General features: G+C 40.9%; 3 protein-coding genes across 9 annotated transcripts; 1 reads left to right on the forward strand and 2 right to left on the reverse strand.

The window, feature by feature from the left end:
- Positions 1-5,261: 5,261 nt before the first annotated feature.
- LOC131248398 (peptidyl-prolyl cis-trans isomerase FKBP53) lies at positions 5,262-13,592 on the forward strand. Of its 2 annotated transcripts, XM_058248669.1 has the most exons (11): positions 5,262-5,421; positions 5,565-5,638; positions 8,528-8,763; positions 9,186-9,328; positions 10,433-10,814; positions 10,984-11,283; positions 11,386-11,659; positions 11,895-11,982; positions 12,093-12,134; positions 12,233-12,281; positions 13,280-13,592. In XM_058248669.1, the coding sequence occupies exons 1-11, from the start codon at positions 5,409-5,411 to the stop codon at positions 13,356-13,358; spliced, it is 1,680 nt and encodes a 559-aa protein (XP_058104652.1). In that variant the 5' UTR covers positions 5,262-5,408; the 3' UTR covers positions 13,359-13,592. The 2 variants fall into 2 exon arrangements, with proteins under 2 accessions (XP_058104652.1, XP_058104653.1); XM_058248670.1 differs by lacking the exons at positions 5,262-5,421; positions 5,565-5,638 and having other exon boundaries at positions 8,550-8,671.
- Positions 13,593-16,405: 2,813 nt separating this feature from the next.
- Positions 16,406-29,352, reverse strand: LOC131248400 (ATP-dependent DNA helicase 2 subunit KU80). 6 transcript variants are annotated; one of them, XM_058248673.1, is made up of 13 exons: positions 29,105-29,241; positions 26,739-26,831; positions 26,380-26,431; positions 25,296-25,427; positions 24,549-24,952; positions 23,810-24,096; positions 23,403-23,598; positions 23,029-23,316; positions 20,243-20,410; positions 19,823-20,152; positions 18,882-19,012; positions 18,663-18,768; positions 16,406-16,754 (listed from the first exon to the last, which is right to left on the reverse strand). In XM_058248673.1, the coding sequence occupies exons 1-12, from the start codon at positions 29,222-29,224 to the stop codon at positions 18,708-18,710; spliced, it is 2,262 nt and encodes a 753-aa protein (XP_058104656.1). In that variant the 5' UTR covers positions 29,225-29,241; the 3' UTR covers positions 16,406-16,754; positions 18,663-18,707. The 6 variants fall into 6 exon arrangements, with proteins under 6 accessions (XP_058104656.1, XP_058104655.1, XP_058104659.1 ...); XM_058248672.1 differs by lacking the exon at positions 16,406-16,754 and adding an exon at positions 18,498-18,568; XM_058248676.1 differs by lacking the exon at positions 16,406-16,754 and having other exon boundaries at positions 18,498-18,768; positions 23,110-23,316; positions 29,210-29,352.
- A 5,422-nt stretch (positions 29,353-34,774) lies between these two features.
- LOC131248401 (proteasome subunit beta type-1) lies at positions 34,775-51,380 on the reverse strand. The gene is made up of 7 exons (XM_058248677.1): positions 51,214-51,380; positions 51,012-51,119; positions 39,365-39,446; positions 36,001-36,130; positions 35,776-35,918; positions 35,591-35,677; positions 34,775-35,224 (listed from the first exon to the last, which is right to left on the reverse strand). Exons 1-7 carry the CDS (start codon positions 51,261-51,263, stop codon positions 35,150-35,152), a joined length of 675 nt encoding a protein of 224 aa, XP_058104660.1. The 5' UTR covers positions 51,264-51,380; the 3' UTR covers positions 34,775-35,149.
- Positions 51,381-72,089: the final 20,709 nt, after the last annotated feature.

Here is a 72,089-nt window from a genome sequence, read left to right on the forward strand (position 1 = left end):
TATTTAATTTGAAGTCGCCACTAGCCAAATCAAACATAAAATCTACGGCCGGTTAGGAACCGTAGAATCGCTTAAGAGTTAGGAAATCTCACGATTTTCTAACTTAAGTGACTCATGTAGTTGGTCTGTGACCGTAAATTCTAAATAAGGGCTTTGGTCCCAGAAAATGAAAAGTTTAAGCATTATTTTCTGCCCGCACAATGTGCGGTCTTTATTTCACAAGATTTGCAATTTTTTAAGGATTTAATAAAATTTCAGCGTTTTATATTTGGTCATGCTTCGCATAACCCAGGTGGGTCGGGTAGGCAAAAAAAAAAAAAAAGTTATTTAGCCTTACATTATAGAGCCAAGTGGCCCTGGGTAAACAAATAAAGTAAAATATAGCAAATAAGATAAAATGCTAACTAGCCTTACTTTACAGGATTTAAGATCCTGGGCAGTCAAATAAAGTGAAAAATGGAAGATGGAAAATAATGCAGAATAAAATATGGATGTAATTAATGCAATTGAAACGTATGAAGTGGAATGCAAATTAAATAAAGATGGACAAATTCTTAACTTTTTTGACTCATTTGATGGCCATTTTTATCTTCTGTGTTGGGTAGCATATCGGCACTAGGGGTATACACGAACCGAGCTCGCTCGACTCGACTAAAAAAAGCTCGATTCAACTCGGTTCGAAGCTGAGTTCGAGCCGAGTCAAGTTGATTTTTTGAGCTCGAAATGAGTTCGAGCCGAGTTCAAGCATGCCCCAGCTCGACTTGACTCGGATCGAATACAACTCGAATCGAACCAGTTCGGTAACTTGGTTACTTTGCCATTGATGTTGCTCACCAATTATTTGATAAAATGACTCAACGAAATGTGGCTGGTGGCAAAGGAGGTATGTACATGAAACAAATACCCCTTTTCTCTTTATTTTTCTTAGTTTTTATGTTGCTTAGAAGGTGTTTGATAAAATACATGTAAAACCCATGCTTCTATTTGTAAAAGAGTGGGATTTTGAAGTTGCAATTCAAGTGTTTCTGGAAATGCCTCATTGGCGAACTCGGCTCGAACTCGGCCCGGGCTGGCCTGAGCTGCTGACCGAACCGAGCTGAGCTGACCAGTCAGGCTCAAGGACCGAGCCGAGCCGAGTTCGAGCTGAGGTTAGCCAGTGGCCGAGCTAAGTTGAGCTAAGGCCAGTTTGACTCGATGTACACTCCTAATTAGCACGTTGAAAATCTTTAAGGCACTTTGGGTAGCACCTCCAAGCAAACTCCGACCCTCAGACCTTCTCTCTCTCTCTCTCTCTCTCTCTCTCTCTCTCTCTCTCTCTCTCTCTCTAATTTAACCTACATCCATGTGTTTGTGTGACCCAAGTGTCTTATATAGCATTGGCATCCGTTGCTGATGACCCACTGCATTGGGCCATGTTATGGGCGCCCGCACTAACTTGTAGGTGCCCACCTTCAGGATGTTTAAAAGGTTACACACACACACACACACACACACAAACATGTATAGAAAATGGTTCTATGCGGTCGAGCTCATGGGGACTTCCCATGAGGTAGAATTGCGTGGGCCCCACTTTGACGAGTGTCGAACATCTACCCCATGGCTCAGATGCAGCATTCCATGGTGGGCCTCAAGCTTAAAAATCAAGTCAATCGATGACTTTTGTGGGCCACACCATGTACAAAAGTTGAGAGGGGTTACCCTCCCATTAAAACATTCATAATCATTTGTTGGGCCCACTGAGGTGTGGTTCAAAAATCTGGCCCATCCATTATGTGTGTCTCACTTGGATGAGGGGTCAGACCAAGTTTCAGATGCATCCAAAATTTAGGTGGGCTCTACCAACTACTTTTATATGTTTTAGGCATGTCATCACATGATTTTAGATGGTATGACCCACCTGAGTTCCATATATGGCTGATTTTTGGGATATCCAATCATTTAAAGGGGACCCATAAAATGTACGGTGTTGATGTTCGACACGCATCATGGTGGGGTCCACACAGCTCGACCTCATAGGAAGTCCCCATGAGCTCGACCACATAAAACCATTTCCACACACACACACACACACACACACACACACATAAATGTAATTAATACTTTTTATTTTTTATTTTTTTCCAAATATTTAAACGCTCATATCTTCTTTGTTACTTATCCGTTTTTTTATAATCTTTATCTTGTTAGAAAGATAATCAAATAAGCTTTTTAATAATACTAGAATCACTTCATTCGAATCTCGTTTGATGTGCTGAAAATACGTCCATCCAATATATAAAATTGTTTATTTACAATTTGACCAATGGTCTGCTCTTGATGATCTTATGATCATTGGAAACATTGCTTGATAAGTTTTTCATTGCAACTGGAATCACTTCAATCGGATCTCGTTTGACTAGTTTAAAGCACAACTAAAGTTGTTTTTTTTTTTTATTTAGTCACTCTGCAATGCGAAGTTTTGATAAACGGGTCGAATCTTCTTCATATAACTCGGATGGGAGGAAACTTAAGTTTATTAGGAAGATCATTTGACCACCTTTCCAATGAATTATAAATCATAGTGATCGGTAAGGATTTGTCTCCAATAATACTATGGTCATTCTGTATACAAGGACGACTGTACTTTTCCCTAACTTTGAAGATATGACCTCTCACACCTTAGCACAACGCTATTCGAAAAGACAAAATGATACAAAGAGTGATCCATGGGTAGAGAGTATTCGTTTTATCCATTTTTGCATGTCGGTTGTGTCATACTAAGAGTTTTAGGGGTTTTGGAGTTTGGATAATCGGCCCTGACCGAATTGCTACTGGATTTGGTGTTAGCCGATCAGGTCCGTTGGTTATCTCCGACACGTGCTGAGTATACTCACATTTGATCCGTTTGGTTTTTCAATGACTTTCAAATTATTAGGAGACAAATTGTTATAGTCAAGTTAAAGATCAAAAAGTGACGTATCTTGTTTCAGCCTTTTAGGTGTGGTGTCTACGTAGTCCTAAGTAGAGCTGGGCATCGGATCGAGTCAGATCGGATTGGGTCCAACCTGATTCAGTCTGAAATCTACATAAGCTGACCCGAACTCGATCCAATCCAGCACCGAGTCTAGGACATCTAACTCGAATCGATCCGATGCACAGTTAGCCTGACCCGAACCGAGTCCGACTTGGTCAGGGAAACCGAGTCGGATCGGATTGGGTACGATTTAGATCGAATTTTTTAACGGTGAAAATCATTATCCTCGCTGCTATTTTCGATATGGTCCATTTGAGCGACGACATGAAAGAAAATCTCCAGTAGTCTATATGACTAACGAACGCCCTTCGTGTGTGTAGCCCTAATGTCCCACACGCGTGATGCATCGGCACGTGCCGCGAGTGACCTCTTCGTGTGCTGTGACGGGAAGTTTGAAGCATTTCTCCTTTTTACAAAACCTCGCTGGGCGCGAAACATCTCCCCCTACAATTGACAGGCTATGACGGGCCGAAAGCCACCGAAGAGGAGCCCCACCCAGCCCTCCGATGACGCAGACAGATCTCCCTTTCAGCGATGGACCTCCTCTGTGGGGCCCACCTTATGCTGCAAATTGAAAAATGGGCCCCACTGATCCTGCAAACTGACAAAAAAAGGGAGCAAAGCACGCTCCATTGCTTTTCTTTCACTTCTCCTCGTCCCCACCTTTCCATTTCGTTTTCTTTTCTCCCGCTCTTTTTTCTCCTTCCCTTTTAAAAAGCTGAGAATGCATTCATGACTCTATAAGTGTTGACGTGCTGTGCACGAAAGTGCAGTGACGTTGCACGAAAGTGCAGCTGTGCAGAGTGCACTGTTGTATTGACGTTAGCAAGTTCTGTGGGTCTAATCATGGGGTATATGTTATATCTAAACCGTCCATCCATTTGGTGAGCTCGTCCTAAGGCTTGAGACAAAAAATAAGATAGATCTAACTATCAAGTGGACTACGCAAATTGTTGAACGATGAAAATTATTATCTTTGCTACTATTTGTGGTGTGGTCCAGATGATCTTTGGATATTATTCATTTTTTGGATAATGCTCTATAATGATCTCTAAAAATATATGAACGGTGTAGATATAATAAATACATCACTATGGGGGCCCATATAACTCTGATCTCCTTTGAACCGTTCATACAACTCAGAGCTCGAGGAGCGTAAGTACTCGTCTTCGCACGACATGTACCTACAGTAGCTATATAGCTGGTGTGTGGTACACCAGCAAATCCGCTTCCGTAACGGCTCTTTTATCGTATTGAGTCAACTCTGTTGGGCCCACTGTTAATGCATGTGGTTTATCCACTCCGGATTGATCGAATCGGATCAGATCGGATCCATTCGGATCGGATCGGTGCAGATTAACCACGATCCATAAAATATTCGGATTTGAATGACCCAACTTGATCCGTACTGATCCAGGCCGTCGGTTCGTTTCGGATCTAGTCGGATCGGGTTGGATCCACTGGATCCAGTCAGACATGCCCAGCTCTAGCCTTGGGCATTTATGACGGATGGATTAGATCTTGGACCCTAGTAAATAGGGAAGTGGATCCCGTACGGAGTTGACTATATGGGGCCCACCGTTATGTATCTCTCATCCACACCCGTTTTAACGGCTCATTTTAGGCTCCAAATTGAAGCATATCCGAGGGCTCAAGTGCACCGGAGGAGCGGGGTGAATCAAATACTTACCGTTCAAAACATTTTAGGGCCACCGAAGTTTTGGTGTTTGTGTTTTCCCTTTATCCATGTCTGTTGGACATTATGAATAAGTTGGATGAAAATAAACATCCCTGAGGCCCTAGGAAGGTTTCAACGGTGAACGTCATTGTCTCTGTTATTTCATGTGGTGTGGTCAGCTTGACCTTTGGATATGTTTCAGTTTTGGAGAAATGCATTAAAATGATATGGAAAAACAGATGGACGGAGTTGATAAGAAACATACATCCACAGTGGGTCCGTCGGAGTTACTGAGTTACTCATTAGGCAATCCGCCGCGACAAAGACGGAAGGGCACGCATAGATAATCCAGACCGTTGGTATGCTTCATCCACCACCGATGACTTACACCTTTTCTGTTTGCAACCAACGTATGGACGGTTAAGAACGGAAATGCAAAAACCGTCCACATTCATCCAAGGTGGGACTCAAAGACCAATGGTCAGATGAGCTCCACTTGTCACGATCGTCGGACACGTGGCATCGGTCCCGAATATACGCGCGGCGCGGGACATAAGATACCACTCCTCGCTCCTGCTATTGTCCCGTTCGCATTCATTTTCCCGGCAATATATAGCGAACGGCTCGTATTTTCTAGGGTTTTTCGTTTGAGAGTCGAGGAAGAGAAGCGCTGGTGCTGAAAATTTCTGCAAGCGATCGAATAGAAAAACGAGAGCAATGGCTTTCTGGGGTAAGAATACCTTTGTAAAATTCTCAAATCGAAAAATCTCAGTAATCTCAGCTTCAGAAACAAACAGGACAGATTTCCTCTCTCTCATTTTTTTTTCTCGAAATAGATAGTAGGATTTGATTCTCTTCATTTTTTGTTTTCAGGCATTGAGATAACGCCTGGAAAATCATACACCCATCAATTCGATGAAGCCCGTGGCAGGCTCCACGTTTCTCAGGTCAAGTTTTCAAAATCGACTGTATTCTTTATTCGTTTGGTACCTTGGATTTGGATTTTTAACTTCAGAATTTAAATCCAGGATTTCCAATCCTTGAGATTTTCATTCTATCAGTTGTGTTTGGCAGCCTGGATTTTCAATCATGTGGAATCCAGTAAACTTGGATTTCAAAATGACCACTTCCAATAGAGGAGGACGAGGAGCAGTTATGATAGTTGTAGAGGGTTTTCAAAATCTAGATTATGCACCTCTACCTTTTGTCTTGGATTTTTAAATGGGCGCTTTTGAGAATTTTATATCCTAGTTGGGTTTGAAATCCAGGATTTCCGGGTTGCCAAATACGATATGGATTAAAAATATTGGATTCCAAATCCACTCCCCAAAATCCATGCTGCAAAATGGCCTAGTTTTAGGGGTCTCTTGGATGCAGGTACAATTCCTTTGTTTCATTCTGTCATGTTTGGAAAATATTCACCTGCTAAATAGTTTCTTATGTTTGGGTACTGGCAAAAAGCCAACAGTAAATAGAATGTGGGTATTCAATGAGAAAATAGAATGTGGGTATTCAGTTAGAAAATAGAATGTGGGTATCTACATCCTGTAGAGCTTGAATTAGAGGTGGGCATCGAGCCGAGTCGAGTCAAGGTGGGCCAAGCTCGGCTTGGCTTGTCCATGCTGTACTCAAGTTTGAGCTCGAGCTCGGCCTCGAGCTCAACATTGAAGCTTGGCTTTTTTGCCAGAGCTGTTGAGTCGAGTTCGAGTCAAGCTAGTGGTTCGAGTCAAGTCGAGTTTACCTCGAGTCGAGCTCAAGCTTGTTGGGTGAGAGAGTAATGGATTCTGTTCTTAATCCTCCATTGATGAAAAATTCAAAAATCTTAGGAGAATCAAAGCAAAACCTGATGAAAAAACCAAACAAAGCTTCGAATCGGATGAGGAAACCTGTAAGAACCGATTTGTTCTTGATCTTCTTCCACCAGCAGAAATCCAAGTACTAAAAAAGAAACAGAGTAGAACACAGATTAGAAATCCAAGTAAGAGCTCTAGCCAATTAGATCATTGGATTTCCTTGAAGCTCTAACAAATTTGAGAAGAACCCATCTCGGATTTCTTGGGTTTCTCGCTCGAGAAGTAGATCTTAAGAGATTGAAATCATACTATTGTGGAGCTGAAATGAAAACTGGTGGTGGTAGTCCGGGCAGGCGTGCGGCTTGCAGTGGGTAGAGAAAGAAAAGAAAGGGAAAGGGAAAGGGAAAGGGGGTGCATGTGGTCGGGTAGAGACTCTAGGGTTTGTATTTTTTTAATTTTTTAATTTGTTTAATTTGTTTAATTTTTTAAAGTTAAAACTTAAAACTTATATTAATATAATATATAATATATTTATTAATCGAGCCGAGTCGAGCTCGAGTTCAAGCTTCGAGTCGAGTCGAGTTCGAGTCAAGTCGAGTCGAAATGCCCCCTGGTCGAACTCGGCTCGAACTCAACTCGAGCTTCAAATAATTAGCTTGACTCGGCCCAAATCGGCCATTCAAGCCGAGTCAATCTGAGCGGACTCGAGCCGAGTTGAGCAAGTTTTTCGAGCTAGCTTGACTCGTGAACAACCCTAGCTTGAATTGGTAAATCGCTCCAACACTTTTGAATTGCAGGTGTGTCCTTGGGCTGAAAAATAGGTGTGATAATGACAATAGGGATTACTGAATGTTGCGGGGAAGAATTTGGGAAATGCATATGGTTTCTAGTTGGTGAAGAAGACAATTCGCTTAGGGAGGTACTCGTGATTAGATGATGAACCTTTACTAGTGCCTCTCTGGGAATCATTTAAGCTAGCAATTGACAAAGTGGCAAAGTTCCAAAAGTGCTTTGAGGCGGTGGGGGGAGCTGTGTTGTGGAATATCAGGGTGACGAGGAATCTTTCCAATGAGTAAAGGAAGTTCGCTAACCTTCTAAGTAAGTTGCATGATGTGCATATTGATCTATCATTGATGGATAGGTGGTCCGCTAATAGCAACTTCTTGGCTAAGTTCTTTAAGGTGCTGATGGCAAGAGTTGGTACATGTTCACCAAGCAAAAGGGTGTGGAGAGCCCCTGCCCCTGAAGGGTCAAAGTGTTTGCTTGGGTTGCCACAACAAACACGATTCTTACACTAGATAATTTGAAGAAATGAAAGATGACCTTTCCTAATACATGCATCATGTGTAAGAAAAATCGATTAATTGTCTATTCTTTCATTGCGAGGAGGCTATAGGAAAGTGTGGATTCTTCTCTCCCAATTTGGGGTGACATGGTCTTTCAACAATTCAATAAGAAGAGTGGTGACCGAAATGGCTTGTTGGACCATTGAAGGGACACATCTAATCCTTGCAGACAACATGCTTATTTGGGATCTCATGGTGTTTATGGACAGAGGAACTATAGAGTATTCAAAAATAAGGTCTCATCTGTTGAAATCATCAAAAGAAGTATTCACTATTTGATTACTAGTTGGGCGCCAACCAAGCGAATTGAGGCTAGTTGAAGGCTGATCTTTTGGGAGTTGTGAGAGCTTCTAATAATATATTGGCAGTCAGTTTCTAGTTTACTGTAGTTTCTTCTCATGTATTATATTCTAGTGGGCCTGATACCCATTTGATTAGAACGTGCGTCAAGCTTAGCTTATCATGGTATGCTAATATGAGGGGGAGGGAGGGAGGGAAAACTTTACGTCTTTACAGGTAAACATTTACTCTTCGTAGGAAAAAAAAAGTTGCAGGCCTTTTCTTGTAATTTGTTTACAAGAACTTCCAAACAACCCCTATGGATAAGTGGGATTTTACCAACATCCAAATGATGTTTTCTTGTCTTTTCATTCATTGGGTTTTGAAATATCTTGGATTTTTACATTCGATTTTGCAGGCTGTGTTAGGCTCTGGAGCGTCGACTAAGAGGAGTGTTGTTCAGTGTAATGTGGGGGATAAAAGTCCTGTTCTTCTGTGCTCCTTGTTGCCTGAGAAGATCGAGACTTGCCCATTGGATCTTGAATTTGAGGAGGATGATGAGGTAGTTTTCTCTGTTGTCGGACCGACAAGCGTGCATCTTACTGGTTACTATTTGGGTACCGATCAATGTTTTGATCAGCATGGCGAAGATTCGTATCCTTTGCTTATGGCTCCCTTCTTGAATATTTCAGGCAAAGCATTTGCTGATCTAGACTGCTCATCTGGTGGGGTCCCCACTGTGGGTGTTGCTTCAAAGAATTCTCCCATTTGGACAATCTTAGCCTGCAATGTTGGCCTCAAAATGTATGTCTAGAAGGAAAATGTAGATTGCAGTCCATATACAATGAGAAGATGCATGAATCGGATGGATGGATTCTTTGATGGAAGATGAGCAGTTTGGGCCAATGTGAATGGGTCCCACGAGCATCCATTAAAAGGAGAAAGAAAGGGCCCACCCAGAATGGAATGCTGGCCAGAAAGGAAATGGCAGTATTTGGATAGATCCATTCCTATGCATTTTTTATCTATGTTATCTGAATGTTATATTTGTTCCTTTTTCCTTTACCATGGTTAAGTGATTCTTCTTATGGTGAGGATATTGCTGAGATTGATACTGATCAGTCTAGTGAGTATGACACCGAAGATGAGCTCGAGGATGATTTCATTGATGACAGTGATATTGATATATTTCCCTCTGCCGCTCGCCCAAATAGTGGAGGTATGCTGATTGTTGCCTTTGAAACTAAGAAATACTGAGATAGGCCTGTATGTGGGCACGTGTATGCTGATTGGTGTTCTTAAAAAATATGATAGACCATAGTTGAAAACTCAGTGACTTGACTCAAAACTTGGCTGAGTCAACTCAACTCATCCAGAAATCGAGCCGAGTCAATGTGAAACTCGCTAGTGAGCTTGACTCAGTTCAGACTCAGCATGGCTCATTGACTCAGCTCGCCTACTTGGTCAACTTGAACTGACTCGGCATGACTTGAACAGATCAGTCCCAAGTTGAGGCATCTTTAAATAAAATTATAAGTTGCTGTTGGTGGGATTACTCTTAAGCACAAACACAACAGTGTCTGCCTGTATGAGGACTACTCTATCAATTATCTTTGCCTATTTTTATACTCGTACTCTTCTAACTACCTATCATTACTAAAGTATTGTTTATAGTTTAATTATTAAATATCGAGTTGAGTCGAATCGAGTCTTCAAGTCAACCCAACCGACTAGATAATTAAGTTGATTTTTTGAGTTTTTAAAGTGGTTGTGGGCATGTGTATGAGTCTGTCACTGTATGCATTATGTGTGTCCTCATGTGTGTAATTGTGTGTTAGTGTATGATGTGTATTCACATGCGTGTGGTTTTTTCAATGTTTATTGTGAATGTTTGCACCAATTGTCCCATGCTCACACATGTCAGGAATCATAATTATTGCCGTGTCATTTTCAGCTTTAGGCTGTGTTTGAAAGCATTTTCAGAATTTTGTTGCAATAACTAGCTCAACAAAGTAGAACTAACAGAATGGTATCTACTCTTCCTTTGTATTCATATTGAGGGACTAGACTTCCCAATTGCAATTCTTCTCTCTCTCTCTCTCTCTCTCTCTCTCTCTCTCTCTCTCTCTCTCCCCAAAAAAGAAAACACCCACACACACAAATCAATACTGAATTAGTTAATCACTTTATCATCATTTCCACCTCATTGAACCATACATCACAATCCGTCCCAATACTGCATGCGAATGCACCATCAATGTTACACACACATTGTTTTTCATTTTAGTCTCAACATTTGATTCTTTATTGGTTTTCATTTCAGTTAAAATTGAGGAGATAGTCGATGATGAAAAACCTGCAAACGGCAAATCTTCTAGAAAACACCTTACAGAGAAGAATCATCTTAGTGAGTCTGATGATGGTGATGATGATTCCCAACTTCGAACTGTCGCCAAGGGCACTGGGGCCCCCGTGCTTGAAAGCGAAGATGAAGATGGTTTTCCACTTTCTCTCACTTCCAAAAGCAAATCTGCTGTTAAGAATGTAGATGCAAAGGAGAATTCGGAAAAAAAGACAGCTGAGGCTGGCAGGAAGAAGGAGAAGAAGGAGAAGAAGAAGAAGAAGAAGCAAGAGGATAATAGCGATCAAGTTACAGGCTTGAAAAGGAAGATTGATGCCGTTGATCAAGATGGTGAACCAGAGAGGTTAGTGTTCCTCATGATTGTTTTCTTCCCAAGATTCCATCTGGGTATATATGAGCAATTTCAATATGGTTTCTTTTATTTGTAGCAGTACTTTCTTCTTTCATTCTTTTTTTTTTTTTTTATTTATAAAAAGGATTAGTAATATTTCCTATTTGACTCGTGCATGCAGCGGAGCTAAGCAGATGGATGATTCCACAACACCATCTGGTGAAGTTGCTGCTGATAAGCGTGGGAAGTCAAAGAAGAAAAGGAAAGAAAAAGCTGAGAAAAAAAATCCTGAAGTCGAAGCTAATGTACCAACTTTAGAAACTGAGGAAAAGGAAACTGCAGATCAAAATGCAGCTATAGATGACAACAAGAGTGATGCCCTAAATGACCAGAAATCACAGCTAGAGGACTCAAAGACAGATAACATGGACCAAGATGTTGCTGTTGGGGATGAACCAAAGGAGGACATACCTCATGCCAAGTGAGATTTGATCATCCAGTTCCTGCTTGCTTTTATACTACAGTAATGTGCTATATTTTGTTGACTTATCTTTCTTCTCTCTCTCTCTCTCTAATTGTGCAGGAGTCTTGTTGTCGATGCAGACTCTGCTGCTGCCGATAGTCAGAGTGTTGCTAAGAAGAAGAAGAAGAAGAAGAAGAAGAGCAAGACCCAAGAGAATGATGCTGCCGATGCAAACCAGGTGGAGTCTGGGAATGCCATGACAGAAGTTAAGGAGACACTTGAACAGAAAGTTGAAGTACAGCCATCGAAAGCAAGGACCTTCTCCAATGGATTGGTTATTGAGGAGCTATCAATGGGCAAACCAGATGGCAAAAGAGCTTCCCCTGGAAATAGAGTAAATCCCCCCATTTTTCTTTCTTTCTTTTCCATTATTTTATCATATTAGATAATAATAATAGAGTAAATTCCCCTGTGCCATTTTAGTTCTTTTTCACAACTTGCCTGCTCAGGCAGCAACGAATACATACATTCCTGTAAATTTTGATTGATTGATATTCGTGCTTGATTTGAGGTCACTGTTGAGGACATTGCCTGATTAACAATACTTGATAACTACGACATGATTTCAGGTCTCTGTCTGCTACATTGGCCGACTAAAGAAGAATGGACAGATATTTGACTCTAATATTGGCCAAAGACCTTTTAAGTTTCGTCTAGGTACTGTTATAGTTCACCTAATCTTATGCTGCAAAGCAAATCTTTTTCTTTGTTTGTTTGTTTAGATGGTTACAGGCACGACTGAAAAACACTGGGATTGTTTGTTACAGGTATAGGTCAGGTCATAAAGGGCTGGGATGTTGGTGTTGCTGGTAGCTGCCTTAACTTCATCTTACTTGAAAAGATGAATCATTTATTTAATTTTCATTTACCTCTTGTGATTTACTCTTTTATCTGTGTAAATCCTCAGGTATGCGCATTGGTGACAAAAGAAGACTAACCATCCCACCATCTATGGGGTATGTAACTACGAGCACCCAACCCCCCCCCCCCCCCCCCCCACACACAGACACACACTCTGTAGCGTAGGGGAGACTCATACGAGAAAATTTGGGTCAGCCTAGTATTGGTGACATCCACTACAACCATCAGGTTTTTTTTTTTTTTTTTTTTTACACACGTACACACAGCCCCACACACTCACGCCGTAGTGGGATTTCACCACCTATGGATGCTCGAACCCTTGACCGGTTGTTGAAACTCCTGGGAGTCTACCACCGGAGCACGAGTAAGGATCCCACTACGACCATCGGGTTCGTCACTCATATTATTTAGGCAACAGGGCTAAAAAATCAGGCCGATCCAACATTTAGGTGGCCAAACAATGAGGAACACTGAATGGGGGAACGCTCACCCTTGATTTTGCATGGGACCCATGTCAGATGAAGGGACTGAGAATGGTCCAGATTCCACATATATGGTAGAAAACCAAGGGTGGACACCCCCCTCCTGTCTCCCTTGGTGTGGCCCACCTTAATGGCCAGTCAGCCTGATTTTTGGGCCATGGGCCTAACATGAGGTGATGCATCTGATGTCAGAGTGGATGTCATCAACGCATCATGATGGGGCCCACCCGATTTCTCTCTCTCACACGCACAAAATTCCTCCCCACATTCAGATGAGAGAGAGAGAGAGAGAGAGAGAGAGAGAGAGAGAGAGGTACGTTGCCATTTGTGGTTCTTGCAAATTGTCATTGTCTCAGTTTTGGGCTCCCCATATGAATCCAATACGATATGCGGTAAGAAAAGATTCAGGAAAATGGAAAAAACCCAATTAATGTAGTTTCCCTTTCCCATGCTTTACCCCCAAGATGCTGAGCAGGCAATGTTAGCACAGATGCTGCCTACCATAACCTGGCTGTATCTGTGGTGCATCCAAATGCACCACCCTTAATTTCTTGCTGCTCCTGGTAGCTTGCTCACTCGTGTATCTTGTATATTCTTTTTTCATGATGCAGTTATGGTTCTAAAGGAGCAGGCAAAATACCAGCAAATGCATGGCTTGTATTCGATGTGGAGTTGGTTGATGTCCTGTAAGCATTCTGTTCATTTTTTTGCAAAATAGGATTTCTTCCCTAATTTGTGTTATGTTTTGTTATGTTCCGGCTTTGATTTTGAAACTGTTGTGACGAGTGGTGTGAGTCTCAAATGATCTTTTCTTAGTCTCCAACAGAATAGCTGGAGAATTTTGGTCCCTTTGGATGTGATACCCAAAATAGTTTGCCAATCTGTTAAATAGAGAAATGTTCTACTGCTTGCATTGCACCATTAGTCATACTGCTCCTGGTTGCATATGGACCGATGCATTCCCCAGTTGATCAATCTGGGTTGTCCGTTGGGTCCAAAGAAACATACTTTTGACCGAGCTTCGGATGAATAGGCCTGCATGGACGGTCGAGATCTGTTGTGGAAACTATAATTCCAATGAGTGATAATTGCTTAGGTGATCCTACTCATCCTCTCAGTTTTGGTAAGGGAATGGTGAAAGGTGATGCCAAAGAAAGTCTACCGTATGCATGGTGATTCGACCTGACTCGTTAGAGGTGACTCTGTATTGAACCAGATCAGGTCTGACTGAGCCTGAGTTTTAAAACCATGACTTAGGGGGGTTTTGTGTTATAGCCCATGAAATGTGGGCTGGACCTTGTGGATCGTCCAGATCGTCCCCACTGTATCGTCCATGTGTTTCTCTGCAACCTTGACCTTCAGTTGCATCTTCATCCACCCTCCTTGATCGTAGGTCATATGTACTAATGATGCATGGGTGGGATCAAGATTATTTCTTTGAACATGCTACTTGTCTGCATGGGCCTTACCTATCGAAGAGCCAGATCTTCCACCTCTCTACAAGTAAACTGATGAACGGGCCTGGGTCTTGCCAATCATGGGCCCAACCTATAGTTGGCATGTTTTAATAGGGTGTTGCCTCCGTGGATCCCTGTGTGGCCCACTGGGATGCATGTACCTTAAATACACACTATCCATCCATTTTGACAGATCATTCTAGGTCATGGTCCAAAAAATGAAGCAGATCCACATCCCAGGCGGACCACACCACAGGAAACAGTGGTTTGGTTATTGACCATTAAAAATTTATTGTGGGCCACAACAGTTTTGGGTCTAGATGATATTTATTTGGTCCCTTCAACCAGGCCTTTGATCCTATCAACGGGTTGGATGGCAAATAAATATTCCTCTGGCGCCCAATAAGTTTTTAACGGTCAGTAGCCACTGGTTCCTGTGGTGTGATCTGCGTGAAATTTGAATCTGTTTCATTTTTGTGACCGTGTCCTAAAATGAGATTTCAAAACAGATGGACACAGCGTGGATGTGAGTAACATGCATCACGGTGGGCCCCACAGTCAGGGATCTCGAAGCCACCGTGCCCGTTTTGATATTAATTTAGTAATTTCAGTGTTTGAGCCAGACTTAAAACGCAAAATATCCAAATAAATGCATACGAGAGCAATCAGAGGGAAATGAGAACGGGTTCCAGATGTCAATGTTTGCGAATTCTCCACCTTGGCTTTACCATAGGTTTGGGCAAATGGTCTTCACCATAGGTTTGCTCCTTTACCCTATACACGTGGTTGTAGGTGATTGCGTGTATTCACAGGGATTAGTCTCACTTCAAAAACGAGGTGGGGACACCCTGTGTCTTCAAAAAAAAAAAAAAAAATGTTTGCGAATTCTCTCGTTCTATGGATTTTTGAAATCTTTGGGTTTGTATCAGCCAGCTGGTGTCAATGCCGTGGGCCCTACCATGATGTATGTGTTTTATCCACTCCCTCTATTCATTTTTCCAGTTCATTTTTTGGGCTCATGTGGGATCCAAATAACAAGTGGACCACACCACGGGATGACAGTGATTAGGGCTCATTGTAATGGGTATTTGCCATCCAAACTATTGATAAGGTCACACCCGGCTGAAGTTTTTCATTAGTAAGCGTTCAATCCCTGCTGTTAACTGTGGTGTGGTCCACCTGAGAGTTTGATCTGCCTTGGTTTTTGGTCCATGCCGTAAAATGAGCTGGAAAAATAGATGGATGGTGTGGACAAAACACCTACATCATGGTGGGGCCCGCAGAGCTTTGACAGCAGCCAGCTGGCTGGTGTTGGGATCATTAGCCAACCAAAGAAGATGGATTAAAAAGTAAAAGGTTTGACAAAATTAAGATTTTGTAGATTTTTTTTTTTCCCCAATTTTGTGGTGAAAAAGAGAAAGTTGTCAGTATTGACGATACTTTTGAGAACTATTATTGATACATTATAACTTAGTATTAATACATCGTTGATAATGGTATTTTTATCAATGACCGGAAGTCCAGTGAGTTCCAATTCCATTCCAAAATGCTTTAGTCTAGTTACTTCCAAAATTATTTCGAATCGGCTACGGTCAATGTTAGGTAATACAATCGGTACTATGGTTCCACAAATTCTCACAAAGAAAGTTTTGAAAAAGACAATAAGAAAGTGTGTTTTATGAAAACAATTATTCTTCCTTTAAATGGATCCAAACAGCCCTTAAAAAGCCTCCAAAATTTGAGTGGCAGGGCACACCTAATAATCAATTGGACTGATTCTTGCGATGTCCCAGCATCATGGTGTATTGACACTGTTGGACAGGTTGGATGGCATGCACATGCCACATGAGTCCAATTTTTTGATGGTTGTACATAACTTCTCTTTGGTTGGCCCACTAACTATTGGGTCCACCTGGTTTTTAACATTGTGTGCACATCATGGTGGGGCACACCTGTTGGATGGGTTGCACATCACATTGGTCTCATAATAGCTTGAGCATCTCCTGTTTATGAAAACACTCGACAAGATCCTGCGTTGAATCAACATGCCCGTGCATTAAGTGCTATTCATGACCAAAGAGTTTCTACGTTGAGATCATGAAAGATAGCCGGTCACCAACAGGCAAGGTACCAAAACCTGTGGTGCCTTACCATAATTTTCCACCTGCATCAGACAGGACCATGAAAACCCTAGGGCCAACCATGAAGATCATATGACACAGAAGTCAGGTCAGTACACTCATCAGGTGCGCAGTGCCTTTAGAATCGATGGACAAATGATGGTTTGGCTCAACATATAAGGTGGCCCACTGTATTATCGCCATAAATCACATGGAAAAATCACCATAAATCACAACATTATCAGGATAAAATGATGAAATCGAAGATATTATGAAAAAAAGGGTCAAGGGTTGCAATATTCCAATTTTTTTGTTTGGCAATGCAATCTACCATGTTGACGTCTGCCACTTGGGTACCTAGGGTTAGGTTGGGGCCTGAGATGGGTTAGTGCTGGATTTTCAACTGAGCAGCTCAGGGCCTCCCAAATTGTTTGTTTTGCTCGGCCCAATTGCCACCCTATCTGTATCCGTTAGCAATGTGATCAATTACTGTTCCAAGATCACACCACCTGCAACACAATGAAATGTCCCACATACTGAGTTCAACCACACGTCGAAGGGCCCATTTGGATGCACTGGAAATTGTGGGCAGGTTGGATATTATGCAGAATGGACACTCACAATAATTTTTTGGACAACACGGCTGGAACCAAACCAGGCAGGCCCTCATTTTCCTGCCCTCAATCAAAGTTTTCTGTATTCCAGGCCAGACTCAAAAGGCAAGAGGGATTTGGGGGGCTACAATGGCTTCAATAGTTCAAAACTCACGAAAGCAGACTTCCACGTTCTGAAACAGAATCAACTTGGTGATCCAACTCCTATCTCTAATGCATCCTTGTTTAGTTCTAAAAGCTTTTCATTGTTCATGGTCAAGATCCAAGAATGGAACTCGTCCAAACCCAAGTTGGACTAGAAAATGATTTCCATAACCAGAACCATAGAGACAAACTTCAATTTTTTAATTTGGAGTTCTTCTGGGGCTATTGGGAAAATCTCGCTAAAATATAAAAATATAAAATATTTATTATAAATTAATAAGTAATTTACGCAATAATTCATGAATTAGTTAAAATATTAAACATTTTTATGTCAATATTGGGATAATTTTGAAAAATAAAAAAGAAATCATGAAAAATTCAAAACTGCCAATATTTTGAAAATGTCACAATGTTGTTGTGATAATATCGTTCAGTTTATTTTTCACGATAATATTGTGAGATTTTCATTCTCAGCAATATTCGTCACTGGTCAAAACTAACCATAGACATTTCCAAGGTAAGGTTTCTGAGTTTGGTAATATGGTCAGTAGAAGGTGCCTGACAATACCTTGACTTAATCCTCACTCCATTAACAGAGCCATGAAATTATTAAATTACAATAAGATCAATTGTTATATGAGCAAAAATGACATAAAGGGACATGACTTTATATTATGAGAATGAAATTCAATTCTTCAACAATCCTTCTCACTATAAATTCCATAATTCTAGATAATACTAAGGCCGCTTTTGGTAGATGCCTAAAAATGACATTTTGGTTAGCAGAAATGATTTATTAGAGGTCTTGATCTTTAATATATAATTATTGTTAACATGAACTCACTATATATCAGAGATAAAGATCTCAAATACGTAGTTACTGTTAACTAAAATGAGATGAAATCATTTTTAGATGTCTACCAAACATAACCTAAGACTGGTGATTTAGTTATCCCAAAGAGGAGTTTCATTCCTTATCACTGCTGTGAAATCTGAACCAAAAGGCAAATATAGAAAGTAGAAGGGAGGGATAAGTGCAGGTGGGAACAGATACAAGCAGCTACAACGTTGTGAAGTGAATGAAGGTGACAAAAAAAAGGGAGCCTATTTATATAGACCAAGTCTTGCATTGCATTTTGTCACTGATGGAAAATATCAAGAAACATACAAGCAGATTGGCCAGTAAAGCACATTTCAAAATAATCCTTGTGCATCACATGCACGGTTCTAGGAACACATAAATGTATCCCATCAACAGTTCCCCATTTGTTACAAAAATAAAAATAAAAATCAAGAAACAAAATTTTGTTAGTACAAAATTGCGGAACAAAAATTGGCAAGTGATTTCTTTGAAAACATTGAGATGCCCATGCCTCCAAAATACTTCCATCCATACCCATGAAGAAAAGAGAGAAAATTATACTTGATCATTGGAAGGAGAGGGTCTATTGACGTGCAACTGGACACTAGCAAAACATGGAATTTCTTCCAGTTTAAGTATGGGCTTGACCCAGAGACCTCAATGATGAAACGTACTGTCTACCACTGAAGCACAGGCTCAAACCCTCAAAGAAATCAATAACAAAAACAGGTTGCATCAGCAAAAATTATCCCAATGCTAAAAGTGCAACCAACAACAGCAAAAAGGAGAGAAGTTACCATCTTAGTACACACTTCATTGTCAATGCCAGTCAACTCAGTTTCCTACTCAGATGTCAGCTCAGTTTTAACCAGGAATCTTTTGGCCTCATTGTCTGCCACGTCACTGCTCGAGGAAGCAAACAATGGAGAAAAGTAAAGAAAAATGTATGTAACATGAATGTCAGGCAACTTCCATGGAACCGGAGAAAATCAGCACTGCGTTGAAACAGATCGAACCTGTCTATAGCTTCCTCCTTGCTGATAAGTGTGACATGTTTAGAGATAAGGAGCTCCCAAAATCTCTTGAGGTTCTTTTCTTTGCATTTCTTAGAAAGTTCTTGCATAAATTGGTTGAACTCTTTTGGTTCCTAAACATACCCCACCAAGAAAGGACAAATCACAATATATATAAAACTTATGTCTCTATACGTGAACAGGAAAAATTGTATGTATCTGCCTGCACTTAAGTATGTAAATACGTAAGTATTACAAATACTATTTGAAAAAAAAAAAAAAAAGGCAACATCAAAATAGAGAAGACATGTTAAAGAAAAGAAAAACATTTTCAAATGAGAATTTCCGACCCCTTGGTTTCTAATATAGAACGGGGCTGGTGTTGGCATTTGTAATTTGAAAAGGGCAAGCTATTTGAGTTGAAACTGCTGGGCAGTAGACTCACCTTGCCATTATATAAGAATGATGGCTTTCTAGTGTTTTAAAATACCGAAAAACTAGCAACTGATAAAAATATCCATAAGAATTTCAGATTCACAAATTTTCAAGAGAGATTGAGAAGCCACAGAAAACATGAAGCACCTAAGAATTTTCCTTCTTTCTTTCTTTTTTCCCTTGCAAACGTATTGTAATATTTTTGCAAGAAAATCAGAAAAGCAATAAAAATAGAGGACGTGGAAAATGGAAATCAATGACATCAAGATTTTCTGGTTACGACAAGTTCAATGTATCATATATATAGCAGAAGGCCCAAAATGAGGACAAGTTCCAAAAATATATCACACGTTCAGATGATAGTAGAGCATTTAGTTTGGGAGAATTGAGTGTAGATGAGGGCTATCTACAGATCAACAACAGTTCGTAATTTCTAACTATTATTGAAGTTAGACATTGCAATGACACCACGACAAAATGGATGAGAAACTTTATTGAAGACAGCATACCTGCTCGAGAATGCAACCCCTGCGAAGGGCCACTAAACATTCCATTGCCTTGTCATAGTGATTCCCTTCACAAGAACTATCCAAGAGGTCAGAAATGAGAACTTTCATATTTCTGATTGCTTTACTGACCCACTCAGAGCTATCTCTACGTGCCATCATGGCTTCAAAATCTTGTACAGGGTTCAGATCCCCAATTTCTTCAACCTTCATTTTAGATGAATTTCCAATTAGCTTGACACTCTGAACATCAGGTACATCTTCAGCATCCTTTTCCCCCTCGTCTGAGGCTGATCGTTTTTCCCTCCATAATAGTCTAGATGACTTCTTTTTCTGCAATGCAGCTCTACCTTTAGAATCAAAAAGCAATCGACAGATTATCAGTTCTCACTAAAAAAGTGTTGCACTTTGAAAACCTTCCACCTTTGGATTCTCCTTTAGCTCGAACTTATTTCTGAAGTTAGCTATAACAGACTGGTTTTGAGAAAGAAGCTCTGGATCAGGTTCAGCGACCCGCTTAAGAGTTCTGTCAAGTGGAGGCACATCTGCATCTGGCTGCTTTGATTTTAACTCAAGGAAATGGTAAAAGCGCTGAAACCAAAAACAACCAACCCTTATACATTCGGAAGACCAACAGCCATATATAAGCTTTCTCATGAAATTAATAAGGAAGACAGCCATATTCAGCAATTATTTGAGAACTAAAGATCTCTTTTAGAAATGACATGGTTTATTTGAGAAGCATGTTGGAATACCACAATCATTTAATTGGTATGCAGCGATGGCATAAAACTCCAGAGGAACATCTCCACTTCATCCCACTATGAGCAGCATCCTTCTCAATCTCTAGCGGAGAGATTGAGAAGGGTGCTGCTCATAGAATTAGAGCTGGGAGGATGAAGTGGAGATGTACCTCTGGAGTTTTATGTGATTGCTGCATTACCAATGAAACTGAAGGGGAAATTTTATAGGATAGCTGTAAGACCAACAATGCTTTATGGGATAGAATGTTGGCAGTCAAGGAACAACTTGTTCATAAAATGATCGTAGCGGAAATGAGCACGTTGAGATGGGAGAGTGGCAACACAAGGACAGGATTAGAAATAATGCATTCGAGGAAACTAAGGAATAACACCAAAAGGTAATAAGATGAGGGAAAGTAGACTTAGATGGTTTGGCCATGTGCAATAGAGACCAAAAGCTGCACCCATTAGGAGTAAATCAGTTTAAGTTGAAGGCTTTTGAAGGCCAGGGGAAGGCCCAAAAGGACGTGGATGGAGGTAGCAAGAAAAGACATAAGGACATATGGTTTAATTGAGGATATGACCCGCGATAGAGTGGAAAGGTGTAACAGGATTCATGTAGCTGACAGCAATTAGTTCAGATAAGGCTTTAATGATGATGACGATGACGATGACCCTTCTGAAGGAGGTCTACATTCTCCATTCAGGTGTAGAAAGACGTATCTGGGTTCTTGAATCAAATGGTAGTTTTTGGGTGCATTCCCTCTCCTGGTCATTGTCTAATATGCTCTCTAATGACCCTGGGTCCTTTTCAAAAATCAGGTTTAGTGCAGTTCCTTCAAAGGTTAGTGTTTCATTTGGAAAGCATGTTTAAACAAGATCTTAACTTTAGAACATCTAAAAAGTCGAGGGTTGGTGGCTTGGTGCTGCCAAAAAGGTGCTCCATGTTCTGTGAGGAGTTAGTGAAACATTCTCTGATCCAGTGCCAGTTTGCAATAGTTGTTTGATCGTCGGAGATTTCTAAGTTCGATATTGCGTAGGTGTTTCTGGTGGTGCAGGCGAATCTCTAGTCCATATGGCTCGAAAGGAATAGTAGGAGCTTTAAAGCTAAATCTCCTTTGTGACTGTGATTTAGAAAGTAATTTTTAGGCTTGTAGCTATGTGGGGAAGGCTGATTCCAGATTCAGAGGTTTCCCTAGGCTGTTGCTTTCCTCCGAAGGGTTCAACTTATTTGGTGTGACTGGAAGAAATCGGAAACTACAGCCAAGTGTAGAGCTCCCCTTGCTGGCTTGCTCAAGGTCAACTTTGATGGAAGTTCTTAAGGTCCAATTGGAATACTGACTTGAACTCTGCTGAAGCAGCAACTTTTCTTCAAGCAATCAAATTGGTGGTGGAATTCAAGATGTCAAGATGTTCCCAACTATTGTGGACGGTGATTCCAACAATGCTATCCACTGGGAAAGATCCAGCATCTGGCCTTGGAGGCAAATTTGGAATTGGATAGGCTAGTTGAGGAGGCTGTAAGCGGACCTCTTCAAGTTGTTGATATCAGATAGGGGTTGTGTAAGGTTGTGCTGCATTTGTTGCTTCTTGTCATTTTCCTTTGAGCTTCCATTTGCAAGCCCACTTTTGTATTTTCCTTTCCTTTCCCTTTTCAAATAAAGCTCCGAGTTATCCATAATAATAATAATAATAAACAACATCATACTGTTAAGTGGGTGTCACTGTAAATGGACAAAATGACAAGTAGAACTGCTAAAATGGAGAAGGTTTGGAAATCTAAAATACCAGCTTGCACTTTGCCGGTGACTACTTAACAGGGAACAGGGGATTCACTGCAAAAACTAGCTTGGCTCAAGGGACAATTAATTGAATCATTCAGACAACTGTAGTTCCAGTGAGAAAAAAATTGAAGAAATACACAAAAACATATTTTCCCATGATTTAGGTTGTATGACGTACCGATGTGTAACTGAATTGGAGTATGGCCATTTAATTTAATCAACAGAAAATAGACAAATTTAAGTGAAGCTTCCCAGTATTCATAATAGTCAGCATAGGAGCCCACAAGTTTCAGTTATATCCTTTCAAGTCCAACTAGTCCCTCTATATGCTAAAGTAACTACGATAAGGCCATTTTCACTTTATAAACTAATTATTGCAGTTCAATCCAATAGTGCATCCAAGGGCGCCACAATAGTAAAACTTTTAGTTTTATGACCATATTTGTACAATGGTAGGGGCATCTTCCCCATGGAACCCAATCAGAGAAATGTGAAACACAAACATGTTTTAGAATAATGTTCTGGGAGAATGGACCTGATTTTTAAGATGATCATGACATTTTCCCTTCTCCTACTCAGCAACAAAATTAGCAAGCTGTTTGACAGGCTAAAACTAAAACAAATATACACCAACCATGTTTGGCATGTCAGATTGCAATGCTGTTAAAAAATGAGGACTTACTTGAATACAAAAGGACATCATGAATGAAACCATGCCAAACAAGCATAACAGATGGTAGAAAAATTGCAAACCAAGTATAACCTCCAAGACAGGATTGGGAGTAAAATCAGGTTGCAGAGCTTCCTCTTTCCCAGATGGTGCAAGGTCAAGCATCCGGACGAAGTTGTCTGCTGCCTCTTGCTGTTGTTCGTTTGGCTGCCATGACGGTGGGAAATTGTTGAAGGATGGAAACTGAAACTCTCGAACATCCTCAGCAAAAGGAAGTACATTGAAGTAAAATGAATCTGGCTGCTCAACACAATTAAAAAATATTGGATGAATTGTTTTGATGACGAAGCACAAGAAAAGAATTTAAATCACTTGACAGAACTTACGATATTATCCAGGGAAGATATATTTGGTGTCAATACTCCAATGACGACACTCCCTTGCCCTTGTCTCCATACACATCGCAAGATTGCAACCTTGTTCATTTCCTTCATTGCTCTTACCAATGAAGAAACAGCAAGAATGGCCTTTGCATTGCCCGGTTCAGGAATGAAGACATTAACATCTTTCATATAGTAGTGCCTTGAAACAATATATCAGAAGACAACAAATGTTTAACTTCCACAAAATGGGATCCTTAAGGTTGTTTTTAAGAAAATGAAAAGAAAAAAGGAAAAAGAAAAAAAAGGAACCAGTACAAATCAAAATGATAGATATGAATTCAGTCAGATTGTGCAATCTTAATCATCCATTATCAAACTATTCTATGTCCAAATTAAAGCAGTTAGATTACCGCATAACATTGGAGGCATCTGTAAAACCTAGAAGCTTCACACTTTTCTCTGGTTTGAACTTCACAGCCTCCCACTCAGCAGATGAAATAGGAACCACTTGAGGCCCATAACGATAGCCTTTAATCCTTTGTTCTGGGGGTACAACTTTGTTAGGATTTTCCAAGCTTTTGTATTCAATATCTACCTTGACTTCATGTGTTGCAAATCTATCATTTGAAGGTGCTTTATCAGAATATCTCTTTAGTGTAGGAAACTTTTCTTCAGATGTTTTCTTGTAAACCCACACCTGAATCAGAAGAAAAAAGAGAAAGAAGAAAAAAGAAAGAAAGGGGGAAAAAAAAAGATGCAGTAAGATGAATCGAAAGACCTCCGGAATGCTCAAGAAATGCATGGGCAGACAAGATATTTCATTAATGCTTCACTGGTTGTCGTAAGTTACTGAGGACATATCGTGAAACATGTAAAGTTAACACGCAAGAATGTAGCTCACATCATATAATAATTTTTAAGACGTATGCTATCTTTGTAAGAAGGGCAAAAAGTGGATCCCCATTTCTAGGGTGAATATTGTAGACAATGGAAGGGGTAAAATTACATTAACTCCCTTAATGTACCAAATTGTAACAAATTATGAGAAACTGCATGCAAATTGATAATAAATATATAGATAAAATAATAATAATAAGTAGGGTATGCCAATACTACAATTTGTTTTCTATAAATTATCCTGAACCTCACCTTGATCTTCATCGATGGGCTTAGCTCGAGATCACCCCTGAATATAGTAACAGGAGATATATTTCGAGTTCTAAGAGCACCATACAATGAAGTTGGGCTTTCAACATAGACTGATTTTGAAATTGTTTTCTTCGAAAATCTGTTCAATAGAAGATCATTCTCATCCATTATCTTCTTATTCGCAGCTCCAGTTAGCTTTCCTCTCACGATTATACAATCCAGTCTCATGCCATGGGTCTTCATCTGTGCAGAAATGGTGTCAATCTGATCTTCCTTTGTTCCTTCAAATGGCTCTTTTGTGGGATACTGTGCATTAGTTATGAGACACAGACGTTGCTTGCCCTTGTTTGTTGGCCCAAATTTCTTTATCAGCATATCCATTCCAACCACAATGGCATCCAGAACTAGCAAGTTGTCAAGGACTTGAGGACAAAGAGAGGCAACGAAAGAAGCAAGTCACAGCCTACGATGTCACGGTTGTCTATCAACTACCGCAGGGAATATTTCTTCTGATATTTAATTACTGCATGGGATACGGTTGCGATGATGATGAATAAATTACTCCATGGAGCCATATTAAAACATGCCCTAGAATCACAAGTTTCCAGAGTGGGAGAACCACCCTTAGGAGAAGATTGCTGCAACTATATTTTGAAATACTAAATAGAAATCACAACCATCTTATTTCTTTTTTAAAAGGCAAACAAGAATGGCAAAAGCTATCAATGGAGAAAAGCTCTTGGATACAATCACCACAAGCAGTTCCTCTGGGAAGCTTTTGCAGAGCATCAACCATATCACCATCAATCACTTTGATATGTCGTAAAACTACCACATGTTCATACCCACCCACTTCCTTTGTCAGCGCATTGTCAGTATCTGCGAATTCCAATGCTAAAGCATCAGAAAATGGTCAAGTAGCTGCAGAGCAAGGTGCTCAACTGAATCACCAAATACTTTATTACAGTCAGTTGCTTATATTGAGCATAAACTGTGCAGAAGGCTGCTATGATGATGATGACAACAATGACAAGCACAATGATCAAGTATGAAGCTCAACCATAGCTCAAAAGAGGTACACAATGATGTCCAGCACAAGGAGAAAAAATTAAAGAAGATAGTGACTAGTGAGGTATACTTTAAAATTGTGCACATATACTTGAACTTTTTTAATTATGGAATACAGCCCTTTTTTTTTCAGTATGTGGATATTCTGTGCATGTTCCAATTTCCTGCTTATATTCATTTTTCAAGTAAAAAACTGTTTTGACAACCCAAAAATTTAATGCCAACCTCCGGTGCTGTCTCTGCACCTATAACTCCTTGCTTAAGTAACGTTGTGATAAAATTTCAAATAAATATGACCACTGAACCTGGAAGATGACATAATATTATTAGAGTTTCATCTGACAGATAGGATCTGTGAAACTTGACGTAATAGAAGGATATTCATGACCTTTCCCATGCCCCTTGAGGTCATGTCCCAGTGCCAAAGGAGGCATGAGCTAGTGCACCAGCACCCAAGGACAAAAAACCAGTGAGTTTTCCCCCTAAGTGAGTTTGTTTTCATAAATTATTGTCCGTATGTTTTCTGCCACGCTCATTGCTTCATCATTGAAGTTATTTTATTTATCCAGGACATTATCATTGTGCTGCACCAACCCAGTAAATTGCATTGTTAAAATCTAACCTGATACACTGCATCATGTTGCTCAGAACTCATTTCTTTCAATTTATACAGAGAAGAAGTCGTGAAGGCTAAACCTATTTATTTATTCATTTATTATCACCAAATCTAAGCACGAAGCAATCTCCCAAAGCAGAAGGGTACCTTCACTTCCAAATAGAACTATGCCTACTTCATCGCTCTTGTTGTAAATTAGCTGCACAAGAGGGCAAAACATAAGACAGTGAAAAAAAACTTCATGTGTGTAAAATTCCACAGATCCAATAAGTTAATAACCCAACCACTCCCTCTGTCATATTAGCAGCTGTGCTAGTTCAGGTGAATGGTTATAGTCATGTTGAGTGAAAAAAGAAAGGGATAAAAAGAAAACAAAACAAAACATAAGTAAAGTCAACCAAAAAGTAGCAGAAAACATTGGTAAGTTCCCTGCCATAAGTTCAGAGGGGGGAGAGAGGTACAACAAAAAAAGAAGTATATCTCTCAGAATTCAAAGAAACGCGTGCCTTTTTTTGTACGAGCATGGAGCAGACTTTTTCAATCTCTGGGAGAAGATTGTGCATAGAGGGGCCAACATCGAGCAGCAAAACCAATGCTTCCTGTAAATTAAAGAATGTAGCGCAATAACAGTTAGCATAAACCTACAATTCTGCATATGTTTATCATCTTTTCCCTCAAGCGTAAATTTCATAAATCGTAACTACATTTTTCTTCTTTTGGAATCAGATGCTTCTCACTTTAAATGGCAAATAACCTTTATTCAGGTTCCGATCATTTTAAATAATTAAGAACCATGGTTTGACAAGTGGTCTAAGTCTAACGCGGGTCAACTAACTCAAGGCCGACCTCGTTCAGTACAATGAGTCTCATACCATGGGTCTGACTCGGGCCAACTCAGCCTGAATTGGACGAGTTGGTTACAAACTTGGAGGACTCAGCCAAGGTAGGCTGAGTCAACCCGTGAAACTTGTCCAGCCGAGAAGTTACACAAAACAGTGAGATGTCAAGTGGACACCATGCTTGGACACTGCCCACAGATTTTTAGGTTTGGCAAGTGGAGCCTATGGTTGGTGCAATCCAGATATCAGAACCTTGATATGTTATAGGTTATTGTGGTTGAACATTCTCCAAATAATGTCCAGATTGGTGGCCTATAGATAGTCAAGTAGACAGTTACGAGAGAGAAATAACAACAGTACACATTCAAATGAAATAACATAGGTCATTGAATTATTCCAAGCTGGAAATTTTGGGGCACGCTCCATCCAAGATGCGAATCCACTAACCACTGGTCTGGATTACCAAACCATGGGCTCCATTTGTCAGAATCGGAATAGGGGGTGACTCAGCCCAAGTCGGCTAAGTCACCCAGACTCATACAGTATGACTCGACTCAAGACCGGACAAGTCAGTCCAAGTCACCATCTAAAAACCATGTTAAGAACAATGCCCTTCCACTCTTGAGCTAACCCTAAAGAAGGAAACTAGTAACAGATCTGATAATACATTTCACAACTTTTCATTGCTATGGTGACTAAGCTACAATTAAATTATAAGAGGAGAGAACTTACAGATCTACATACAATAAAACACTACAATCACATGGTTTAGTCAGAACAAACCAATTTCACCTTTAGGTTGTCTTAGCTCATAAAAACCAAATTCGTATTTGAACTTCAAACAACTCATGAAGAATTAAGTGAATAGGATTGACGAGTCATACTGAAATTTAGCAAATATTCAAAAGTTCCTACATAGGTTGCGACACAAGGGCGAAAGAGATATAGAAGGAAAAATAGAATATGAAAACATAACACAAAATCCCAAAATCACATTAATCAGAATGGGCCAAATGCATACTGACCACTGTCATTTGATTGTCAAGAATCACTTGTAAGTTTGAATTTTAAATGCCTAGATTGATGAGGACTGATAAATCATTCAAGAATCCAGCTACGTTTGGATGCAGGCCAAGTACGAATTGGAGGGATTCAGCAATGAAAAAAAAAAAAAAAAACTAAACATCATCTCAGCACAGTGTTTGAAACAGCTTCCTTTTCCACAGAAACTCATCCAACAGGTCCTGAGTTTCTGTCCTATTTTACCATCCGGGACTTTTAAGTTACCCAGATGCCAAATTAAGCGGAACACATCCCATTTGGCCCCAAAAGCGCAGCAATCCTACTTACCTTAAAACAAGCACCTGTAAGGACTATAGAAAGTAACCAGCAACAGTTGATTGCCGAAGTTCGGACAAAAGGGAAGCAGTAAGAAACATCTTTTAATGTGTTCACCATACTGTCAAGGCTATGGCAGCTGAATTACAGTTAATTAAAAAAGAGAGAAAAAATCAAGAAGTCGGGTATCCAGTACATAATGCACAGCATTCAGGAATGTCCACAGCATTGCTGCGGCTCATCAAATACAACATAGCCCAAATATCACACTGACCAAACAATCACAACCATCAAGTTGGTGTAAAAATAGAATCAATCAGTAATCTAAACCCAAAAGGAGAAATCAGACGGATGAGATCATCTGATCAGTGTGATTTTCAGGCTATCCTCCATCACAGCAGAGCCAACAATTTGGACGGTCCAGAATGCAACACACGCACATAACATTTTTACTGTAAATGGCCCACCGCTATTCGAAAAAGAATCACAGTTGAGTATGCTTAAGGATGAAGAAAATGGGGATGCAAGACAGGAAAAGAAAAGGAAAAAAGAAAAACCTAAAATTGCTCATTGTCATCAATGGATTCCGAAATCTTCACGCGAAATTGAACAAACTGGACAGACGAATCTGTCCAAAAATACAGAATGAGCGAAGGATTTTCTACTAGGTTAAAATAGAAAAGAAAGGGAATTACACGTGAAAATATCGATCGATTGCCGAATTTCAGACACGAAAGATGGCAGCGCTGATTCGAACCTTTGAAAGGAAAAAAAAAGGAAATTTGGAAATCCAAGTATACCTTGTTACGAGCCATCTGAAACGGGATTGAAAAGAGGCTGGAAGGGGAAAAGCGAGCTTTTAGCTTCTTCAAGAAGCTGAGAGAGAGAGAGAGAGAGAGAGAGAGAGAGAGAGAGACAGCTTCTTCAACAAGCTGACAGAGAAGAGAGATGTGCTTCTTTTCTCTTCTTTTTTTTCATTCGAGGGTGGAAGAGGGGTAGTTTACATAGTCAAGTGCTTTTCTCTTGTTCCCGCCTGGGAGGGATGCAGGTGATAATCACAAATCTCTTTCTCGGGAACTTTTCGGGAGATTTTCAAAATATAAGTTTTTTCTCTGGATATTATAGAGAAAATCTCGCTAAAAATAAAAATTATGAGATTTATTATAAATAGTTTTTAGTTGTAAATTAACTAAAATTTAAAATAATTTTCTCATCAATATTAGGACATGATCGAAACAAAATTGTGAAATATTGAAAACGTCCGATATTTTGAAAACCTTATGATATCATCACGATTTTAAAATTTTTCATTAGCTTTCCGTGAAAGTGTCGCGATATTTTAAAATTAAACGGACGTGGGCTCCAACAGTGACGTGGCGGGATTAGGATTCGGCAGATGCCGCTGTGCCGACGCTGGTCCTAAAAACTCATCTCTGGCGCCAGTAGGGCCATCAACGGGTGGACGCGGATTTCCTGCGAAAGCCTTTCAGGCTATTTTATTTTATAGAGCAAACATTGGAGATTCGGTGAGAACCGTTGAAACATTATTATGGCCATAAAAGCTTTGTTTCAGGCTATTTTATTTTGTATTTTCACTTCATCCATGTGGTAATGACCTTATAAACGGTTTGGGTGGCATATAAACATCAAGGTGGACCCCAAGAAGGTTTCAACGGTAGGCATTTCTTTTCCCAATTTTCCCTCTGGTGTGGTCCACTTTAGTTTTGGATCCAACACATTTTTGTTCACTTGTACTAAAATTAGCTCCCCAAATGGATGAACGGAATATATTTCCCAGAAACATAGTGGTGGGCCCCACCCATCATCCTTGCGCAGGAACTTCCTGCGAAAGGCTTTCGCAGGAAATCCGCGTCCTCAACCGGCGGGGCCTGGTGTAGTCACGTCCCAAATTTTGAAATGTTTTGGGCTGGGCCGTTGGGCCAGGTCTATTCAAAATTCTGATTTTTCAGGCATGAGCCCAGCCCATTGACACCCCTACATGTAGAGTTGTACATCTAGTTGAGTTAAGGGGAGCTCTAGCTTGCTCAGCTCGGCTCAGCTCATTTCTATGACTACTTCAGCCTGCTCAGCTCAACCTTCAAGCTCAAAATGCTAGCTTAACTTGACTTGATTGTTCAAGCGAGCAATTTGAGTTGGAGTATGAGCAAGTTGTGTTTAGCTAAAGCAAGTCAGGCCAACCTAACTTACTTCAAACCTTTCAATTTGTAAGTCAAAATTTTAAATCTCAATTTTGAAATAGGAAATTTTTCTATATTCAAACAATTACATAAATTAAAAAGAAAAGAAAAAAAAAAAAACAGAGATTAGATGTATGTCCTATTATTGAGTTGTGAGAGAAAAAGATGACGTATTTTGAACAGCTGAGTTTCGAGTCGGGTAGGTCGAGCTGATAAATGGAGAGAGAGAGAGAGAGAAAGAGAGAGAGAGAGTATGTGTGGAGCTCTGGCAAGCACGAAGGGTAGAGCTTGTTAGAGAAAAAGGGAAGGAAATGGTTGGGCAAATTGTTTTAGTTTTTTTTTAAAAACTATATACATATTACTTGATCCAAGCTTGAGTGAGCCAAGCATGGACTCAAGGTTCGAGTTGAGCTCCGCTCAACTTTGGCTCGTTTCCAAATGAGCTTAGTTATGAGAAGCTTGGCTCACTTCAAGTAATGGTTCAAGCTGAGTCAAACCAAATTAGATCAAGCCAAGCTGAGCAAGCTTTTTAAGTTAGCTTGGCTCATGTACAACTCTATCTACACGCGACCCAATTAAATGGGAGCTGATTGGCCGTTACCCTAGTAACACCTTAGTGGGCGTTACCCCAATTGTGTGAGGCCCACCTTGATGCATTTGTTGTATATCCCCATTGTCCATATGTTTTTCCATCTCATTTTAGGATGTAATCCTGAACCTTAAGAAGATCCAAACGATCAAGTGGACCATACCACTAAAAACAATGATGAATGACCATTTAAAACTTTTTATGGGCTATAAAAAATTTGGATCAAGCTTATATTTATATTTTCCCTTCATCCAGTTCTTCTTGACATTATCAACAGGTTGTATGTGAAATAAAGATTACAAAAACCTTATGATGGGCCATTTGAAATTTGTAATGATGAGGCATTCAATCACCACTTTTTCTTATCACGTGGACCACCTCAGATTTGGATCTGCTTATTTTTGAGACCATGACCTAAAATGGGATGGAGAAACGGATGGACAGAGTAGATATGTAACACATCATTGAGGTGGGCCCCACGGTAAGGGTAACACCCACTAAGGTGTTACTTAGGCAACACCTAATCCACTCCCCAATTAAATCTATAGTGGTAGGGGACGGGGATGTGGTACTATTCATATTTGTATCAATATTGGTACAAGTATGACACAGCCGGTTTTGATTGGATGACAGGCAACACTGTTAGAGATTGGGCATACTAAACATATTTAAAAGCTGTTCCATCAAATGGTATTCGACTGGCTGCATCTTTGACAGCCCAAGGTCTGGTTGAACAATAAGCCACTGGTTGAGATGAGGCCCACACAAAGAATCCTTGAAAGTGGTTCAACTCATCATGTACTTGGCTGGCCCCATCTCATATTGTAGCTTACTGTTCAATCAAATCATGCCATATATCATCCTGGTAGAATATCAATAAAGGGGCAGTATGGAATCGGTGCCCCAATGGAAATCTCATAGAGGAAATGAATAGCCAAGGATGGAGATGTACTAGGTTCAGGTCAAACTTAGAGACTGTTTGGAATACGGGATGAAATTGTACATTATGTGGAGTTGACACCAGTATTATATAATGATTGTGTGTGGAAATACCATGGTATTCTGACCGTCCAAACTCACCTTTGGATCAAATTCTTCCTTGGGTAAAAACATTGCAATAGTTAAACCTGTGTTTGGCAGACCATGGAACTATAATGATGGACTAAATTTTACAACTGATGTTGGTCACCTGTATGCATATGCAATTCCATCATCACGTGTAAAAGGTACATGTAGATGGACGGCATGGATAAAACATATACATCAATGGTGAGCCTATAGATGAGTGGATTTTGAAATTCACCAAAAATCCCACCATTTTTTCTGCCAAGAGTGGATAATATGACACCTGGATTAATCCAATCATTCCTATCATTTTCAAATGGCGATTTAACTTACATTAGACCAAATGAAATTCCGTGCCACCTAATTCCACATTTTGAATAGGTCCTTGAGGTATTAAGACAGAACAAACAATGTGTATTGTACCGTATCCATGCCCATGTCAGACTTGAAATGGGCACCTGGGGCGACTTTTCGGATATTGGGTAGCTATCTACGATGGAATTCTTTTACTTAAGAATTAGATTTTATAGAAAACTCAAATAACATATGTTTATAGTGGAGCATCCCAATTTCATGGTTAGGCAGGCAGCTTGTTGGATCAGTTGCATGACATACAAACTGCATGATGAGGCGACCTTGGTGGACAGGTGCACTACATGCACCAGTCGACAGGTTGGATGACATACACAATACACACATCACATGGGTCCCACATGCAAAGTGTTGTATAAGCTTATCCCGCATTGATATATGTAGAGGACCTAGCCTCTTTTTCTATAGTTTTCTGAATTAAAGTGTCAATCGATATAGATAAATTAATAACTGATGATTATAAATTAATTGGGATATTGAGGGCATATATATGTCTGTGCGTGTAATTGGGTTCAGGTCAGGTTTAGGGTATGGATACAACCTGGAGTTGGGCACCGGAGGACTTGACTGGACATACTCAACTCAGCAGACTTGATCCAAACCAAATCCGAGTAGACTTTGTCCAATCCGAACTCAAACCTAGTCGAGTTTGAGTCACCTAGTAACTCGCCTCGAAATCCGACTCGGTATTACTTGACTCGATCTGACACACGCGCGCACACACACACACACACACACACACAATGGTTAGGGTACTGTGGGGTTCGTGGAAATAACAGTTGCTGGAGATGGATTCTGCAAGGGTATATGGCAGATCTGGCAATGGGCATATGGGAAGATGCAGATGCGGAAGGACTGGTCGTAAATGGGTTTTACAGCGGGGCCCAAAGAAGATGAGGCTGATGGTTGCAGAACAGTCGGGCCCAAAAAAGATGTGATGCTGAGGCAGTAGATTGCAGCAAGGCAGCCACCAAGATTTGATGTTTCAGATTTGACATGCCGTGTAGCTGATGTAGAGGCTGCAATTCGGGCAGATGAACCTAGGTTATGAGCTGTGATTTTAGCCTGCAAATATCCACTGCACCCGACCCGACTCGGTACTTGTGACCGGGTCCAACTCAGTCCAGGTTAGTCTAGGCCAGACGTGGACTCGGATTGGGTCGGGCATGCTGGCCTCGGTACCGAGTCGGGTCGAGTTCAGGTCGGGTCTATTTCAAAACCGGGTCAAGACGGGTCAGCCCTAACTCGGTCTGACTTAACTCGGTGCCCAGCTCTAGGTACACCCATACTAAGCCATGTTTGATCACGCTTTACTCGTTGGACCTACCCAACCCACTGCTCGTTGGGCCTACCCAACCCATTGCCCCTCTTATGAATAGGATCATGTATGGGAGCAAATGGGTCTGGACTAGGCAGGTCAAGGAGAAGACTGGCACCCACCAGTTGTTTATAGTCATGTCAGATCACTCCTTTAAGTGAATAGCAGTTGATCAGATGGGTTCCACTTTAAATTCCCTAGTAACCAATCAGGCAGGTATTCTAATTAAGCTGGCCCATGGGAAATAGCAGGCAATGATCCACAGCACATGGTAGACTATGTCGTTGGTAAACAGTTTTAGCACATAACACAGATTATTCCATCATAAAATGGCTTTCTTTTCAAAAGAAATTTCATGTGCCCGGCCCAACTATTTGGGAGCCGTCCACAGATCTTCACTTCTAATAAGTAGCCCATGGTCAGATGACCCAGCGCCATTGCCAGTTGAGTATGGTCAAAAGAATCCCAGATTAGGAGATCCAGGCGACCTCGGATCATTTTTAGTTGATTGCGGACCACCAGTATTTCTCTTCTTAACTCGTGTCTCAAGGCCATAGATCCAAAGGTTAACAATTTCATGCTGAGGTGATTTTTGTATCGACCAACGAAGGGGAAAACAGGCCAAGGTCAGGATAACCAAACCCTGGTCGCACTTGTCAGAACTGAAAACCCACGCATACAATGCAAATATGGACACCACTGCAAAATACATGGCCGCGCTTCAACTACACAGGCCATGAATCATATAACCATCTTCCCAGATCACATCAAATAGGAAAGCCATGTCCATTTCATTTTGAGTAGAGAGCACTGGACAATAACGTAAGAAGGGAAACAGCCAGACTTCTTCAGAATAAAAACCCTCTGGATGTGGAATCCAAAGAAAAAAAAACAAGGATACAAGGGATGATCTAACCATCCCAAACAGGTTGTCGGGGCATCAGAATCCTCTTAAAAGAAAAGTCAAAGAACAAGTAAAATGCATGCACCGACTATTCAAGAACACAGAAACATGTCGGATGCTGGGTACTTCTTTGGAAGAATATTGGAGGCAGCTGTTCCACATGATTCCATTTCAAAATCTAACAGCATAACAATCGCCAAATCTTCCCAATAAAATACCAAACATCTGCCATAATACTAACTTCCATATTTTGGTCGGTAATTCTAACTGTAGCGGCAGCAGGTAGGTGGGTGATTAGTCCTTCCTGAGATCTGTGTACTCTCGTCGAATACCTCCAGCATTTACAATGACTATTTCTACCTTATCTCCCTGCACAAGTCAACAAACTGCTAATTAAACAGAGCAAAAAAAAAATGGAAAATGGAAAAAGGAACAGGCTGCAAAGAAAAAATCATGATGCTCCCAGCTCCGACAGGTATGTGGACCATGCTAGACCTGCGGATGGGGAATGCCCCACAAATCTCCCAGATGATTGGTGGTCCCCACAAATGGCCAGGGTATTCCAAACTGATGGAAATTTTTTGGGCATCCCCTATCCACTGTGAGGGTGCATAGATAAGCAGCTTGGATCACCAAGCCATGAATCACACATCTATAGACTGGAAGCATCAGGACCCAATAGTTTCCACATCTTCATTTGCAATAAAAGAATAATATAGGATCTGAGAAACTTACAGTGTAGATATCCCTTTCGGCCGCAGATGCAAAAACATCCTTAACCATATCAACTGCTTCCGACTCCGACAGCGGAGTCACCGCATCCTGAACACCCAAGTCATTTTTCGAGGTCAAATCTTATAAAAATAAATTATAGGAAGGCATGGAGATTTCAGCCACACAAGCAAAGTTGGACACCTCACCACAGCAGGTAACAGAAGGGGGCTTGGAGATTTCAGTTGGTTATCCAGGACAGGCATGATGAGGGTAGAACCAGAACCTTGGGAGCTGTATCCGACTCTTTCATACGATCCAACTGCATCGTATGTGAAGACACAGCCCTTTCCTGAAGTGGGAATTAAAAAGACAGCTGCAATTGTTAGAGATAACCGATGGTTTACATATTGGCATTGTGTTGATATCTTCACCTTCGTTATCAAGTCCCCCTAGGACATTGAAAGCATAGTATGGGAAGAAACGCTTGTAGTAAAGCGTGTTGGAGAGGAGCTGAGCCATTGCAGGGCAGCTCATTTGCTTATTATGTTGATGCTGATAGATCTGCAGCACCACGAAAGTGAATAGGTTAGCAAATAATTTAGCAAGTCACCAGCATTCTTGGTGGCTAAAAGTATAAGGACGGGGCATGGATATAAGGGTGCCAAAGAGTTGGGTTGGGTTTGGATCGAGTCAAGTCAGATTGAGGCTGAACTATTTATTAAAGAGGCCCAGAATCCAGGCCCAAGCCTCCATGACCCGAGATGAGATGACCAAGACCAACCTATTAGGAAATTCCTAAGGGCTTGTTTGGCCTTGCTAGAAAAATTGTGTTTTTCGTGATTTTGATTCTGAAAATCACCTTTTTAGGCTTTAGGTGCGTTTGTTTAGCCACTTAATCAATTTTAGAAAAACAATTTTCCAAATTTGCTTCTTTTTTTAATGCAGCACATAGCCCCCCGTTTCCTACAGTCGTTTTCGCTTCTACAAACTTGTGGAAAGCACTCATAAAATCGAAGATCTCTCTCTCTTGTTGGAAGGTTTGTTAATTGCAGACGAGTGTAGAGCCATGCACATTCACATATGTGCCATCATGGCAGACAGGTCTGAGATTAAATCCATCCACCTGTTGGTTTGACCATGTTTTCCCTAAAATTAATCTGGTCCACTCAGAAGGTGGGCCCCAATATTGGATTACAGTGAATGGGTTAGAAAACTTCAGACCAGTGTTATAGAGCCGTACATTTGTGTTGCAAACTGTGGCAGGTGGATCAACCTAATTCTTGGGCTAAGGTATGAATATGGCAGTGCCTTTTCTAATGGATGGATTGGATCTCAGACCTACACACCATGATGACGAACGTGTGACATGTACATGAGTTGCATTGTACACATGCGTGGGCTTAGCAAATCTCCACTTTCAAGAAGTTGGATGGACACGAGTTAACTACAACCCCTACCTGCAGGTTGTGGGCCCCACCAAGATGACCATGCGACATCCACTTCGTCCATCTATTTTACCATATCATGTAAAGGGTGTGACTCCAAAAAATGAGGTGGATCCGAGACTTTGGGCAGGCCACACTACAGGAAACATTGGGGATTCAACACTCACCATTGAAACCTTCGTGGGGAAACATTGGGGATTCAACACCTTTTCACATAGCAATTCTCAAGAAACAATTCTTGAGAATCAATTTTGCAATAGCCAGAAACCCCAAACAGGTCCTAAGCTTGTCTTTATGCAAGGTTCCACATGTTACCACAAAAGCACAAGTTCACCACCACAAAAGCAAGTGCCTGCTTGTGAACATTTACTATCTCACGTGCATGCACACTTGCACATGTGCGTGCACACAGAAAACATTTACTATCTCACACACATGCACACTTGCATGTGGATCCTTGCTCTTGCTCGGGTGGTAGACTCTCGGGAGTTTCAACACCCGGTCAAGGGTTTGAGTATCCATAGGTGGTGAAAGCCCACTATGGCGTGAGTGTGTGGGGGTGTATGTGCATATGTGAAAATAAATAAATAAATAAATAATGCACACTTGCATGCACACAGAAAAACATTTACTCCCTCCCTCGGATTATAAGTCTAGAACAGAGAGAATACAGACATCCTCAACTTTCGGGAGAGCTGCCCATTCTTGGCATGATTTTTTGGGTGCTCAATGCCAATCTTATCAGGGAATTGGATTGGGGAAAATGCAAATTGTAGCTAGCTTGAGTTTTTTGGGTGTCTTAGGTCCCCCTTTTCCTCTTTATTGAGGGTCTTAGCTCGCCCTTTTCCTCTGTATTTTCCTTCTTTTGGTTTTTTATTTTGTGATGTCCAGAGTTGTTGGAGGAATATGCCATCCATGACCACATAGAGTCAATCAAAGGATGCATCCAGGAAACACAAGTTGGCTGATCAAAGATCTAGACCATCCAACCATCCATATTCCACCCCCCCCCCCCCCAAATCAGTTCCAAAGGAAGTCCGAATGAGACAGAACTCGTTATGTTTGCAAGCTATTGAATAAGCTTTCAAACAAGCCCAAGATCATGCTAGTCTGACACCGTTTGAGTTACAGCCAATTTACATAAAGCCTATATGGGGGTGACAGAGTTCAAGGGTATCCTAGTCATTTTTAATATTTTAGTGAAATAGATCATTAGGTTTAGAAGCAATGCATGTTTAGGATTGTATTATAGTTTCTCTTGACTTAAAAGAAGAGCATGTATACATTTAAGGATTCTTTGCTGATTAGTTTTGGCAGTTTTTTATTAGTTATTGTGGAATATTAAAAGAAAAGAAAAGAAAATAAAATAAAAGTAGTTTGTTTGGACTGTAGCATGTATTTCTTCCCTTTTGGCATGTTCTGCCCACAGTAGAAGAAGAGCGGCAGTTATTGATTGTAGGTTTTCAACCATGGTCCATTTATTATTATTTTCTATTGCATTTGTGAAGAAGCTGTGATTTGGTCTTCAAGAAAAAGGTACATGTCTGACCAGAGATTCTCCCTTTCCGATTTGGTTACATCAAGTGATGAGAGGGTAACTTGTTGTGTTAACTATTGTGTGCTTTTTCTTTCTTCCTTTTTTTATTTCTTATTAATAGACTTCTTCACCTTTCAAAAAGAAAGGTACATGAATGAAAAGGCTCAAAATCGCTGTAACAGGAGGCTACGTCTTGGAAATCAATAATTTGCAACCTTAACTACAAGAAATAGCTTGAAGTGGGTGCACGTGAGGAGGGAATTGCAACAAAAGACGGGAAATAAGCTATTTCTTATCACCAAAAGCTCATGTGAATCATGGAAATTTGCAAGAAGAGGCCCATGGTAGAAGATTCTTCAAGAGTTCATCTTTTGTTAATCTATTTATCATTTTTTCTTTGAGAGATCTAGTAGGGCATTTCAAGCGCAGTCTTGACTCTTGATGAATCACATGCCTCTCTTGCACACAAATCACTTGCAAATAAAGTAGCCCGTTTTCTGCATCACATTACTTGAACTTTGCCATACAGTAAATTGTTTTGATTATTTAGATTTTCAATTTGTTAAATAAATTATTAGGGAGAGTTAAATAACCAACACGGAGAAAAAAGAAAAGCTCAATGGAACCTCCAATTTCCCAATATTGTACATTTGATATGCATCTGCATGACAGGCAATCCACATGGAAACATGAAAGTAGATAAAATTTTGACACATACATTTAAACGCATTCAGCATACTTTAAGGCAAGAAATTTCTGTTAGTATGATGGAATTTGTACGCTTTTAAATCTTCTAAGCTTCTAACCACTCACCAAGTGCCTGGCTGCCAAGTTCTTTTGAAGGGCTTTCACGTCAGCTTGGAAGCCCGAAGAAGCCATTACACATTTGTCTGCTCTGCAAGAACATCAGCATAACCACATCATTTCAAGTTATCATATCTCCATCACAGCAAGAGAATAATTAAAATTAAATTCCATATTTAAATAGTGCCCCATGCAGTAAAGGTAATGAAGACCAAACTTGCCTAATTTGAGGACTTGCATTTTTTTTTCTGTATTTAAGAAGAAAGGAATAACAAATTAACGGATGCAACTCCATTATATCATAAACACTACATGCACTTGGATTATTCTTAAACACAACTTTTCTTTAGCTTTGGCCTTGCTGCAATAAAATCATCATCATTTCACAAAAAAGAATAAAAATAAATAAAATCTATTCACTTTGGGTAGACACCACCAAAGGTAGCCCATCTATCCTAGCAGAATTAGAAGTCTTGGTATATTGGTTGACTATGTTGACACAATTTAAGCAGGCATAGTGGCACTAGTGATGATGCAGTTCAGGGGAAGATAGTAGAGCTAGTTTCGTAGCTTAGCAGTCCTTGGCAAAGTACAGCTACGACACCACATAAAAACTATGAACGGACCTTTTTAATGAATTGAGCTGCTCTTCTTGGCATGGCATCAATGGCAATGCATAGGGAGATAGCAGAAGGTAGAGCTAGTTATGCTGCTTAGCAGACCTTAGTTGAGTACGACTATGATACCTCATTTATACTCCAATTAGGTAGTTTTAGTGAATTAAGAAACATGGCATTAAAAAATGGTTACATAATGGTAACGGTTGGACCCGTCATGCGATACCGGACTGTAACACCCATTCTAAAAATATATATAATTAAAAATTGCCCATAACAGCTCTCTAGTGGCATGTAATGGGCCAATACATGCTGCTAACAGTCCTATATCGGGCCAATGCATTTTCTTCCTTCAAAAGAAATTGACAGTTACAAGGCCATATGGCCATTACAGCCCATACCGTAACAGCCATAAGGCTGGCCATTACGGTCACCATTACCATTATTGAATATCTTGTCAAGAAGCTCATTTCAATTTTGATCCAACATGGCATCAGATCAGTTACAGTGCGCAGGGAAACAGTACAGCTAGTTATGTGGCTTAACTTCTTCTTCTTCTTCTTTTTTTTTTTCGTTTTCTTCTTCTTTTTTTTCGAAACATAGCATAACATTCCTCCTCTTTTTTTCATTTTTCTTTTTCTTTCTTTCTTTCTTTTTTTTACGGGGGGGGGGGGAGGGGGGGTTTGGTTATGAATCAATTTATTAGGCATGGCCAAACAAAACAAAGCCGAAAGAAAAGAAAAGAAAAATGAACCCTTAAATTACGGAAACAACAATTGTTTCTTTTAGCCCAAATCTCCTAAAGAACAGCGAAGGGAATGATCCTCCACCCACTAGAATTCCGCAAGGTCAAGGATACCCACAATCAAATGTCCAAAGCACAACAGAGGAAGAGATGATCGATTGATTCAGCTTCTTAGAGGCACATCAGGCACACATTGGTCAAGATCATATGCCCCTTTTCCAAAGATTATCAATGGTAAGGATTCGGTTCTATCTAACCAAACATGTGAAGGCTGCTACTTTAGGAGGAGCCCCATAGAACCAAACAACTCCCGAATGACAACAATTAATAGAAGCAGCAGGACTCATGAGGGACCTGTAGGAGGACCACACCAGCTACCCAAGCTGGCCAGGCTTCATACTAGAGTCTTCCAAACCTGGAGAGGGAATATATCCCTGCAAACGAGACAGAAGAGTGGTCAGATCCAGGATTTCACAATCAGGAAGATTCCTCCCAAACGGAGGAAGCCAAACACTTCCCTCACCCTGGCCAAAAAAGCAATTCACCATGAAAATATCCGCGACAAGACAAAGAGCAGCCAAGGCCGGAAAGGCAAATTTGAGGAAGGAGCCGCCACACCATATATCTACACAAAATCTGATTCTCTCCACATCACCCACAACAAAATCCAAGCCATCGAAAACTTTTGGGGCAACCCTAACGATCCATTTCCAAAGAAAGGACGAATGGTAGAGGGATGAAGCCTTTGTCCACCAACCGAAACGGTAGTAACAATAACCAACCTCTAAAGGCTAGAGTCCTCCCGCCCAAACCTCCAAGCCCATTTATCCAAGAGAGCCTCATTGACCAAATCGAACTGCTTTATGCCCGCTCCCCTTCAAACCTCTTTCCAGTTTAAAAGTGGGAATTTTGTAAAGGAGGATCCCTCTTGCGAAAGGAATTCCCTTTGGAGCTTATCAACTCGGAGGAGAACTGATTTTGGGTAGTGAAATGGAGACATATAATAAAGGGGCATATTGGAAAGAGAAGACTTAATCAAAGTAATTCTGCCTCCCAACAAAAGGAGCTTGCTTTTCCAAGGGAAAGTTTCTGCTTCGTACATTCAATGATCTTATCCCAAAGATGGCAGGCAAGTTTCCCCACACAAAGAGGAAGGCCAAGATAGGTAGTAGGGTGGGACCTCGCACTGCATGCGAAGGACTTTGTCTATGCCGGGCAAAGAGCTTCCTCCCTAGAAAGATTAACCTCGAAAAAATCGCTTTTAGAGAGATTAACCTTCATACCTGAAACCACTCCAAACCAGCATATAGTCATACTCAGAAAGTCTGCCATAGTGTTATTAGCTTCACAAAACAACAATGTGTGTCCTTAGCAAACTGGAGATGACAGATACACTTAGGAAAATTTTCAACCAAGAAACCCCTAAAAAGGCTCACTTCCTAGCCCCTGGAAACCATGCAACTTAAAGCTTTTGAAACGATAACAAATAAGATAGGGGACAAAGGATAACCCTACTGGAGACCACGGGAAACACTAAAGAAACTGAAAGACGATCCATTAATGGGCAACGAGAACCTTGCAGAAGATGCACAGGAGTGGATCTAGGCCCTCCATTTGTCCCAAAAACCATTCTTCAAGGTCAAGCTTACAAACAACACCTGGCCTACCTACCATTTGGCAGGAATCAAGACATTCATGAGCTATCAAGGCGTTGTCAAGGATCTGACTCCTGAACACAAACGCACTTTCGAAAGGAGAAATGATCTTTGAGGGTACCGATCTCAATCTCTGACTAAGAACCTTAGGTAAGATTTCATAAGAACTGCCTATAAGGCTAATAGGCCGAAAGTCTTTAAGATTCTAAGCACCCTCCAACTTGGGGATGAGGGCTACAAGGGTACTTCCCATTTGAGAGGGCAGACAGTTGGACTCAAAGAAATTCTTCGCAAAACCTAACAGACCCGACTTCACCAAATCCCAGGAAGACCGGAAAAAGGCTAAAGGGGAGCCATCAGGTCCAAGTCAGAGACAATTGCCTTAATCTTGTCCAAAATGATTAGCCTCTCCAAAGAGGCCGCATCCTCCTGAGATGAGAGATACAATCAAACTCTAAGTCATCTATGTTCGAACACATCAAACCCTCATTCAACAGTAGGTTAGGGTAGTATTTGACAATGGAACTGGAAATATGGTCTTTGTAAGCCACACTCTCACCATTAACCATAAGGGAGAAAATACGATTTGTGTGCACCCTGGCATTGGCAATCCCGTGAGAAAAAAAAAAAAATTTGTGTTCCGATCGCTCTCTTTGAGCTAGATTGACCGATGACATCATTTTATTTCCTTCTCCTTAAGCCGAGAACAATACTCAGAGGTATACTTAGCTCAAGAAGCCAACTTTTCTTTCAAGAGATAACCTCCCTCTTCCTTGACATCCAGCGCTTGAATTGTATTTGGGTTTCCCTCTGGCCAAAGATCTCGCAGTGCCAGGCCTTAAGCTTCAACTTCAACATCTGTAGCTTCTTGAAAAGTTTAAAACCCGGGTGACCCTCAACCTCAAAAGATGACCACTAGTCCGAGATCAAGGAGTGGAATCCCTACATTTTGGGCAAAGCAAGCTCAAATCTCAAGGATTTCGGCTCCCAATCAATTTCATCAACTTCAAAGAGAACAGGACAAAGGTCTGAAACTAGCTTCGGCAGGCCTCTTTGGCAAGTAAACGGGAACTGTTGGACCCAACTTAGAGAAACTAGGAACCTATCCAGTAAGGAGGATAGAGTTGGGGAAGAGTGACCATTTAACCATGTAAATTTGACATCCATATGAAGGTCTAGCAGCTCGTGTTTACCAGCCTATTCAGAGAACCCCTTCATGTAGAGATCATCTAAAACTCATTAAAAATTTCATGATCAAAATGAACAATATTCAAGTCACCTCCTATACACCACAGTAGATGCCATTTTTCCCCAACAAAAGATAATTCTTCCCAAAAGGAACTGCGAAGAGATAGCCAAGTCAAGCCATAGACATCAGAGAAAAACCAGACATCAGAGAAAAACCAACGAAAACCAGAAGACACCTCCTGGAACACAACGTTCATTAAAAAAGGCTCGACCAACTATCCTCCTTTTGCCAGTAGATTAGATCCCACCTGCCGATCCCTCAGCATCGAGGGTCTCCCATTCTATATAGATGGAGCAAATGATACCCCTATTGAGATAGCCTACAACTTGGTTTCCTGGATCATGACCAGTTTAACTTTGGAACAAGAGCGCATTTTCTTAACTCGAGACGACTTCTGGGGGTAGCCCAACCCTCTAACGTTCCAAATTGACCCCTCTTTCCCTTCTCTCGTTCATAGGTATGACTTCGATAAGGCCATCCAGAGTCAACCCTAGGTTGACGAGCTCTTTATTACCTATCATCGATTTAGGAGATCCCTTTGGGGGAACCTTGGAAGCAAAAACACGAAGACCCCTTTTTGCCACCAGCTAAAATAAGGTGATGTAATAATCTGTCCCTATTGCCAAACACCACCCTTAGGAGTCTTTCAACATGATAGACCGCATCCCTGACCCATCTTTTCCTTTTAATTGTTTTCACTAACCCCTCCAAGAGCCCCACCGAGATGGCAGAGGGGGAACAAGTTCCTTGATGGTTCATAAGGTCATCTAGACATAAAGAAGCCCTGATTAGGGAAACATATAGACTATAGAGTTTCCACCGTATGGCCCTAAACCATACCACCCAAACGCACCACCTCAAGCCCATCTAAATCCAAAAGGAAAGGAGAAGGGGGACTCTCAAGGGAGAAAGCAACCAATGTTCAAAATATCGATATCGCGTTACGTATCGCACTCTTGGGATACGGATACGTAACAATTATTACATGGGATATATCCGTTGTATCGCGTAATGTATCATTGTTGTCGAAAACATGGGGAAGCATTGGAAATTGGTCAAATTTTTCAATGAAATTTTAGCGATTGTTAAAAAAGACCTCAATACACACATATCAAAACATTACAAAAAAACAAGTGCACATAATAGGTTTTCTTTGTATGAGGTCCTAATTTATGCGTTATCTAACTGAATTGATACAAGTATCTTCAAAGTTTATTCATATAATTTATAAATGTAAGAAGACGTGTGGAAACACAAGCAATACATTCAAAAGAAAAGGAAGAATAACTAAATCAGGTTACATGTTTGATTTTATGTTTGGACACAAATATTGCAACCAATTTGCGAGAAATTGGATTTTTTTTCAATTTTCCACAACTCGGTCCTTCTCCTCCAAATCTCAAAATTGAAGCTCTCAATCCATGATTTTTTCATGCAAAACATGAAAAAACATGAATTTGTAACAATTCAACACTAATTTAACATGATTTACAAAAAAAAAAAAAAAAATGTTCATCGAATCGAACATGTGGGATATATCCCACTACTTGTGCATTTCGTATCGCACAAGTGGTATACAAGAAATATCGTGGGATACATTGGCAAATATCGTCGATATTTAAAACACTGAAAGCAATTAGCGAAAGGACCTCCAATCTTAATAGACTAGATGCAAGGAGAAACTCCAAGACTAGAGAAGGAACGATTAGGATCGAGAGGCGCTCATAAAGAGGAGTATCGAAAACATCTGAGGATGGGATGGGAGAGGGAGAAGAGACCAAAACTGAATGGGAGAGGAGCACTCTAAAAAAGATGCGTGGAGCTAACCCAAGGAGACAAATCAATAGGGAGAAAATCTTATGAAAAGGGAGATGGGTCAAAAGAGGAGTCATCTCCATCCAGGCTACTATCAATAACCAACATCCTTCAAGAGATTAGTACACGTGATCGAGCTCAAGCCTGCGTGTCTAACATTCGAAAGAGTAAAGAGATACATCGTCAGTAGACATGATATTCGCCTCCCTTAAGCCTCCCAAATCTGACAAGGAGACTACAGCTACGCTCGAGAGAAAACCAAACGATTAGGATCCAAAGGCGCTCACAAAGAGGAGTATCGAAAACATCTAAGGATGGGATGGGAGAGGGAGAAGAGACCAAAACTGAATGGGAGAGAAGAGCACTCTCAAAAAGATGCGTGGAGCTAACCCAAGGAGACAAATCAATAGGGAGAAAATCTTATGAAGAGCGAGATGGGTCAAAAGAGGAGTCATCTCCATCCAGGCTACTATCAATAACCAACATCCTTCAAGAGATTAGTACACGTGATCAAGCTCAAGCCTGCATGTCTAACATTCGAAAGAGTAAAGAGACACATCGTCAGGAGACATGATATTCGCCTCCCTTAAGCCTCCCAAATCTGACAAGGAGACTACAGCTATGCTCGAGAGAAAACCAAATGATTAGGATCCAAAGGCGCTCACAAAGAGGAGTATCGAAAACATCTGAGGATGGGATGGGAGAGGGAGAAGAGACCAAAACTGAATGAGAGAGAAGGGCACTCTCAAAAAGATGCGTAGAGCTAACCCAAGGAGACAAATCAATAGGGAGAAAATCTTATGAAGAGCGAGATGGGTCAAAAGAGGAGTCATCTCCATCCAGGCTACTATCACTAACCAACATCCTTCGAGAGATTAGTACACATGATCGAGCTCAAGCCTGCATGTCTAACATTTGAAAGAGTAAAGAGATACATCGTCAGGAGACATGAAATTCGCCTCCCTTAAGCCTCCCAAATCTGACAAGGAGACTACAGCTACGCTCAAGAGAAAACCAAACGATCCTTTGTTCGAACACATATCCATCACAATAAAAGAAGGATGATTTATTGCCTCAAAAGACATTGAGAGAAGGATGACACATGTTAAAGGAACATCAATAGGCTTTAAAGAATAGTCCTCCATTGCCCTCATGTCAACGCCCAGACTAGAAAAGGAGGGGATAGCCGGCATGCCCTCTTTAATGAGCTCGCTTCGAGTTTGACACATATCCTCAATAGTTAAAGGAGCCTGACACGCCACCTCTAGGAGAGAAGAAGGGGAGACAACACCTACAAAGTCAACCGCTACAGCTCTGTCTCTCTCAAGCACAATAATATTCTCTTGATATGTGGCTGAAACACCGCTTGAGGCAAGCCTCGAGCCCTTAGATACATTAATGATGGGAGGAGAAATCGCCACGATGAGAGGGGGCTACAAGATATCGCTACGAGATGAGAGATCCCCACAAGATAACCATCTCTAGTCGTTCATCAATGGCATCAGGTGGCGACTTTCTCTAAGGCACTCTAGAACACAAGGAAGGAGCAAGAAGCCAACAACCAAGACTAAAAGTGGGCGAAAGGACAGGTGTCTGCTGAGCCAGGGCCTGGTGTCCCACACCTGTGATAGGTGCAAAGTCAGACACACCACTCATCCACACACGAGTTGGGGCTGGGGCACATGATTCACACAAGAGACACTGGATTGGGTGGTCCACAAGGCAACAAAAAGAGAACCATTGTCAACTCCAACGGGGACTGATGGGGGAGGCGAACGGAAACCACCATTAGCATCCATTAGAGCTTGCCCAAATGACTGCAAAGGACCCAAACTGTCTTCACTAAGCACCTTGATCACAATGGAATCCTCCCCTACCTTGACACCACTGTCATCCTCTTCACTCAGATATAAAGTATTAGCAAGCGGAGCTTTTCCCATCTCTCAGTCGCCTGGTCCACTAGAATCACCTCTCTGGTACAAGAACTTAAGGATAGGAAAAACTCTTCAAACCAAAGCTCTAAGGGTACTTCCGAAAAAAGGAACCGAACATTCGCAGACCCAATTTTCAATCAATCTGCCCATTTGCAAATGGACTCCATTGGGCCAACTCGATGGAGGAGACCTGTAAATATCACACCGTCAATATTTGCAAAGGAAGGAAGAGAAACCCAGACTGTTGAAGGGTTGAGGTGCCAAAGAAGCACACTGTCCCACCCCAAATTACAATAAAACTCAAACCAGATAGTGAAATCGAGTAAAGATAAACCCTAACACAAAGACACGGCAGCACTTCATTGGAGGACTTCCCTAGCCTTAGACAAGACACCTCGAGAAGCTATGATAATAGGAACCTCGTTAATTGACCTAGAAACTGAGGTGGAAGGGACAACCTGCGGGCAAGGGGGAGCAAGATCCACCGGTGGAGGGTACAAAACCCTTAAAGGGCTTCCTTATAGGATATCGGGCCCCCAGAGGGAATCGAATCTCCCTCTGCCACTATCACAAGGGGGGAGGGGGGGGGGGGCGCATTAGAGACCTTTGATAGTGCGGAAGTTGTCTTCATCCTCATCCATTCTCATAAAGACAAAAGCCTTTGATGGAGGCCGAGCTTTTCACCCTTGGAATGACCACTTCCCTAACCTTTCCAAATCTACCAAACACGTGAGAGATGAATCTCCATCCATTCTTTTGGGAATTGGTCCACAAAGAGGGTTGGAAGTTCTCTCAGTGGATCGAATCCCTAGAACCAGGACTTAGGTTTACTCTTTTTACTCCCTTTACCAACCAGGATCCAACTTCTGGAATCTTCTTCCCAATCGAACTCTAAAGAAGCATCTTAACAATAGGAGTCCTAACCTCCGCTTCTCAGATGACAGCTCCTAGGGGTTCCATCGTCTTCTCTTGAATCTCCTCCTACCACCACCACACCTTTACCTTTATCATTTGTCACGCAGAAATCATTTGCTCCTCTTGAAGAGGCATTTCACTTTCGTTGAGAAGCATATTCCTGAACAAAATCCCCATCAAGCTCCCTCGAATCGCCAATGTTGTCGTGGTATCTTCATAGCACTGTCGGATGCTTTGATCCTTGAGAAGGGTCCCTCAATCTAGCTCTTCTACTATCCCTAGATGGAACATGGGAAGGATTTCGACCTTTGGATTGATCTTCTCTGACTAAATATCAAGCTTCATTACCTTTAGATCGAGCTTCTTTCCCTTTAGGTCGAACTTCTCTACCTTTGGAACAAGTCATGCTTGCTCTCTCTTTCTTCTGTTATTGAATCTTGAACCTTGGATTTTGAATTTGTACCTTGAATTTCAATAACATATTAACCTGATGCAGCCTCACATTCCTGAACAGATTACAACTACAATACTCCCTATATATTACAAATGGGTTTGTTAATGTATTTTGCCGTAGTAGGTTCATGCTCTAGCCGGAGATTGCCCAATACTTCTACAAATATACCACCCTGCTGCCTTGTCAGCTCATGAGGAATGTGAATGCCAAGGATGTCTTAAGTAGCAGCCATATCAGTAGTTTATTGATTATCAATGTCAACCACCATGGATCCTGATTCCTTCTTAGAACTCACGTGATTGCATTTGAATTATCCACCCATAAAAATGAGTATTCCAAAAAGCTTAGAGCTGAAAATCTATGGACCTTCCAAGAGAGCTTACATCTTGGCTTCATTCGCTTTCATACTAACACTACCACACAAACAGAACAGTATCCCCTTGCTGTCAAGAAATGCTCCACAAATATCCACTTGCTGCGTGTTTATTACTTTTGCACCGATCACATGTGGGTTCGCCCAGAAATCAGGTTGGTCAGCTCATCAGGTTGGCCACACATACATCACACAATATATATGAACTCTCAATCATTTTTTATAACTGTTCTTTCTTCTCTTACATGTCTAGTCCACTTGAGAAGCAAAGCAGTCTATTTTTTACCAGGGCATATCCATAGTGGGCCAAATATGATGAACGGCCTCGATCTCACTCACATGTGCCATGCTTGCACATGTGCAATGAAGAAAAACCTCAATGATAACTGCATGGACCTCGTTAGGGCCTGTTTGTGTGCCACTTAAAAATGAGTTCATCTCATTTTAGTTAATCGCCATTATGTATTAGAGATTAATATTTATTTTTGGGAAGGATAATCTTGATGACCAAAATCATGATCTCTAATTGAAAATCACCTTAATTAAATAAGATGACGTTATTTTTAAGTGGCATCCAAACAGGCCCTTAGTGCTTTTCTCAACTAAAGGCTGGCAACGTGCCCAATCAGTACCAAACAAATTCACTGAGGAAGGGGTGTCTAGGGCTGAATTATTTGATTACTAGACAGTAGCCTCGCAGTCCTGATTCTCCTTTGGAGTTGCAGTCTCTTGCTGCTTTTTGCCTCCCTGTTTTTTGCTCTTCTTTCTGCTTGATGAAGGACAGTAGAAGTGTGAGTGTTAATGTTCTAAGTTGATTGTATCTCTGCTTTTGAATTTTAATATATTTCTTGGCCTGATTGTCCATCCAAAATTTAAATAAAGAAAAGAAAAGCTAACACTTTCTTTTTTTATGAATAGCAGCACAAATAGCTTACGCTGCTCTTTGTCAGTAAGCATACTTGTTCAGAAACAACATTTTCATGCACCATTTTTCACAATCATAATATACTAACCAGCTTCCTGATGTACCGTTTATTGCAAAAAAATAGGAAACATGGTCCCGCAGTAGGGTCCATTTCGAAGCACCCACCAAAGGGGTATTTGAGGCATGAACCCCCTTTCAGGCCAAACCGGGTTTTTCTATGTGCGTTTGGATGCAATTTGTAAACCCCCATTTCCCCATCCCGCTTGACAAAATAGGTGCTAAAATGCCAATTCAACAAAAACCAATCCAACTGGTTTTGGTTGAGTCGACCAGAAACAAAGGCTTGAGACCCCCCTCTCCAGAAACCCCTTTTGCACAAGTGCATCTAGACAGGCTGAGGTGTTCAAGGTTTGCAGTTGCAGGACACACGTGGTAGCCAGATATTGGGTTTTGAAATCACGGTACTTCCATTGCAGATAGGAATGTCTTCCAGTCAGACTATAAACAATTTCCACTGCAATAAAAGCGGGATTTCATCATATCAACATTCTGCCAAACCCGCCCTGAATTGGGCCAGTTTGCAGCACAGATCATGGTGGTATGATCCATTGCATCTCACTATTATAATAAATAATTAGAAATAAGATCTATGCAAAGCTTTTAGGTTGATGAAGTTATATGCAGATGCAATATCGGGCCAGTAGGTTTGATCCGAGATCTAAAAGACTCAAAATTCAACTAAAACTCAATGGTGGCCCAGGTCTGAGTTGACTCGAACCTCGATCCATTGCAGAAGCTATTTTTCACAATTTACGCTAGAATTGTCGAATATAACAATATAATCTAATTCCAGGTGAAACTACTACTTAAATAGAGAGACAGAGAAAGAGCGAAAGGAGAAGAAGAATAATTTCGATCGATGACAAATAAAGACCAGAAAAGCAAAGGAAATCGAATTGGAGAAAAAGCCTTACAGTTTCGAGATCTTCGAGTAGTCGCGGGTGAGAATGCTGTAGCCGGTGGACATGCGGGTGTCAGCAGCGATGACGCAGTAATCAGCACCTGCGATTGCGACGCATGTACTGGAAGAAGATGCAGAGAAGGGGATTTTTCAAATGCGTTAGGGTTTCTGAGAGAGAGATATCTTTTGGTTGTGGAGTGAAGGAAGAAGCTTACCCTCCGTTGTTGTCGTAGGGGGACCAGTTCGCTTGCTGTTTGGTAGCCATTGCTTTTCTTGATGGATTGATTGATGGCGGAGAAGAGAATGTTAAAAAAGGGATGATTTTTAGGGCTGGGAAATGGAGGTTCGCTGCTCTTATTTCTTGCCTGTACTAGTTTCTTGGCTATCAAGAAAGGAGGTCTGCTAGCTCGACGAGGCACTTCCCCACGCACGTGCCTTCTTGGTACCCGTGTGTAAGAAACGTGGAAATTGGGCGTGTCCGCTCATTCGACGGGCCAAACGTGGATAGACGGCGGCCTGTGCTCGGTGCAAACGTGGGGCCATCTGATGAGTGGACACATTTAAGCAAAGGGTACTCACTGGCCTTGGACATACTGATGAACGGCACGGATCTTGGTGGCCGAGCTGGGTGGGTGGCAATGGGTCGGGTCAGTCATACCGACCTTGTCAGTTCGAGTCGCTGATTCAAAAAACCACGGCTTGCAATGGGTCGAATTAGTGGGAGGCTGACCCGCTGGCTAGGCTACCACCAGCAGCCTCACCGGACCAACTCCTTGAATTGTAACCAGGCTCGACTTGCCTGGACCAGGCTTGCTACTCTCAACCTTTGTTGTGGTTCAGGCTCAAAGCAGCTGCAAGTGTTTTAACCATGGTTTTAATACTTGGACGGCTCTGATGCGACTCAACTCAAACTTGGTCGGACCCATTCTGGTTCAATAAAACAAATCAGTCATGTCACAAATTGGGCAAGCCACGACTGGCCCCTGGACTGAACCATTCGGAACGAGCCGCTGAGTCTTTAAACCGTGATTTTAACCTTTTAGGTCCGGATGATAAATTTCTATACAAATGCTTTATTTCATGGTTAAGGTTGGGTTAGGTCATCTGGCCATGCCCATTGGGTCACCTACGGTTCAATCCATGCCCAGCTGGTTTTCAAAATGGTCCTTATTTTCTGGCTTGACAGACCATAGCTCAAATCCAGCGGATCACGCCAATCAACCCACGCTTATGGCCACCTCCACCTGCATTTCAACTAGGTATGGACCCTGATGCATTTTTATTTTTTTGGGACTACAGGTCACACGGCCACAGCTGCATTGAGAAAAGGGTTCGTTTTGCTGAGTTGCACCATCTTGCTGAATAGGCAAGAGTCATCAGCAGGGCTGGCCCGATTCGAGTCAGTTATGGTCTGAAATACTAGTCCAGAGGGCTGGGTCTGTGCCTAAAATTTAAGCGTGTTTATTAATTGGGACCCACCTGAGCCACGTCTAAGATCCTGTGAGTCTCGCTTTTTTGTCACTTATCATGCATCGTGAGGCATGCCTAATGAACAACACAGCTCTTGCACAAAAGTGGGTGGCCAGGCTCGAGCTCGTGCTGAAGTCAGGCTTGGGCTACACATCCTTGGGCCCATTTATTTTGGGCCTTCATCATCTGCACCAAGCCTGGACCTAGGATTTCCATGGGGACAAGACTGGGCGAGACCTCAGCTTGGCCTGTTGAAACCTCAAGGGTGTGTTTGGACCATAGAATTGAATGGTATTAAATTGTATTAGATAGGATTAACATTATTATTGCACAATGATTGCATGTCTGCAAATTCTACAAATTCTTCCTACGGAAAATATTGGATTAAGCAAAATCATGTTTGATGGACCATGGAATTGTAATCAACAACCAAATTCAAAACAGATGTTGTTCACTTGTACACGTATGTAACTAGAATGTCACGTGTAAATGGTATATATGGATGGACGGCATGGATAAATGCATGTTTTAATGTGGGGCCCACATGTGTAGTGAAATTTCAAAATCCATGAAAATTCTGCATGGGACCAAATGCAATTCAATTCTATGAGACTAAATGAAATTCCATCCCACCTAATCCTAACCTTTCACATTCTTTCCAAATGTTGGATAGAATTGCATGGGATGAAATACAGTAAACCCCACCTAATTCCCTAGGTCAAACGCACCTAAGAGTTCAAGCTGAACTTTGAATGGACCAAATGCTAATCAGGCATAAAATCAGGACTCTTGAGGGCAGTTAGGGTTTCAGTAAAAATAAAAAATAAAATTCCTGCATGCCAAGGGTGCGTTTGGACACACCGTTGAAAGTGGTGTTGGACAACTAAAACCTCTTTTGACCCAAACCACTTTTATGATGTGCTTTGGAATCACTTCCGCAAACTCCATTTGATGCCAACTCATCGGCTTTGGTGCTGAAAAGCCCATTCCTTGTAAACCAATCGGATAAGTTTGGGAAAATCCGCCTATAACAGGAAATCCCACTTCCGCATAATTATCTAGACCTGCTTAGCAGAGGCATCCTTTGATGTTAAATATCATTTTGAAGTGTCTTTTGATGTTAAATATCATTTTGAAGTTACTTATCAGTTTGTATTGTGTGTTAGAATGCACTTTAACAAAATCCCTTTTAATCCCACACTCGATTAGATAAACACTACAAAAGTGCACTTGGCAAGTTGCTTGACAAAGCAGCTGGAACTGCACCGTGAACTTTGTACTGAGCACATCACTTGGAAGGCCGTAAAAGCCACCTAGGAGTAGAAAGCGAAGAAATAAAATAATAAAGAAAATATGAAATTCGGAATCAGATTTTCTTTATATCGTATCTGAAATGAATCCCATCTATTCATTTCTTTGAACTTCTCTAGACTGGACTTTTGGGTTTTTCAGCCATGCCAGCTAACGTCTCCCTTTTGCTATAATTGGCTCTGCAAAATTCTAATGGCTTGTTTGGACGGTTGAGTATCCTGAAAAACTCGCATCATTGTATTTTATCATTGAATGGAATGGAGAAGCTACTCACATTATTGTACTTCATCATTGATTGGATAGAGTCAGTTGTCAAATCATGATAATCCTTCAATCACGGCTAGATTTGAATGGGAGGAAGTGTGTTGATGTGGCATAATTTTGTAGGCTCCACTAATAATGTACGTGTTATATCTACGCTTCCCATCTATATTGCAAGATTATTTGATATAATGAGGGACTACACCACATAAAGCTATGGGGATTGAACGCCTACCATTGAAAACTTCTTAAGGTCCACAAAAGTGTTGGATCAAGCTCATATTTGTGTTTTCCCCTCACCCAGGTCTGTGACCTTATGAATATGTCGGTTGGCAAATAAACATCAGGGTGGACCTTAAGAAGGTTTCAACGGTGGGTGTCATTGTCCTCGCTACTTTCTATGGTGTAGTCCACTTAAGCTTTGGATCGGTCTCATTTTTTGGGTCATGCCCTAAAATGATATCACAAAATGGATGGATGGTATGTATATAATGCATATTGAAGAATTTACATCCACATGCATCCAACCACAATACATACTTTGTATGCATATCCATGGCCAGAAGTGGAGTTGTGGGAGTGGCACGACACATGGTAAATAACCCATTTTACTTCTAACTACTGTGTTAATGATAATCTTTACTCATTTACGATTGTCAATCACTTAGGGCCCATTTGAAAGCATGGACTTGGAACCCCTTGGATTTGAAATCCTCCTACTCTGTTTGGCACCTTATATTCAGAATCAACTGTAATCCAAAGGTAGCTATGCATAGTATATTTACACAAGTTTGGATTTAATTACTAAATCAACTTTAATATCTCTAATTAGTAAACGTATGTAATGTTTGACACAATGGTTGTAATAAGCCTTCTAAAATATATACTTTGCCCGAAAACGATGAAATTCCAAGTGTCATATGGGTCACAAGCACAAGATTACATGACTAACTAATGTTTTTAACCGATGATTTACATGGACAATGTTTGGACGGCGCTGCTCATCATATTAAAGTAATTATAGTGATGTAATCTATAATCTAATTATTTTGTGATATCATTAGTGGGCCATGTGTCTAATAGATTAAGAGTCTAGTGACACACATGTTACACAAGCAACTCTTGGAAGGATTTTAGATGTAATCCAAGCCTTCGCCTTGGATTTGAAACCCCCTCTTTTTGAGAGGAGATTTGAAATCCCCTCCAGTTCCCTCAAATCCCCCAAATTTATGGAGCCAAAGGACCTCTAGTTCAAACAGGCCCTGAAGGAGTCTATGTTTTGACTTTAGGAATGACTTAGAACTAGTCTGAAACCCTTGATGGGTGTGAACAGGCATGTGAAGGCTCTGTCACAAGTGGCAATTTAGGCCAAGCTAGCCCGCGTTTGAGGCAAGCAAAAGGTTGAAATAATGGATTACAATCCTGAACTAGTTGGCTGGATTTGGGCATGAAGCCTAATCCAATCTAACCTATTTAAAATCCATTTGCTTAGTATTTGGATGGTGGGCCAGGCCAATTCGAGATGGCAATGGGCCAGACTCAGTTCTTCAAACCACTGGCTGTACCTAGACATGCTCTTTATCTAGCCCCATTTGCCACCTTAATCATGAGTAATAACTATGGTGGGCCAATCCACGGGACTCTAGCCAATCCAGCTCAAATCAACACCCTGGCTCAAGCCTTGCATATTGGTGATTTGACATAGGAATGAACATGATGAGGTCGATTACCATCCTTCTTAAGGATAATTACTCCAAATCCACGAAACTTCTCAGGACTCGTTACAGACTTTTCGAATCCACAAGGAAAAAGCAAGAAAATTAAAAAAAAATAATTATAAAATTTGTAATTTGATTGGTTTTTGACTAAGGTATCTCTTTACACCATTAATGAAGGAAAAAAAAAACCAAAATTTGTTCTAAAAAGTCTTAGCATAATTATAAGTTATTTTTAAAAAGGAAGAAAATCTAAAACTCTAAAAATAAATAAAAATATTAAAAAATTTGAAATTACTAAAAATAATATATTTTTTCCTTCTAAAAATTTATTTTTGAACTGAAAGCGCGCATTTTCTAACGAAATGGACAGATGCATAGGTTTACCTCGAATGGCCCGTTTCAGTAAAGATTGATAAGTTGTGCACCCCATAACAATATCCGGATCAAAAGTAATGATCAATTTATGGTCCACCTTCTTTTTGGTCCAATCATGATTGGAGTGTATATGTGACACATTCTATATCATGATGACCTCTTGAGTTTTACAGCCACTAACCAACTAATGAAGAGTGTATAAGTCAAAAGGCATTTTAAACACAACAGTGGCAGATAGACAAAACATCCCATTCATTCATCATGTGGACCTCACCCGGTAGATGATGATGCCTAAAGATAAAGGACGTCCACTCATTAACTGTGCTAAGATGCTATAAATAAGTGGATGGGTGAAAATTCTTCGGCCAGGTTTTTTCTGAACCATACATCTGTCCAGTTAATTGTGGCCCACCTAATCACTGCTTAAAAAAAAATAATACCAAACCAATCAATTTCATTCAAATACTTATTTCATCGTTCATCATTATTTCCTCGGAGACAAAAAACAAGCCATTCAAGAGTGGGACCCACTTCACCCGAGCAATGAATGGTAAGCGACGATTCTACTTAAAAGTGAACATTAGCTTACGTGGGGGCGTGCGGCAACGTGCTAACCGAGCGCCACGTGGGATGAATTATGCTAGATTCCTTAGCTCTGCTCCATTAAAAAAATGATGGTGACTCTCAAAGGCAAATGTGTCGTCGCTGTACGGGAATCCGGACCCTGGGAGGGTTTCAACCGGGCGCGTTTACATCCTCGATGCTTCTTGCCTCGTATGCCGCCTGCTGGCTGGAATGGATTTCTCATGGAATGCTGGCCCCACAGAACTTCTACCTGCGTGTGGAACGTCTAAGAATTCTATAAGGTGGGTGTTATTGGTTAATGGTCTGGAATGTCACAAGTGTTGGATAGTGTGATTGGGTGTACCAGTGAATCCCATTGTAATGCATCTAGATTCGTGTAAGAGATGAGATACTAGAATAGTATCCTAGTGAGATTAGGATTAACATATTAGTTTCGAAATACAGACAGGAATTTCGATCCGTTCCAAACTCCTCAATCCTCTACACCTATAAAATAACATTGGGTATTCTATCCAACACATTGATAGAAGCTAGAATTCTCATTATATCTTATCTAAGGATGTAAGGAGAAGAATAATTCAGCATCCGAGCCACAATAATAGCATCTCAACAAGGTACGTCATTCAATTTATTTGATCTCCATATCCATACATGGCATGGTCATTGCAATTCTTCAATTAGCCCGCGTAACTATATGCCTCATCTACCACCATCCATCTTTAAATGCTTCACAGGTGTTACCTGTGACAAGTTCAGTTAAGCTCTCCACATGCTTAGCTTTTTTGAGGTGTATGATAAACAGCTTTTTTAGCAGCTCACCCGAAATAGACTGTCTGACTGGGACGTTTCCGTTTAGAACTTAGCTTGCATTATTACGTTGAAAAGAAATGAGGCAGTAAAGTTCATTAATCAAAGTAGTGCTGACGTGACCAAGATTAGAATCTAACATGATAGATTGATAGCGCATGTTGTGAACAGCCAACCATTTTTCTGTGCAACAAAAGGCCTAGCAACGCCTATTTCATGTTGCGCATAGAACACCTGAACTCTGTGGGGCCCACCACTAATAGATACAAAATTCACTCCGTCCATCAGGTTCATCCTCCAGTCAAGGCTATTAGGCAAAAATTCAGCTGAATCCATAACCTATACCAAAGATACCATGGGGATGGGATTCCAATCATAGATTTGTGTGCAGGGCTATGTTCGTGTGTATCTTCATCAAATCCATTAATTAGTTTAATTCACAATGATGAAGTGAATATTAAAAAAAGAAAAGAAAAGAAAAGAAACTCATCCAAAACTCACTATGGTGGCACCAGAGAGCTTACAGGTCTAGGTTGATAGTAGAGCTGGGCATAGAACATCCCGGCTCGACTTGTCCGACTTGTTTAGATTTGACTTGATTCAAATCAAGTTGACTTCGTCTAATCTGAACTCAAATCGAGTTGAGTTTGAGTTACCCAATAACTTAACTTGCTTAGTACTGACTTGACTCGATCCAAAATTCGACTCATATATATATATATATATATATATATATATATATATATATAACTCAAATCCGACGTTTCAGATATAAAATGTTGTGTAGTCGATACAGAGACCGGAATTCTGGCAAGTGAATATAGGTTTTGAGTTGTGATTTCAACCCATGGATACCTATCGCGCCTGACCCGACTCGGTACTTGTGACCGGGTTAGACTTGGTCCGGATTAGTCCAGATCAAACCTAAACTCGGATCGGGTGAAGCATGCCAGACTCAGTCCGGATTAGTCCAAGTCAGACACAGACTTAGTACCAAGTTGAGTTGAGTTCAGGTTAGGCCTATTTCAAAACCAAATCGAGTTTGATCAGCCCCAACTCCGTCCGACTCAACTCGATGCCCACCTCTAATTGACAACATGGATTTGAAATCTTGGATTTCAAACCCTAAATTCCTAGATGTGTTCACCAAGGTGTCAAAAGTGATTTTTTTTCTCCAGGCATCAATTAATGCACCTAAGCCGATGTAATTTCCCAAGGTACTTCTCAATAAGCCTTACATGTATAGTTTATGAGCGTTTATGTATCAGTGCATGGACAAAATATTGCCCGCTATGACTTGGGAGAGAGAGATGCAGTAAATCAAGCACAAGGCTTTCCCGAGAAAGAAGCCTGAGTGAAGACTTCCTTACTCTCATCAAGAGGAAGGGAGTCATGAAGGCAATCGACTCCCTGTACTGTTTCCCATGGTGTTGTCCACTTGAGCTTTGAATATGCTTTAATTATGATTCATGCCCTAAAAGGAGCTGAAAAAAAAATATGAATGGCCATCTAGTATAAGAAACATACATCAGGTATTCAAACCAATCTAAAACCTCCATGCACCCCGCCACATGAGATTGAATGTTTTTGAGTGGTTGTCAATTGATTTCCATGGGGTGGCCCATCTGACGATTGGATAGGTCATAGGCTCACTTTGCCAAAGGTCATGCCATTCCGAAACTCAGGTGGGCCATAGCACGAGATTGTTTTTTTATATTATTTTTGCATAAATTCCCTATGGGATGGCCCATCTGAGTGTTCAATCAGCTTGGCCTTCAAAATCAAGGCCAAGCAGGGATGAGTAGAGGTGGGCATCGAGTTGAGTCAAACCGGATTGGGTCCAACTCAACTCAATCCGATTTTTCAAGAATCTGACCCGAACTCGATCCGATCCGAGACCGAGTCCAGCAGGGCTAAATCGATCCAATCCGAATCCTTGTTGGCCTGACCCGAACCGCGTCTGACTCAGTCTGGGAAACCAAACCGAGTCGAATCAAGTTGAGTCTAAGGAGAGAGAGGGAGAGAAAGAAGGAGATGTGGGAAACCAGGAGAGAGAAGGAGAGAGAAGGAGAGAAAGGAGAAGAGAAGGAAGGAGAGGAGGGAAAGAGGGAGAGAAAGGAGGAGAGATGGGTGGGTGCGGCGCCTCTTTTGGGTAGAGAAAGAGAGGTTAGGGTTCGTTCAGATTTTGAATCGAATTGGTTCAGATTGACCACAATCTGATGTACGATCGGATCTGAGTGGTCCTACTCGATTCGCACCGATCTAGGCCTTCAGTTCGGTTCGGATCAGGTCGAATTCGCCGGATCGAGTTCGATTCTGCATAGATCTAGGAATGAGAAACCTGACGAACGGCTACAAGTCACGTAGGAGTTTTCCATAAAATAACTAGCTTTCTCTCAATGAAATGGCTAGCCTCTGCACCCCGAAAAATGAGGGCGCAGATTAGGTACTACCAGCTCGGGATGGGCAGAGGCCTCGCGGGTCACTGAGGGGCCACCGTGATGTATTAATTTTATCCACACCGTCTATCCATTTTTTTCATATCATTTTAAAATGCTGAATAAAAAATGAGGCAAATCAAATGCTCAAGTGGACTACACCACAAGAAGTAGCAGTGCTAAGGACGCTCACCGTTGAAACCTTCATCGGGTCCACCGTGTCATTTATTTTCCATCAACGTGTTGATATGGTCATATATACCTAAAGGTGGGCATCGAGCCAAGTCAAGTCGAGGTGGGCCAAGCTTACCTTGGCTTGTCCATGATGTACTCGAGTTCGAGCTTAAGCTCGAGCTTGGCCTTGAGCTCAACATTGAAGCTTGGCTTGTTTGCCAAAGCTGTCGAGTCGAGTTCGAGTCGAGCTAGTGGTTCGAGTCGAGTCGAGTTTACCTCGAGTTGAGCTTGAGCTTGTTGGGTGAGAGAGTAATGGATTCTGTTCTTGATCCTCTTCCATTGATGAAAAATTCAAAAATTTTAAGAGAATCAAAGCAAAACCCGATAAAAAAACCAAACAAGCTTCGAATCGGACGAGGAAACCTGTAAGAATCGATCTGTTCTTGATCTTTTTCCACCAGCAAAAATTCAAGTACTAGAAAAGAAACAGAGCAGAATACAAATCAGAAATCCAAATAAAGAGCTTTAGCCAATCAGATCATTGGATTTCCTTGAAGCTCTAACAAATCTGAGAAGAACCCATCTCGAATTTCTTGGGTTTCTCGCCTAAGAAGTAGATCTCAAGAGATTGAAATCATACTATTGTTGGAGCTGAAATGAAAACTGGTGGTGGTGGTCGGGGCGGGCTTGCGGCTGGCAGTGGGCAGAGAAAGAGAAGAAAGGAAAAGGGAAGAGGGTGCGTGCGGTCGGGTAAAGACTCCAGATTTTTTTTTTTTTATTTTTTTTTTTAAGTTTAAACTTAAAACTTTTATAATATATATATATATATATATATATATATAATATAATATATATATATATATATAATATTTAATATATTTATTAATTGAGCTGAGTCGAGCTCGACTTTGAGCTACGAGTCGAGTTGAAATACCCCGTAGTTGAACTTGGCTTGAACTCAACTCGAGCTTCAAATAATTAGCTTGGCTCCGCTCGAATCGGCCATTTAAGCCGAGTCAATCCGAGCTGACTTGAGCCGAGTCGAGCGAGCTTTTCGAGCTAGCTTGACTTGTGAACAGCCCTATATATACATGGATAAAGTGAAAAAATATATATCATCGTTATCCATAACTTCTATGGCCCTTGAGAATTTTTCAATGGTAGTAAATTAATCCTCATTGTGTGGTCCATTTAAGCATTTGATCTGTCTTATTTTTTATTCAGTATTTTAAAATGATATGGAAAAATATATAGACGGTGTGGATAAAAATAATACAACACGGTCGCCCCTCAGCGGCCCGCGGGGCCTCCGCCCGTCCCAAGCTCGGAACGGGCGGGGGTAGTTCTAATATGCGCCCGGAAAATGATAATCACGTGGTCTGTCAGAAGGGACTTTGATGGACATGCTAACAGCAGAGGGACCCACCAACTACAGTAGTTTCCTAATGTGGAAAGATTTAATTGGGCCACGTACTACTATTAAAAATGGCATCAGCAAGCACGTTTGAAAGGGATGCAGAGCTTGCAGTTGAATCCTCACCCCCCTCAGCATTCTCATTCGGCCGAAAGAAATTTTAAAAAGGCTGGGCCCACCTTGACAGCTGCATCTCCACCAATCAAATCTCACCACAACATCATACAACACCTCAGCTGAATCAGATCTCATCAAGTTTTTTCAACCGTCCATTTGTCTTGTAAAATTGTGTGGCGCTAACCTCAGTGGCCTGATTTTTGTTCCTCACCTGGCCACCTGATGGACGGCTTAGATATTACCCCATTTGCCATCTGGTACACTTGATATGGTGTAGAGGACCTTGTACTCGCGTGGGGCCCACCAAGATGTCTGGGTTATATATACTCCGTCCATCAGATTGAGCCATACATGGTCTAAACAATTTCGCAGATTAGAGGGGTAAACAATTCCGCAGATAAGAGGGGTTTGCTACTTCACATGCGGATAGCGCCGTACACATCCAAATATGGACATGCCTGCAAATATAAAATACGTGTGTGGTATATGAACTTTTCCTAAAAAAGGACGTAAGGCTCAGGTCTCGTAAAATATAAGATCACACTCTTTGGGTAGGCTACATCAAATAAGCCAAAATGACGGTTGTAATTTTATATTGCCAATCATTTGTTTTAATATGACATGGGACTGAGGTGTGAAATGGTGCCGGTGTATCTGGGCGTGGTGATAACTGAGTAGGAATGATGACATCATTGTGATTTTAACTGGATTAAATCCTGCCCCGCCCTGCTGGACCCACATCCATTTTCCAAATCATTTTATGGTATGATCCAAAAAAAAAAAAAAAGCAAATCCAAGGCTCAAGTGGACTATATGATGGGAAATGAATGCCAACCAATAAAAACTTGTTGGTAGTGGCCATCCCTAGGCTCCAACATCGAAGGAAGGCTGGTCCAATTCAAGCCTGCTCTCCACCTAAAAGCCTATATTCATACGACCTCATCTAAAAGAGGATAGGTCTCAAGTCTTCTTGGGAGATTACGAGATTCATCCATAATGCAATCGTCATCCTAAAATCCTCCATGAGGATATCGGAAGATCTTCCTTCTCAACAGGAAAAGTCGCTCCATGCCATCGCATCTTTTCAATTATAAATAAAGAGGCCCATAATAGTGAATGATACGCCCAATCTCTAACCTTAAACTCTCGACACTTAATTAGATCCGGATTCCTAACTTAAGCATCGGAGGGCACCCGGCACGAGTCAAGGCCTCCTTTGTTCATTCATTGTACAAGTTTGGAGTAGGGAAAGCTCACCAGATTTTTGCATCAATAAAATTCATACATTACAGTAGGCTCTAAAGCCCCTACCTTACTAATTTTGATCAGGCGAGAGCACACCATCAAAATGCTTATTTGCCATTCAACTAATTAATAAGGCCACATATACCTCGCTGAATGGACCACACGAGTACCAGCTTGATCTAAAACTTTTGTAGCCGGTGGAAAGTTTTTAAAGATTAATTACAATTATTTATGTATCATGGTTCTTTTGAGATTTAAATCTACTTCAATTTTGGGATCATATATGAAAAGAAGTTTTGAAAAAGGATGGACAGCATGGATACAAGGCGCATACATTACGGTGGGCCCTATTCCACCCACCACGGTGGGTCCGTGGCGGGCCAACCACCGAAGCCGCGCCTGGCGTATGTGATGACACCGGCTATTTTGGCCGTTTATTTTGCGGCGGCTGTTGTATGGACCAATACCGGCCTTTTTAACTGTCTTCATATGGCTGGTTTGGTAGTTTATGAGACCACTTGAAATTATGGTCCCCAGGCCCACCACCGTATATCCCTCTTGATGATCAGAACCTTTCTTCTGTTTGTATCGCAGTAGATAGTCTGGTAGAAAGTGTTTACTAATTGGACGATCCTAACCATTCCAGGAAAGGAGTTGACACGTGGGACATAAATGAGCCGTTGGCCTTTTAAATTGTTTGTTTGTGGCCAAGCTGGGACCCAGGATCATCAAATCAGATAGTTTTTTTTTTTTTTTTAACCACCCGGCTATATCATCATTCATTGTCTAATCCAATGGACTTTGGATCTTTTCCTTTGAATAACGAGCCTGAGCATCTATGTCGTAGCCTGTACACGTGACCCACATGTATGGAAACGGATTGGCTACTCCCCTGCCACCAGCCCCGTGGCTGATGGTCGGCGCTCTGTGGGCCCCGCCATGATGTATGTGTTTCATCCATTCCGTTCATCCATTTTTACAGATAATTTTAGGGATTTATAACAAAAATGAGAGAGATATAAAAATCAGTTGGACCACACCACAGGAAACAACAGTGATTGGATATCCACCATTTAAATCCTCCTAAGGCCCACTGTACTTTTTATTTGACATCCAATCTGTTGATTAGGTCATAGATACCCAGATGAATGGAATAAACAAATATCAGCTTGATTCAAAACTTTTATGGCTCCCAAAAAGTTTGCAATGGTCAATATTCATTCAAAACTGTTTCCTGTAATGTGGTCCATTTGAGATTGGGATATATCTCATGTTTTGACTCATACCATAAAATGGTATAGATAAATAGATGGACGGAATGGATGAAACACATACATCATGGTGGGGCCCAAAGAGCACCAACCACCAGCCAATGTCGGGTGGCAGGGGGAGTAGCCAATCCGTTTCCCAATTGTACATGGTGTTTCACCCTTCTTCAAATTAGCCTTGATCTTATCCACTCGATCCATTCCACTTTAGCAGTAAGCCGTTATTGTCAGATGAGCGGTCCAGATGCCACCTGGCACGCTATTAGAGGAGTTCCTTTTTCTTAGATTCTTACACGTGGCCTGTTTGGATTCATAAGAAAGAAATTTTGCTTCCATATCAAAACTCACTTTTCATCGTTTGTCAAAGCATTTCTTTGTTGCTAAGCAATGCTACTTCCCACTAGATGTATTAGGAAAGTAAGAAACTTATTTTACCCCTTTCCCTATGAAGAAATATGATTTTTCACAGTAGAAATTATATAATTTTTAAGGGTTAAACCCAAATGTATTACCATCCATCTTCAGTTGCCCCGCATATGCTATATCTATCAATGTACCAAATGAGCCATTGTTCATTTATATCTATGGCCCACATGTGCTACTATGCTACATAAATCAATGTGTTAGAAGAGACACCTACCATCTTCTTTTGCGTCCCACATGCATAAAGCACCCACATATGCTAATATGCTATTCGTGACACCATCCATCTTCTCTTATGCCCTACATGTGCTAATGTGCCATATGTATTACCAACATTCATCTTCTCTTGTGTCTCAGATGTCAATTTTATTTTTTTCTCTTACTTTGCAAAATATGAAATTAGATTTTAAATATCTAAAAAAAGTAAATCTTGTTAAAGGATAAGAAAAACAATTTTCCATTTCTACTATTTCTTGAAAATAAGGCTTCCCAAGAAATAATATTTCTTTTCGTATACTTTAGACTGAATGGACCTTTAAGGTCTATTTAGATACTACTAAATAAGTTTCTTTTTATGCTTACAACAACATATAAGTAACTTATTTGAGATAAGTATGATTTAAGATTAATTATAAGTTCTAAAAAATTTACTTAAAGTTATTTAATTACTTTAAGCTTAATAAGTATAAATCAAGATAAATTACTTGAGACATAAATAGCTTATCTTAAATAACGATCCAAATGCCCCCTAAATAAGTAAAAACCAAGATAAGTTATTTGAAGCATAATTAACTTAAGTAAAATATGATCCAACAGCCCCCAAAAACTCACCATGAGTTTGCGATTTTCCAAACAATCCCCCAACGGTTGGAAACTCCTTAAAGACACTTTTCAAGAAAGAAAACCAAAATAGCTCATCTATTTTTTTTCCTTTAAAAGTAGCAAAGCCGATTGTTGATGCAAAAAACTAGTGCATCCTCCTCCGTCCTATCACCTGCACAAGAAGGAGACAAAGGAGACCTGGGCTAGAGCCGGGGACCCTTTGATGCTAAAGTCAGGGATAAGATCGTGTGAAAAGGTTGTTTGGAATAGTTTTTGCATACCTTTCAACTTGAAGGTCTCCTGAATTTATAGGAATGAGAAGATCCCATCGTGACAGGATTCTTCTCCTGATATCTCGGAGATTCGGTATCAATCCGTTTTTGGTCTCCATCCAATCCCGAGATATTCGGGATTGGGGATCTTAAAACACGTGGACATTGGGCGCGTCCGCTCATTCAACAGGCCAGACGTGGATCGAAAATCGGATTGGTGAAAGTTGGATGGCGGCCTATGCTCGGTGCAAACGTGGGGCCGTCTGATGAATGGACACATTTAAGCAAAGGGTACTCACTGGCCTTGGACATACTGATGAACGGCACGGATCTTGGTGGCCGAGCTGGGTGGGTGGCAATGGGTCGGGTCAGTCATACCGATCTTGTCAGTTCAGAGTCGCTGATTCAAAAAACCACAGGTTGCAATGGGTCGAATTAGTGGGAGGCTGACCCGCTGGCTACCACCTGCAGCCTGACCGGACCAACTCCTTGAATTGTAACCAGGCTCGACTTGCCTAGACCAGGCTTGGTACTCTCAACCTTTGTTGTGGTTCAGGCTCAAAGCAGCTGCAAGTGTTTTAACCATGGTTTTAATACTTGGATGGCTCTGATGCGACTCAACTCGAACTTGGTCGGACCCATTCTGGTTCAATAAAACAAATCAGTCATGTCACAAATTGGGCAAGCCACGACTGGCCCCTGGACTGAACCAGTCAGCCGCTGAGTCTTTAAACCGTGATTTTAACCTTTTATGTCCGGATGATAGATTTCTATACAAATGCTTTATTTCATGGTTAAGGTTGGGTTAGGTCATCTGGCCATGCCCAATGGGTCAGCTACGGTTCAATCCATGCCCAGCTGGTTTTTCAAAGTGGTCCTTATTTTCTGGCTTGACAGACCATGGCTTAAATCTAGCAGATCACGCCAAACGACCCACGCTTGTGGCCACCTCCACCTGCATTTCAACTAAGTATGAACCCTGATGCATTTTATTTTATTTTTTTCTTGGGACTATACAGGTCACACGGCCACGGCTGCATTGAGCAAAGGGTTCGTTTTGCTGAGTTGCACCATCTTGCTGAATAGGCGAGAGTCATCAACCGGGCTGGCCCGTTTCGAGTCAGTCATGGTCTGAAATACTACTCCAGAGGGCTGGGTCTGTGCCTAAAATTTAAGCATGTTTATTAATTGGACCCACCTGAGCCGCATCTAAGATCCTGTGAGTCATGCATCATGGGGCGTGCCTAATGAACAACCCAGATCTTGCACAAAAGTGGGTGGCTATGCTCGAGCTCATGCTGAAGTCAGGTTTGGGCCACACATCCTTGGCCCATTTATTTTGGGCCTTCGTCGTCTGCACCGAGCTTGGACCTAGGATTTACTATGGGGACAGGACTTGGCGAGACCTCGGCCTGGCCTGTTGAAACCTCAAGGGCATGTTTGGTCCGTGGAATTGAATGGCATTGAATTGTATTAGATGGGATTAATGTTATTATTGCACAATGATTGCATGTCTGAAAATTCTACAAAATTTTGATAGGGAGTATATGGATTAAGCAAAATCATGTTTGGTGGACTATGGAATTGTAATCAACATACCAAATTCAAAACAGATGTCGTTCACTTGTACACATATATAACTAGAATGTCACGTGTAAACGGTATATATGGATGGATGGCATGGATAAACGCATGCATCAATGTGAGGCCCACATGTGTAGTGAAATTTCAAAATCCACGAAAATCCTGCATGGGACCAAATGTAATTCAATTTTATGCCACTAAAAGAAATTCTATCCCACCTATTCCCAACCTTTTCCATCATTTCCAAATGTTGGATGGAATTGCATGGGACCAAATGCAATAAACCCTACCTAATACCCTACGCCAAATGCACCTAAGAGTTCAAGCTGAACTTTGAATGGGCCAAATGCTAATCAGGCATAAAATCAGGACCCTTGAGGGCTGTTAGGGTTTCAGTTAAAAAATAAATAAATAATAAAAAATCCTGCATGCTAAGGGCCCATTTGGACATGCACTTGAAAGTGGTGTTGAACAACTAAAACCTCTTTTGAACCAAACCACTTTTATTATGTGCTTTGGAATCACTCTCACAAACTCCATTTGATGCCAACTCATCGACTTTGGTGCTGAAAAGCCCATTCCTTGTAAACCAATCAGATTGGTTTGTGATGGTTTGTGAAAATCGGCCTAAAGGAGGAAATCCCACTTCCGCATAATTATCTAGACCTGCCAGCAAAGATGTCTTTTGATGTTATATATCATTGTGAAGTTAATTATAAATTTGTGTTGTGTGTTTGAATGCACGTTAACAAAATTCCTTTTAATCCCACACTCAATTAGATAAACACTACAAAAGTGCACTCGGCAAGTTGCTTGACAAAGCAGCTGGAACTGCACCATGAACTTTGTACCGTGCACATCACTTAGATTGCCCTTAAAGCCACGTAGGAGGGAGTATTAAAAAAAATAAAAAAATAAAATAAAAGGGGAAGAAATAGAATAATAAAGAAAATGTGAAATTCGGAATCGGATTTTCTTTATATCGTATCTGAAATGAATCTCATCTATTCATTTCTTTGAACTTCTCTAGACTGGACTTTTGGGTTTTTCAGCCACCCCAGCTAATTCTCCCTTTTGCTATAATTGGTTCTGCAAAAGTCTTGTTTGGATGGTTGAGTACCATGGAAAACTCACATCATTGTATGGATAGAGAAGCTACCCACATTATCGTACTTCATCATCGATTGGATAGAGTCAATTGTCAAATCATGATAATCCTTCAATCACGGCTAGATTTGAAGGGGAGGAAGTGTGTTGATGTGGCATAATTCTGCAGGCTCTACAATAATGTATGTGTTATATCCACACTTCCCATCTATATTGCAAGATTATTTTATAGAATGAGGACTACACCACATGAAGCAGTGGGGATTGAGCCTACCATTGAGAACTTCTTTAAGGACCACAAAGTGTTGGACTAAGCTCATGTTTGTGTTTTCCCTTCACCCACCCAGGTCTATGACCTTATGAATATGTTGGATGGCAAATAAACATCAGGGTGGACCTTAAGAAGGTTTCAACAGTGGGTGTCATTGTCCTCGCTGCTTTCTATGGTGTGGTCCACACTTGAGCTTTGGATCGGTCTCATTTTTTGGGTCATGCCCTAAAATGATACTCATTGTATGTATACAACGCATATTGAAGAATTTACATCCACATGTATCCAACCACAGTACATACTTTGTATGCATATCCATGGCCAGAAGTGGAGTTGTGGGAGGGGTACGAGGCATAGTAAATAACCCATTTTACTTCTAACTACAGTGTTAATGATGATCTTTACTCATTTACGGCTGTAAATCACTAAGGGCCCATTTGGGAGCGTGGATTTGGAACCCCCTGGATTTGAAAATCCTCCTATTGTGTTTGGCACCTTAGATTCAGAATCAACTTTAATCCAAAAGTAGTTGTGCATAATATATTTACACATGTTTGGATTTAATTACTAAATCAACTTTAATATCTCTAATTAGTGAACATATGTAATATTTGACACAATGGTTGTAATAAGCGCTCTGAATTATATACTTTGCCCAAAAATGATGAAATTCCAAGTCTCATATGGGCCACAAGCACAAGATTATATCCGAGTGATTAACTAACGTTTTTAACCGTTCATTTACATGGATAATGTTTGGACAGCACTGATCATCATATTAAAGTAATTATAGTGATGTAATTGATAATCTAATTATTTTGTGATATCATTAGTGGGCCATTTGTCTAATAGATTAAGAGTCTAATGACACACATGTTATACAAGCAACTCTTGAAAAGATTTTAGATGTAATCCAAGCCTTCATCGTGGATTTGAAACCCCCTCCTTGAGGGGATTTGAATTCTCCTATTACTTTATGGTGCCAAACAACCATGAGATTTGAAATCCCCTCAAGTTCCCTCAAATCCCCCAAATTCATGGTGCCAAACGACCCCTAATTCAAACAGGCCCTAAAGGAGTTTATGTTTTGACTTTAGGAATGGCTCAGAACTTAGAATGAAACCCTTGATGGGTGTGAACAGGCATGTGAAGGCACTGTCACAAGTGGCAATTTAGGCCAAGCTAGCCCATGTTTGAGCCAAGTGAAAGGTTGCAATAATGGATTACAAACCTGAACTAGTTGGCTGGGTTTGGGCATGAAACCTAATCCAATCTAACCTATTTTTAATCCGTTTGTTTAGTATTTGGATGGTGGGCCAGGCCGATTCGAGATGGCAAAGGGCCAAACTCAGTTCTTCAGACCACTGGCTATACCTGGACACGCTCTTTATCTAGCCTCATTTGCGACCTTAATCATGAGTAATAACTATGGTGGGCCAATCCAACCCTGATCAACACCCTAGCTCAAGCCTTGCGATTGGTGAGTGACACAGGGATGAACATGATGAGGTCGGTCACCGTCTTCCTCAAAGATAATTATTCCGAATCCACAGAGCCTCTCTGGACTCCTCATAGAGACTTCTCGAATCCATGAGGAAAAAGTAAGAAAATTATAAAATAATTTTTATAAAATTCACATTTGATTGAATTTTGACTAATGTATCTCTTTACACCATTAATAAAGAAAAAAAATCGAAATTTGTGTTAAAAGAGTCTTAGCATAATTATAAGTTATTTTTAAAAGGGAAGAAAATCTAAAACTCTAAAAATAGAAAAAATATTAAAAAATCAAAATTACTAAAAATAATATATATTTTTTCATAAAAATTCATTTTTGAACTGAAAGTAGGCATTTTCTAACAAAACAGACAAATGCATAGGTTCACCTCGGATGGCTTGTTTCATTAAAGATTGATAGGTTGCGCGCCCCGTAACAATATCCAGATCAAAAGTTATGATCAATTTATGGTCCACCTTTTTGTATGGCCCGACTATGCTAGGAGCGTATATGTGACACATTCTACATCAAGATGACCTCTTGAGTTTTACAGCCACTAACCAACCAACGGAGAGTATACATGTCAAAAAGTCATTTTAAACTCAACAGTGGCAGACAGATAAAACATCCCATTCATTCATTAGATGGACCTCACCCGGTAGATGATGATACCTAAAGATAAAGGACGTCCACTCATCAGCTGTGCTAAGATGCTATAAATAAGTGGATGGGTTAAAATTATTCGGCCAGGTTTTTTCTGAACCATACATCTGTCTGGTAAATTGTGGCCCACCTAATCACTACTTAAAATAATAATAATATAATGCGGCAGATTTGCACTGGTCTGGATTACCAAAACACGAACACCACAAATCAAGACCCCGTGTGTAATACCAAACCAATAATTTTAATTCAAATACTTATTTCATCAGCAGATAAAACCTAACCAAACTCCAAATGATTTACCCCCATCACCAAATACCAAACCAGTCATTTTCATTCAAATACTTATTTCATCGTTCATCATCGATCATTATTACGTGCAAAAGAAATTAGACAGTGCAGTTCATTAATCAAAATAATGTTGACGTGACTTGACCAAGATTAGAATCTAACATGATAGATTGATAGCGCATGTTGTGAACAGCCAACCGTTTTTCTGTGCAACAAAAGCCCTAGCAACACCTTTTTCATGTTGCTCATAGAACACCTAAACTCTATCGGGCCCACCACTAATATATGTAAAATCCACTCCGTCCATCAGGTTCATCGTCTAGTCAAGGCTATTAGGCAAAAATTCAGCCGAGTCCACAACCTACGCCAAAGATACATTAATTAGTTTAATTCACAGTGAAGAAGTGAATATTAAAAAAGAAAAGAAAAGAAACTCACCACGGTGGCACCAAAGAGCTTACAGGTCTAGGTTGACAGTAGAGCTAGGCACAGAACATCCCTGCTCGTTTTGTACGGCTTGTTTAGATCTGACTCGATTCAAATTGAGTTGACTTCGTCCAATCTGAACTCAAATCGAGATGAGTTCGAGTTACCCAATAACTTAACTTGCTCGGTACTAACTCGGCTCAATCCAAAATTCGACTCATTACCGTGTGTGTAATAAAAAAATTCAGATCTAACGTTTCAGATATGAGATGCTGTGCATGTGACATAGGGGCTGCAATTCTGACAAGTGAATATAGGTTTTGAGTTTTGATTTCCACCCGTGGATACCTGTTGAACCCGACCCCACTCGGTGCTGAGTCAATACTTGTGACCGGGTCGGACTCGGTCTGGATTAAATCATACCTGAACTCGGATATGGACTCGGAGCGGATTAGTCCAAGCCAGACTCGGACTCAGTACCAGGTCGAGTTGAGTCCAGCGTAAGCCAGACCGTCAGCGAAATGGCTCGCCTACCTGCCTGCACCCCAAAA

This window comes from Magnolia sinica, chromosome 6, assembly GCF_029962835.1.
Source record: "Magnolia sinica isolate HGM2019 chromosome 6, MsV1, whole genome shotgun sequence".
In the NCBI taxonomy this organism is placed as follows: Eukaryota; Viridiplantae; Streptophyta; class Magnoliopsida; order Magnoliales; family Magnoliaceae; genus Magnolia; species Magnolia sinica.

Excerpts from the sequence above, each read along its gene's own strand:
- LOC131248400 (XM_058248673.1), bottom strand. The coding sequence starts at position 29,224 with ATGGCTCGTAACAAGGTATACTTGGATTTCCAAATTTCCTTTTTTTTT. Across the intron at positions 26,432-26,738 it reads CCATGCTCGTACAAAAAAAG|CTAATTTACAACAAGAGCGA; the intron begins GCACGCGTTTCT and ends CCTCTTGTGCAG. Across the intron at positions 19,013-19,822 it reads GGGGTTGCATTCTCGAGCAG|GAACCAAAAGAGTTCAACCA; the intron begins GTATGCTGTCTT and ends GGGTATGTTTAG.
- LOC131248401 (XM_058248677.1), bottom strand. The coding sequence starts at position 51,263 with ATGGCTACCAAACAGCAAGCGAACTGGTCCCCCTACGACAACAACGGA. Across the intron at positions 35,919-36,000 it reads AGGGGGACTTGATAACGAAG|GAAAGGGCTGTGTCTTCACA; the intron begins GTGAAGATATCA and ends TTCCCACTTCAG. Across the intron at positions 35,225-35,590 it reads CCGAAAGGGATATCTACACT|GGAGATAAGGTAGAAATAGT; the intron begins GTAAGTTTCTCA and ends TGACTTGTGCAG.
- LOC131248398 (XM_058248669.1), top strand. Across the intron at positions 8,764-9,185 it reads GATCAGCATGGCGAAGATTC|TGATTCTTCTTATGGTGAGG; the intron begins GTATCCTTTGCT and ends ACCATGGTTAAG. Across the intron at positions 11,983-12,092 it reads ACCTTTTAAGTTTCGTCTAG|GTATAGGTCAGGTCATAAAG; the intron begins GTACTGTTATAG and ends TGTTTGTTACAG.